The sequence below is a fragment of the Rhinatrema bivittatum genome, chromosome 17 (assembly GCF_901001135.1).
Source record: "Rhinatrema bivittatum chromosome 17, aRhiBiv1.1, whole genome shotgun sequence".
In the NCBI taxonomy this organism is placed as follows: domain Eukaryota; kingdom Metazoa; phylum Chordata; class Amphibia; order Gymnophiona; family Rhinatrematidae; genus Rhinatrema; species Rhinatrema bivittatum.
This window is the reverse complement of record NC_042631.1, coordinates 7,649,742-7,719,629: the sequence shown is the minus strand read 5'-3', so window position 1 is coordinate 7,719,629 and position 69,888 is coordinate 7,649,742. Positions and strand designations below refer to the sequence as shown.

General features: G+C 46.9%; 1 protein-coding gene across 1 annotated transcript; it reads left to right on the top strand.

Moving 5' to 3' along the window:
• The first annotated feature begins 17,299 nt into the window (after positions 1-17,299).
• Positions 17,300-50,444, top strand: LOC115079431 (catalase-like). Its single transcript, XM_029583023.1, has 13 exons — positions 17,300-17,455; positions 21,151-21,319; positions 28,770-28,880; positions 29,796-29,926; positions 33,693-33,797; positions 34,096-34,221; positions 35,719-35,910; positions 36,230-36,382; positions 37,953-38,091; positions 45,391-45,521; positions 47,113-47,220; positions 47,401-47,487; positions 50,131-50,444. The coding sequence occupies exons 1-13, from the start codon at positions 17,333-17,335 to the stop codon at positions 50,176-50,178; spliced, it is 1,623 nt and encodes a 540-aa protein (XP_029438883.1). The 5' UTR covers positions 17,300-17,332; the 3' UTR covers positions 50,179-50,444.
• The last annotated feature ends 19,444 nt before the right edge of the window (positions 50,445-69,888 follow it).

Below are 69,888 nucleotides of genomic sequence, written 5' to 3'. Positions count from 1 at the left end.
TCTCCTTACTGCGCAGCCTTTCACCACTGAAACACAGGAGGTCTCCCTGCTGTGCTGTCACAGGTTTTACTCAATCTGTGGTTGCCTGCTCGTTCCCTCCCTGCCTCTAAAGTCCTTTCATGTTTTGAATGCCGGCACCGTTTGGGTTCCTTCCACCTCTTCTGGGGGTCCTGTTCCACCACCCTCTCGGTGAAACGTTTTCATGTTCCCTCTCTCCAGTTTCACCTGATGGCCCCTTCCCTGGATCTGCTGATTCTTCCTTTCGTTACTCTTACAGCCTGCTGCATATCTAAATGTTTGTGTCATAACTTCCTTTTCTTTTCTGCACATCAGCATGACTTGTGCTTTTTACCTGTATCTGTCCTAGAATGTGTTAGTAATTAAATCACTGTGTGAACAGCAATATTCAAAATAATCCACTTAGGGGTTAACTTTCAAAAGGATTTCTGTGCGTAAATGCACTTTTGAAAATTGCTACCACACTATTACATTTTCAATAGATTTTACATGCATTAGTGCACTTTGAGTGGGTAAATGGGCTTTTGAAAATTGCTATGATATATGATACTTTTGTGTACTTTTAAATCCTTTTGAAAATTATCCTCACTAGCTTTAGTGTTACTGCTCAAAAAGTCTTAGCATGAGTAAGAGAGTTTTATACTCGGTTGTACAATAGATAGTGGATAGAGAATTCAAATGTGAATCTCCAGTTTCCTACTATCTGCTCTAACTACTATTGGATTACCCTGCAGGTTTTTGTTCATAGACTGGCCCTAATAATGTTTTGACAGCAAGTAGAAATTCTTTATTACCCAGTTGGAGACCCCATATATTTGGAACTATGGGAGAGCAAATAATATTGTATATCATATATTACCTTACAGAAAAGTATGTGGCTCTATCTTCTCAGCTTTCCCATTTAATTCAACTTTGACATGTATTTCTAAATAAAAGTAAACACCGTACGAAGAAGGAAAGGCTTTAGTCAATTATTGCACAGGGAAGAAAGGGGTAGAGAGAGAAATACTCAGAAGACCTTAAAATCACAATAAATGCAAACATTTGTGGGAAAAATACAGAAGCCAATTGGAACATGCACCAATACTATTCAACAGAATGATTTATTCTAAGCTTATTCAAAACATATATTCACTCCCTAGAGATTTTCTCATAAGCTCTCCAGTTCTCAGTGTCTGCTGTAAGGTAGAACAGGGAAGGCTCGTTGATTTGTCCATTCTGGGTTCATGTATTACGATTCTTAGTGTCCGGTGCTAGCAGAACAATTATTCCTCAACCAGAAAATTGTCCTTTTATTCTGATACCATTAGAAACTGGAAAAAAACAAAAGCCTAGCCCATGAGCCTAGCTTCCTGTTTCTTGTATTATTTAACTACTTAGAAATTGCAGAGAAGTGGGAGAAAACCCCTCCCCTAACGTTTTCACAATATTTAGGCGAGTTACGTTGGATGGCAGTAATGGAAGAGAGGAGCTAAAGAAACTTGGGCTTTTGTATTCCTCAATAAATTTAGCCTTGGCAGGTAAATAATATATCTCCTAAAGTATATTTATTAAAGTGCCTGTGCTTACCCATCCCCTGCTTCAGGTGATGAGCAATAAATCTTATAAAGGTTGTACTAACATAATCCAAATACCGTGATTCATAATTCATTGTCATCCTACAATGCTCACAACATTTCTCTGTTTGAGAGAATAAGTTACAGGCGCTGCGGGTCAGAACTTGGACCCACCTTGCAGCGCTCTTTACCATGTGTATTGCGTGATAAAGTGGCTTGCCTGCTTTTTAGAAACGAGAGCTTTGCTCTCACGGGCTTTATACGCACGACTGCTTAATTTGCAAACGAGGCCCTCTGCATCCAGGCCTGGATTGAGGCAGCTGCCTAGGGTCCCAACGCCTGAAAAGGTCAGAAATCCAGGCCCAGAAGGTCCTGCTTTTGCTTGTGGTAGGGGCCACGGGCCAGGACAGTTTGAAAAGTGTGTGTGGGGGGGGGGGGGGGGGGCACCACTATGGCTCTCTGCCCAGGCCTCCCCAATTTTAAAGCTGGCCCTGCTTGTATCATAATTTTTATTGACTTTATCATGAAAAGTCTCAAACTGCAGAGGCAGAGCCTAGGAATCTGGCAGCCTGTAGAGGAGGTTCTTGCAAGTGGCCGAGCCCCTTAGTTTTGCATTGTGACTCCGTCCATACCTGGTGCAGAGCAGCTGTAGACATGTAAAATGTGCTTGGTTTGATGTGACAGGCTGGGCAGGCCACTTCTGGTTTTTAAATAAGCGGTCAGTATTTCTAAGCACACTTTTTCAATTGTGAGGAGGCAAAAACCACCCATGATTGTCAATCTACTTTCTAACCAGGTATGAACTGGCTTTTTCACTTTATATTTTCTGTTTTATTTTTTGGAAGACTTTGGAATTTTTGGGCAAAGATCCTTTGAGCAAGTCCAGGAGCGTTTTTCTAACATTTTGTTTTAATTGTTTAAGGGTTAATTCCTTGAATTTTTTCTACTTTCTTAAGTACATGCAATCTATATTTTCGTTGGCTATTTGCATATTGCCCTAATATTTGCATGTTTTATAAATGCTCATTGTGATCTGTTTTGAATAGTTTTTTTGGAAAGAGCAGAATATAAAAATGATTAAATAAATAAAAAAAATAACTGCCCTTGATGGGAAAAGACTAACCAGACTTCATAGTAAACCCTTTAAGAGTAAGCTGGCTGCCAAAAACCACCTAAACTTCAGTTATTGCTTTTCCAGTCTTGATTCCTTCCACAAAGTGTTCCAGAGCACCAGCTCCCCCCCAGTCAAAGCCCGGGCCCAGGACCACCTCTCTCCTGGGGAGGGCAAGGCGCACACAACTTCTCACCTTCAATGCTTTGTGCAGTTTTTCAGAAATCTAAACATGAGCCTGTCCAGACAAAGCCATCAGTCCTAAACTTAAAGCAAGAAGGGACTGTGCCCCGATGAACCTTGCTGTCTAGAAGGGGGGGGGGGGGGGTGATGGCTGAGCAATTACCTTTTTAGTGCATAATATACATTAATGGTTTTCCTTTAGGGTCTGCTCTTGTGGGTTATGTAATGGTAGCTCTAGCTGGGATATACCTGCTATGGCCATTCTCCCACCATTGCTTGTATTCTCCTTTTTATAATCACTCCCTTGCTGCTGGCTTCTGTGTGTCCTCTTTCTCTCTCTCTCTGTTCCCCACTCCCCACCCTACATGAGTTCACATTCCCTACATCAGCATGACTGGCCTGTTTTCATGTGCGACACAATTTCTTCTACTTGAACGTGCACACTCAGGAACCAACACTATTGCTGTTCTAATTACAGCCTCCTTCCTCCCGGCTATGACCTATGTACCAAGGATTCACATACAGAGAGATTTCTCTGCATTTGTACAGCTGGCATCTTGGTCACACGCCTTCCCTAACCTAATGCAGAACTTATGAACTATCCATCAGCTGTCTTGATGTTTGAATGAAGACAACATCTCTGTATACTATAGAAATATGAAAGCTCCAGGTGAGCAGGGAGGTGCGTCGGCACACGTGTGAGTGCAGAAGGCTGGCTCTCAGGGAATTGGAGGCTTCAGACAGGGGGCCTTCCCTTTTTGCCGCGAATGGCGCGCCGGGCCTTCATCCTCGTCGCGAACAGAGCGTGTGCCGCGGGATGCGCTCTGTTCACGGCAATCCAGGATCTCCTCTGCTATATTCTGCCTGTCCCGCGACGACCGCTGTCCTTCGTACCTCTGGCGTGTTTGAGCCTCCAAGGCGGCCAGGGAGCCGCCTGCGCCATCTATCGGCGGGCTGAGGAACATGCGCGAGCACTGACGGACACACTACCAAGCCCGATATATTATAGCGCCATCTATCAGCAGGCTGGGGAACATGCGCGAGCACTGACGGACACACTACCAAGCCTGATATATTATAGCGCCATCTATCGGCGGGCTGGGGAACATGCACGAGCACTGACGGACACACTACCAAGCCCGATATATTATAGCGCCATCTATCGGCGGGCTGAGGAACATGCGCGAGCACTGACGGACACACTACCAAGCCTGACATATTATAGCGCCATCTATCGGCGGGCTGGGAAACATGCGCGAGCACTGACGGACACACTACCAAGCCTGACATATTATAGCGCCATCTATCGGCGGGCTGGGGAACATGCGCGAGCACTGACGGACACACTACCAAGCCTGACATATTATAGCGCCATCTATCGGCGGGCTGGGGAACATGCGCGAGCACTGACGGACACACTACCAAGCCTGACATATTATAGCGCCATCTATCGGCTGAGGAACATGCGCGAGCACTGACGGACACACTACCAAGCCTGATATATTATAGCGCCATCTATCGGTGGACTGGGGAACATGCACGAGCACTGACGGACACACTACCAAGCCCAATATATTATAGCGCCATCTATCGGTGGGCTGAGGAACATGCGCGAGCAATGACGGACACACTACCAAGCCTGATATATTATAGCGCCATCTATCGGCAGGCTGGGGAACATGCGCGAGCACTGACGGACACACTACCAAGCCTGACATATTATAGCGCCATCTATCGGCGGGCTGGGGAACATGCGCGAGCACTGACGGACACACTACCAAGCCTGACATATTATAGCGCCATCTATCGGCGGGCTGGGGAACATGCGCGAGCACTGACGGACACACTACCAAGCCTGACATATTATAGCGCCATCTATCGGCTGAGGAACATGCGCGAGCACTGACGGACACACTACCAAGCCTGATATATTATAGCGCCATCTATCGGTGGACTGGGGAACATGCACGAGCACTGACGGACACACTACCAAGCCCAATATATTATAGCGCCATCTATCGGTGGGCTGAGGAACATGCGCGAGCAATGACGGACACACTACCAAGCCTGATATATTATAGCGCCATCTATCGGCAGGCTGGGGAACATGCGCGAGCACTGACGGACACACTACCAAGCCTGACATATTATAGCGCCATCTATCGGCGGGCTGGGGAACATGCGCGAGCACTGACGGACACACTACCAAGCCTGACATATTATAGCGCCATCTATCGGCGGGCTGGGGAACATGCGCGAGCACTGACGGACACACTACCAAGCCTGACATATTATAGCGCCATCTATCGGCTGAGGAACATGCGCGAGCACTGACGGACACACTACCAAGCCTGATATATTATAGCGCCATCTATCGGTGGACTGGGGAACATGCACGAGCACTGACGGACACACTACCAAGCCCAATATATTATAGCGCCATCTATCGGTGGGCTGGGGAACATGCGCGAGCACTGACGGACACACTACCAAGCCTGACATATTATAGCGCCATCTATCGGCTGAGGAACATGCGCGAGCACTGACGGACACACTACCAAGCCTGATATATTATAGCGCCATCTATCGGTGGACTGGGGAACATGCACGAGCACTGACGGACACACTACCAAGCCTGATATATTATAGCGCCATCTATCGGCGGGCTGAGGAACATGCGCGAGCACTGACGGACACACTACCAAGCCTGATATATTATAGCGCCATCTATCGGTGGACTGGGGAACATGCACGAGCACTGACGGACACACTACCAAGCCTGATATATTATAGCGCCATCTATCGGCGGGCTGAGGAACATGCGCGAGCACTGACGGACACACTACCAAGCCTGATATATTATAGCGCCATCTATCGGCGGGCTGAGGAACATGCGCGAGCACTGACGGACACACTACCAAGCCTGATATATTATAGCGCCATCTATCGGCGGGCTGAGGAACATGCGCGAGCACTGACGGACACACTACCAAGCCCGATATATTATAGCACCATCTATCGGCGGGCTGGGGAACATGCGCGAGCACTGACGGACACACTACCAAGCCTGATATATTATAGCGCCATCTATCGGTGGGCTGAGGAACATGCGCGAGCACTGACGGACACACTACCAAGCCTGATATATTATAGCGCCATCTATCGGCGGGCTGAGGAACATGCGCGAGCACTGACGGACACACTACCAAGCCTGATATATTATAGCGCCATCTATCGGCGGGCTGAGGAACATGCGCGAGCACTGACGGACACACTACCAAGCCTGATATATTATAGCGCCATCTATCGGCGGGCTGAGGAACATGCGCGAGCACTGACGGACACACTACCAAGCCTGATATATTATAGCGCCATCTATCGGCGGGCTGAGGAACATGCGCGAGCACTGACGGACACACTACCAAGCCCGATATATTATAGCGCCATCTATCGGCGGGCTGGGGAACATGCGCGAGCACTGACGGACACACTACCAAGCCCGATATATTATAGCGCCATCTATCGGCGGGCTGGGGAACATGCGCGAGCACTGACGGACACACTACCAAGCCCGATATATTATAGCGCCATCTATCGGCGGGCTGAGGAACATGCGCGAGCACTGACGGACACACTACCAAGCCTGACATATTATAGCGCCATCTATCGGCGGGCTGGGGAACATGCGTGAGCACTGACGGACACACTACCAAGCCCGATATATTATAGCGCCATCTATCGGCGGGCTGAGGAACATGCGCGAGCACTGACGGACACACTACCAAGCCTGATATATTATAGCGCCATCTATCGGCGGGCTGGGGAACATGCGCGAGCACTGACGGACACACTACCAAGCCTGATATATTATAGCGCCATCTATCGGCGGGCTGGGGAACATGCGCGAGCACTGACGGACACACTACCAAGCCCGATATATTATAGCGCCATCTATCGGCGGGCTGGGGAACATGCGCGAGCACTGACGGACACACTACCAAGCCCGATATATTATAGCGCCATCTATCGGCGGGCTGGGGAACATGTGCGAGCACTGACGGACACACTACCAAGCCCGATATATTATAGCGCCATCTATCGGTGGGCTGGGGAACATGCGCGAGCACTGACGGACACACTACCAAGCCTGACATATTATAGCGCCATCTATCGGCGGGCTGTGGAACATGCGCGAGCACTGACGGACACACTACCAAGCCCGATATATTATAGCACCATCTATCGGCGGGCTGTGGAACATGCGCGAGCACTGACGGACACACTACCAAGCCCGATATATTATAGCGCCATCTATCGGTGGGCTGGGGAACATGCGCGAGCACTGACGGACACACTACCAAGCCTGACATATTATAGCACCATCTATCGGCGGGCTGTGGAACATGCGCGAGCACTGACGGACACACTACCAAGCCTGACATATTATAGCGCCATCTATCGGCGGGCTGTGGAACATGCGTGAGCACTGACGGACACAGTACCAAGCCTGATATATTATAGCGCCATCTATCGGCGGGCTGTGGAACATGCGTGAGCACTGACGGACACACTACCAAGCCTGATATATTATAGCGCCATCTATCAGCGGACTGCGGAACATGCGCGAGCACTGACGGACACTACCAAGCCTGACATATTATAGCGCCATCTATCGGCGGGCTGTGGAACATGCGCGAGCACTGACGGACACACTACCAAGCCTGACATATTATAGCACCATCTATCGGCGGGCTGTGGAACATGCGCGAGCACTGACGGACACACTACCAAGCCTGACATATTATAGCGCCATCTATCGGCGGGCTGTGGAACATGCGTGAGCACTGACGGACACAGTACCAAGCCTGATATATTATAGCGCCATCTATCGGCGGGCTGTGGAACATGCGTGAGCACTGACGGACACACTACCAAGCCTGATATATTATAGCGCCATCTATCGGCAGGCTGTGGAACATGCGCGAGCACTGACGGACACACTACCAAGCCCGATATATTATAGCGCCATCTATCGGCGGGCTGAGGAACATGTGCGAGCACTGACGGACACACTACCAAGCCCGATATATTATAGCGCCATCTATCGGCGGGCTGAGGAACATGCGCGAGCACTGACGGACACACTACCAAGCCTGATATATTATAGCGCCATCTATCGGCGGGCTGGGGAACATGCGCGAGCACTGACGGACACACTACCAAGCCCGATATATTATAGCGCCATCTATCGGCGGGCTGTGGAACATGCACGAGCACTGACGGACACACTACCAAGCCCGATATATTATAGCGCCATCTATCGGCGGGCTGGGGAACATGCGCGAGCACTGACAGACACACTACCAAGCCCGATATATTATAGCGCCATCTATCGGTGGGCTGAGGAACATGCGCGAGCACTGACGGACACACTACCAAGCCCGATATATTATAGCGCCATCTATCGGTGGGCTGAGGAACATGCGCGAGCACTGACGGACACACTACCAAGCCCGATATATTATAGCACCATCTATCGGTGGGCTGAGGAACATGCGCGAGCACTGACGGACACACTACCAAGCCCGATATATTATAGCACCATCTATCGGTGGGCTGAGGAACATGCGCGAGCACTGATGGACACACTACCAAGCCCGATATATTATAGCTCCATCTATCGGCGGGCTGAGGAACATGTGCGAGCACTGACGGACACACTACCAAGCCCTATATATTATAGCACCATCTATCGGTGGGCTGAGGAACATGCGCTAGCACTGACGGACACTACCAAGCCTGACATATTATAGCGCCATCTATCGGTGGGCTGAGGAACATGCGCGAGCACTGACGGACACACTACCAAGCCCGATATATTATAGCGCCATCTATCGGCGGCTGAGGAACATGCGCGAGCACTGACGGGACACACTACCAAGCCTGATATATTATAGCGCCATCTATCGGTGGGCTGAGGGAACATGCGCGAGCACTGACGGACACACTACCAAGCCCGATATATTATAGCGCCATCTATCGGCGGGCTGAGGAACATGCTGCGAGCACTGACGGACACACTACCAAGCCCGATATATTATAGCGCCATCTATCGGCGGGCTGAGGAACATGCGCGAGCACTGACGGACACACTACCAAGCCCGATATATTATAGCGCCATCTATCGGCGGGCTGGGGAACATGCGCGAGCACTGATGGACACACTACCAAGCCCGATATATTATAGCGCCATCTATCGGCGGGCTGTGGAACATGCGCGAGCACTGACGGACACACTACCAAGCCCGATATATTATAGCGCCATCTATCGGCGGGCTGAGGAACATGCGCGAGCACTGACGGACACACTACCAAGCCCTGATATTATAGCGCCATCTATCGGCGGGCTGGGGAACATGCGCGAGCACTGACGGACACACTACCAAGCCTGATATATTATAGCGCCATCTATCGGCGGGCTGAGGAACATGCGCGAGCACTGACGGACACACTACCAAGCCCGATATATTATAGCACCATCTATCGGCGGGCTGTGGAACATGCGCGAGCACTGACGGACACACTACCAAGCCTGATATATTATAGCGCCATCTATCGGCGGGCTGAGGAACATGCGCGAGCACTGACGGACACACTACCAAGCCTGATATATTATAGCGCCATCTATCGGCGGGCTGTGGAACATGCGCGAGCACTGACGGACACACTACCAAGCCCTGATATATTATAGCGCCATCTATCGGCGGGCTGAGGAACATGCGCGAGCACTGACGGACACACTACCAAGCCTGACATATTATAGCGCCATCTATCGGCGGGCTGTGGAACATGCGCGAGCACTGACGGACACACTACCAAGCCCGATATATTATAGCGCCATCTATCGGCGGGCTGAGGAACATGCGCGAGCACTGACGGACACACTACCAAGCCTGACATATTATAGCGCCATCTATCGGCAGGCTGGGGAACATGCGCGAGCACTGACGGACACACTACCAAGCCCGATATATTATAGCGCCATCTATCGGCGGGCTGAGGAACATGCGCGAGCACTGACGGACACACTACCAAGCCTGACATATTATAGCGCCATCTATCGGCAGGCTGGGGAACATGTGCGAGCACTGACGGACACACTACCAAGCCCGATATATTATAGCGCCATCTATCGGCGGGCTGAGGAACATGCGCGAGCACTGACGGACACACTACCAAGCCTGACATATTATAGCGCCATCTATCGGCGGGCTGTGGAACATGCGCGAGCACTGACGGACACACTACCAAGCCCGATATATTATAGCGCCATCTATCGGCGGGCTGTGGAACATGCGCGAGCACTGACGGACACACTACCAAGCCCGAATATATTATAGCGCCATCTATCGGCGGGCTGGGGAACATGCGCGAGCACTGACGGACACACTACCAAGCCCGATATATTATAGCGCCATCTATCGGCGGGCTGGGGAACATGCGCGAGCACTGACGGACACACTACCAAGCCTGATATATTATAGCGCCATCTATCGGCGGGCTGGGGAACATGCACGAGCACTGACGGACACACTACCAAGCCTGATATATTATAGCGCCATCTATCGGCGGGCTGGGGAACATGCGCGAGCACTGACGGACACACTACCAAGCCCTGAATATATTATAGCGCCATCTATCGGCGGGCTGGGGAACATGCGCGAGCACTGACGGACACACTACCAAGCCTGATATATTATAGCGCCATCTATCGGCGGGCTGGGGAACATGCGCGAGCACTGACGGACACACTACCAAGCCTGACATATTATAGCGCCATCTATCGGCTGAGGAACATGCGCGAGCACTGACGGACACACTACCAAGCCTGATATATTATAGAGCCATCTATCGGTGGGACTGGGGAACATGCACGAGCACTGACGGACACACTACCAAGCCCAATATATTATAGCGCCATCTATCGGTGGGCTGAGGAACATGCGCGAGCAATGACGGACACACTACCAAGCCTGATATATTATAGCGCCATCTATCGGCAGGCTGGGGAACATGCGCGAGCACTGACGGACACACTACCAAGCCTGACATATTATAGCGCCATCTATCGGCGGGCTGGGGAACATGCGCGAGCACTGACGGACACACTACCAAGCCTGACATATTATAGCGCCATCTATCGGCGGGCTGGGGAACATGCGCGAGCACTGACGGACACACTACCAAGCCTGACATATTATAGCGCCATCTATCGGCTGAGGAACATGCGCGAGCACTGACGGACACACTACCAAGCCTGATATATTATAGCGCCATCTATCGGTGGACTGGGGAACATGCACGAGCACTGACGGACACACTACCAAGCCCAATATATTATAGCGCCATCTATCGGTGGGCTGAGGAACATGCGCGAGCAATGACGGACACACTACCCAAGCCTGATATATTATAGCGCCATCTATCGGCAGGCTGGGGAACATGCGCGAGCACTGACGGACACACTACCAAGCCTGACATATTATAGCGCCATCTATCGGCGGGCTGGGGAACATGCGCGAGCACTGACGGACACACTACCAAGCCTGATATATTATAGCGCCATCTATCGGCGGGCTGAGGGAACATGCGCGAGCACTGACGGACACACTACCAAGCCTGAATATTATAGCGCCATCTATCGGCGGGCTGTGGAACATGCGCGAGCACTGACGGACACACTACCAAGCCCGACATATTATAGCGCCATCTATCGGCGGGCTGAGGAACATGCGCGAGCACTGACGGACACACTACCAAGCCCGAATATATTATAGCGCCATCTATCGGTCGGGCTGTGGAACATGCGCGAGCACTGACGGACACACTACCAAGCCCGATATATTATAGCGCCATCTATCGGCGGGCTGAGGAACATGCGCGAGCACTGACGGACACACTACCAAGCCCTGATATATTATAGCGCCATCTATCGGCGGGCTGGGGAACATGCGCGAGCACTGACGGACACACTACCAAGCCCGATATATTATAGCGCCATCTATCAGCGGGCTGAGGAACATGCGCGAGCACTGACGGACACACTACCAAGCCTGACATATTATAGCGCCATCTATCGGCGGGCTGGGGAACATGCGCGAGCACTGACGGACACACTACCAAGCCTGATATTATAGCGCCATCTATCGGCGGGCTGAGGAACATGCGCGAGCACTGGAACGGACACACTACCAAGCCTGAACATATTATAGCGCCATCTATCGGCAGGCTGGGGAACATGTGCGAGCACTGACGGACACACTACCAGCCCGATATATTATAGCGCCATCTATTCGGCGGGCTGAGGAACATGCGCGAGCACTGACGGACACACTACCAAGCCTGACATATTATAGCGACCATCTATCGGCGGGCTGTGGAACATGCGCGAGCAACTGACGGACACACTACCAAGCCCGATATATTATAGCGCCATCTATCGGCGGGCTGTGGAACATGCGCGAGCACTGACGGACACACTACCAAGCCCAATATATTATAGCACCATCTATCGGCGGGCTGTGGACATGCGCGAGCACTGACGGACACACTACCAAGCCCAATATATTATAGCACCATCTATCGGCGGGCTGGGAACATGCGCGAGCACTGACGGACACACTACCAAGCCTGACATATATAGCGCCATCTATCGGCGGGCTGTGGAACATGCGCGAGCACTGACGGACACACTACCAAGCCCTATATATTATAGCGCCATCTATCGGCGGGCTGTGGAACTGCGCGAGCACTGACGGACACACTACCAAGCCCGATATAATTATAGCGCCATCTATCGGCGGGGCTGGGGAAACATGCGCGAGCGCTGACGGACACACTACAACCTGATATATTATAGCGCCATCTATCGGCGGGCTGAGAGGAACATGTGCGAGCACTGACGGACACACTACCAAGCCCGATATATTATAGTGCCATCTACGGCGGGCTGAGGAACATGCGCGAGCACTGACGGACCACTACCAAGCCCGATATTATAGCGCCATCTATCGGCGGGCTGAGGAACATGTGCGAGCACTGACGGACACACTACCAAGCCCGATATATTATAGCGCCATCTATCGGCGGGCTGAGGAACATGCGCGAGCACTGACGGACACACTACCAAGCCCGATATATTATAGCGCCATCTATCGGCGGGCTGGGGAACATGCGCGAGCACTGACGGACACACTACCAAGCCCGATATATTATAGCGCCATCTATCGGCGGGCTGAGGAACATGCACGAGCACTGACGGACACACTACCAAGCCCGATATATTATAGCGCCATCTATCGGCGGGCTGGGGAACATGCGCGAGCACTGACGGACACACTACCAAGCCCGATATATTATAGCGCCATCTATCGGCGGGCTGAGGAACATGCGCGAGCACTGACGGACACACTACCAAGCCCGATATATTATAGCGCCATCTATCGGCGGGCTGGGGAACATGCGCGAGCACTGACGGACACACTACCAAGCCCGATATATTATAGCGCCATCTATCGGCGGGCTGGGGAACATGCGCGAGCACTGACGGACACACTACCAAGCCCGATATATTATAGCGCCATCTATCGGCGGGCTGGGGAACATGCGCGAGCACTGACGGACACACTACCAAGCCCGATATATTATAGCGCCATCTATCGGCGGGCTGTGGAACATGCGCGAGCACTGATGGGCACACTACCAAGCCTGATATATTATAGCACCATCTATCGGCGGGCTGGGGAACATGCGCGAGCACTGACGGACACACTACCAAGCCCGATATATTATAGCGCCATCTATCGGCGGGCTGTGGAACATGCGCGAGCACTGACGGACACACTACCAAGCCCGATATATTATAGCACCATCTATCGGCGGGCTGTGGAACATGCGCAAGCACTGACGGACACACTACCAAGCCCAATATATTATAGCGCCATCTATCGGCGGGCTGAGGAACATGCGCGAGCACTGACGGACACACTACCAAGCCCGATATATTATAGCGCCATCTATCGGCGGGCTGTGGAACATGCGCGAGCACTGACGGACACACTACCAAGCCCGATATATTATAGCGCCATCTATCGGCGGGCTGTGGAACATGCGCGAGCACTGACGGACACACTACCAAGCCCGATATATTATAGCGCCATCTATCGGCGGGCTGTGGAACATGCGCGAGCACTGACGGACACACTACCAAGCCCGATATATTATAGCGCCATCTATCGGCGGGCTGTGGAACATGCGCGAGCACTGACGGACACACTACCAAGCCCGATATATTATAGCGCCATCTATCGGCGGGCTGAGGAACATGCGCGAGCACTGACGGACACACTACCAAGCCTGACATATTATAGCGCCATCTATCAGCGGGCTGTGGAACATGCTCAAGCACTGACGGACACACTACCAAGCCTGATATATTATAGCGCCATCTATCGGCGGGCTGTGGAACATGCGTGAGCACTGACGGACACACTACCAAGCCTGATATATTATAGCGCCATCTATCAGCGGGCTGCGGAACATGCGCGAGCACTGACGGACACTACCAAGCCTGACATATTATAGCGCCATCTAACGGCGGGCTGCGGAACATGCGCGAGCACTGACGGACACTACCAAGCCTGACATATTATAGCGCCATCTATCGGCGGGCTGCGGAACATGCGCGAGCACTGACGGACACACTACCAAGCCCGATTTATATTATGGATTTTGCACAATACAAAAGGAAATGCATTTCTTTTGCCATTTCTCTGGTGTTGCTCTGTATGCAGGGTCTGGCTTCTTAGGCTTTCCATTTCATTTTTTTGGTGCATGTTTCTGTTTCTAATTTGTGGTTGCTTTTTCTGCATTTGCTGAGGCTCTGTCTGTGCTCTGCGTGTATGACACAGGTCAGACATTCTCCTGCCATGTAGTTTCTGTATAAGGCTTTGTAGCAATGCTGCTTGTTTTGTTTTTCCAAGAGGAGGATTGTAGGGACAGTTGCCTTTTCTTAGCTAGGGTTGTTGCTGTTTGAGTCCTGGAAGTTTGTGCTGGATTGGTATGGCAGATCTGCGACCCTCCTTGTGACCTTGGGCAAGTCACTCCACCCTTCATTGTCTCGGGTACAAACAATCAAATACGCTGGGTACAGTACACAGTTTAACCCGCAGTTGTGCACAAACTTTACTGCCAATCCAGCAAGGAGTTTTCTGCACTAAAAATATGTGCATAGAAGCGTGCGCATTTCTTAGCTCACTCACATGGAAATCCCATGCTAAGGAAGGCAGTAGCTCATCTGTTCCCTACCAGTGCAGAGAGGTGTACTCGCTTACCTTGTGTTTTCTTAGTGCTGGAAACTTAACTTTACTTCCAGTCCAAAGTGGAGTAAAGTTTCCAGGACTAACGTTAGTCTACCAGCAGAAGCTGGAGTTCCAGTGCCAGGATCTGAGGTCAAGATTTTATGTGGGGAAAGCATATTTTCTGTGCATAAATCCTGAGTACAGGTCCCAGCATTCAAGCAAAGAGCACAGTCTGAGTTAGCACAAACACACAACACATTTTTTGTGCACGTAAATCACATTTTTCTTTGTGCAAATGTTCTGTTTTGTGTGCATTTTTAAACTCCCATTGCATTAGCTTACCTCACTGGCAGGCCGATACAGTACAGTGCGCTCTGGTGGAGCGCACTGGTAGCCCGGGTTTGGATGCACGTTTTCGACGCGCTAGCTTCATCCCTTATACAGTAAGGGGTAATAGCGCGTCAAAAACATGTGTCCAACCCCCTGAAACTAATAGCGCCCGCAACATACAAATGCACGTTGATGGGCCTATTAGTTATTCCCGTGCAATACAGAAAGTAAAATGTGCAGCCAAGCCGCACATTTTACTTTCAGAAATTAACGCCTGCCCAAAGGCAGGCGTTAACTTCGGCCAGCACCGGGGAAGTGCACAGAAAAGCAGAAAAAACTGCTTTTCTGTGCACCCTCTGACTTAATATCATGGCGATATGAAGTCGGAGGTCCCAAAAGTGTAAAAAAAAAGTAAAAATCGGCCCGCGGCCGGCGGGTTGGAAGACGGACGCTCAATTATGCCGGTGTCCATTTTCCGAACCCGCGGCTGTCGGCGGGTTTGAGAACCAACGCCGGCAAAATTGAGCGTCCAATGTCAAACCTGCTGACAGCCACCTCTCCTGTCAAAAAGGAGGCGCTAGGGACGCGCTAGTGTCCCTAGCGCCTCCTTTTACCACGGGCCCTGATTGGCATAGGCCACCCTCCTGAATCGCGCGCCCAGGAGAATGGTCTGTGCGTGCGCCGGGAGAGTGGGCGCTCGCCGGCTCTCCCTCGTGTTTTTCTGTATCGGCCTGTGGGAGTTTTAAAAAAAAATTAGCTTGCATGTTAAAAAAAAACCAAAAAACCCCAAGAAAGTGCAGACTGAATTTCAGCACACAGTTTTAATGTTCAGCTTATTACCTGCAGCCCTTAGAGCGTAAGCCCGCTGGGAATAGGGAAATACCCTACAGTACCTGAATGGAATCCACTCTGAAACGTCACAAAAGGCAGAATCTAAAAAGAAACTATAACTACATACAATAAATAGAGGGGCTGAGTGGCTTTTTTGCAGGGTTTCATGTTGCATCACCGGGTGTGTGGTAGTGGAGACAGTTTGGGCTGCTGTTACTGCGGTGACACCAGATATTTAGTTTTATAAGCTCTGCGGTCATGGTTGGAGGAGTTTGTTTACTGAACGCGAGGTGCAGGGTTTATAGTAGAGGTCTGACCCCAGACTTTATTAGTGTTGTCTGATCCAATCGGATACAGGGGAGAGGGGCAGTGGGATGGATCCAGCTGTGGCCAGGGTTTGCAGAGGGGGGGGGGAGGTCAGGTAGGGATCAGGGGGATGGGGGAGAGCCCTGAAGCAGCTGCTGGAGGTGGTATGAGTGAAGCCAGTACTTTTCACTGTGGTGGGGACACCAGTTAGGCTGGAGCCAGCCTTGTATCCTCGCCAACCCCCTGCGTTTTCCAGTTGTGCATGGACATGGAGCCCAGAGCTGAGAGCTCAGCAGGGTTGGCAAGCAAAACCAGTGCTCTGTTCCTATCGTTACACTTCAGGCTCTAATGAGTTTCTCTTCCTTTACTTGTGCAATCTGTGGGGCCATTTGAATCCTGATTATGCTGGCGGGTACACATGGTAAAGCTTTCAAGAAGCTGATATCAGATATTTGGATGTTTTTTAGCGGAGAAGTGAAACTGCTGTTTACAACAGTCTGCAGCCCTGGGGTATAATTTTCAGATTTTACTTGTACGTAAGTGTCTAAACCCAAGAAAGGAGGGGTTGTGGTAGAGCAGAGCTGCAGGCTGGGGTGGGGCTTCCTTATTATGTAAGGGGGCGAGGCAGAAGGCCATGTATGAAATACTCCTGCTCTCCCCACCACAGACACTGCACAGCACTGCACTGCATTCCTGCTCCACTCTCTGAGCTTAGCCAGGGCTGCAAGATGGCCCAGAACACAGGCACTGCACAGCTGAAGGTAAGGTTAGGGTAATATTTGGGTTTGGGTTTTTTTACCTGGTCACAAGCAGAGCTAATTCTTGCACATGGCTGGGAGCACCCAGTGCAGGGATCTGGCGGCTGCGGGAGGGAAGGAGACTTTTCCAGGGATCTCCCCGTTTCCTGAAGCCTGCATGCTAGGGGCTCTCGCCCACGGCTTTCAGCAGCATCCTCGTGGCTGGAGGGGGGCAAACCTGTGCTGGCCATGGGCTTTACAGCAGGAGTCCAGCATCTGCGAAGGGGAAAGGGCGTTGCTGCAAAGCAGTATCTGGGGCAGTGGGGTAAGTGCATCAGGGGTCATGGGGGGTAACTGCACCGCCGTGTCAGGAGCTGCATCTCCTGCTGTGAGGTAAGGAATATCCCCACCTGTGCTCTGTGCTCCCAGCCTGATGACAAGAGCTTCCACGCACACCTCGTCAGCCTGCACGCCCTGAAATCCAAAAGGAACCTTTCTTTGACGTAAAGTAAGTATTCGGGTGAGATCATACCCACCGCGCCCTGGCTTACGAGTGGGGTTCTTGCCTTTCTGCTATCTGCAAAACAAACTCATTTGGCAACACCTGCTCGAGAAAGGGGCAGAAGGGGTTATTGTACAGCAGGAACAAATTACATTTACAGAGCAAGGGTGACTGGGTGGACCAAGCGTTCCTTATCTGTTGATAACTTCTATGTTTCTAGGATGCAGATTTGGATTTATAGCAGGGCTGGGGAACAACTAAACTGAGATTTTGCTCGAGCAGCAGGGGGGATTTTTTAATTTATTTACTAGACATGAATAAATGATAGGACAGGGTCATCGGGGCAGGATGTGAAACCATGCTGGGTATGAGCAGAGGGGGAAAGGGTAGGTTTCTATCTGTTCCTGTGAGGCAGGAGAGGGAGGGACAGTGAGGCTGCCTGGCACTCAGCTGGGTGCAGTGGCCAGACTTTGCCAGCTGTTAAGAGAAATACAAGGAGAACATGGATATAGGTAGAGCCTTGACGTAAGTGGGTCCCAGCTGTGCTAAATACTGTTTTACCTCCTCCTGAAATGCACAGATAAATAATGTTTGGGAGGGCTGGAAGAGAACGTGATGGTGAAATACAAAAGATGCGAGGGTGGAGGGTGGGGATTCCATCCCATTGTGGGCACGGGCAGGGTGCCCCGCGAATTATCACTTGCCTGGAGCTTAACTGCCTTCCCCCGCATCTTCGCAGAGAGAAGCTCCCGTGCACATCAAGAAGAGCACTGTAGGCTGGACTAATCTGATTAAAAGGAACCCTCTGCCCAATTTCATCTGCATTAGTGACAGAACTCGGCAAACCTCTCTGTTTTTTTGGAAAGTTCAGGCTGCTCATGGGTCCTGCATCTGAAGTGGGCAAGAGCCCATGAGACTGGAGCACTAACTTTTCTGATACCACTACCTATTGGTGTTGGAATTTTGTGTAGAATAAAGACTTATGAGTCTATATATTCTGCTAGTTTGCAAAGAAATTCCAAACGCATGTCATAGTAACTGTGTCACATGCACTTACAGCGGAGGGGATGCAATATGCAAAAAATCATCTGCAGCCACTGGTTCACTGATCACACAGAAGCAAAACATTTCTGTCGTGGGGTTCTTCCTACAGAGGGACAAAATGAATGTCAGTTAGGCCCTCTGGGGAAGTGGTGCGCACCACTCCCAGGCCTTCGGCTGTGTTTGTCTCCAAACAATGCACAAGGCCCTGGAGTTTGTGGTTTCCAAAGGAAGCAGCCTATTTACTAACACAGTTAACAGCAATGAAAATATTTACAGCAAAACATCCAGGGGGATAGCACAGATACAATTACATTTACTACAAATTATCCACACAGGTTTGCTACCTAACTAGGATTCAGCTGGCTTGGGCCGTTTTTTGTTCTTTTTTTCCGCCCAGGCTGGCAGCAGTTGTAAGGGGAGAGGGTGAGCTGGGGGCTGACATTGTAAGGTTCATTGAAGAAGGGGCTTAGTCTTCGAAGCGTCTGGAGTTTGAAATAAGAGTTCTTTGCCACCTGTTTTATTTTGGACCGCAGCGTTGGCTTATTTTTCCATCGCTAGACCCAAAGTCTGGGCTTGTCCTGAAATGCATAAGCTTCCTGGAGCAGAAACATTTTATTTCCCATCCAGGGATCAGGTAAATGAACAGGGCAAGCTTCGAAAGGAGAAACCAAATTCTGTGAGCAGCTTTATCTGACTCATCCCTTGGTGATGCCTTAAAGGTAAATTTTAAAAGGGGTGCGCGGGCATCCGTGCGCGTGAGGGTCCCGGAGCGCGCACATGGACGCGCCGACTTTATAACATGCGCGTGTCGCCGTGTGCATGTTATAAAATCCGATCCCCACAAGCTCATGTGTACCCGATTTTTGTATCGATGCAGGTGGGTGCCAACTCGCGAGCGCTTCACCGGGACAGCGCCTAACGGGCGGCCCCCACCCAGACTCCATCCCTGGCCTGCCCCCCTTTTAAAAAAAAAAAATCCAGCTTTTCCACATGTACTGGGAGATACACATGTGGCCGGACCGCTTTGAAAATGCACTTGGGCATGTGCGTGGCCTGGCCACGCGCGTATCTCCAGGTCTTGGTGCACGCCAGGGAATTCAAATTAGGCCGTTAATTAGATGCATTCAACCCACACAGAACAAAAAAGCTACCTGGATGAAAATCAAACTTAAAAAAGAAGAACCAAGCTTGAATCTCAAATAGAGCCCATGCCTACCTTAAGAGACCATCATAATAGAGAGCTATGGACATTCACTAAACAGCTGTTCCATGTGGGATGATAGGAACGCTTAGTCTAAACAATGGTCTCCAATATACAACATGTTTTAAATATTTTTCATTTCAGCTTGTGAATTATTTTCCTAATTCAGCCAAAAAACTGTCCAATAACCATTGGAATGCTTCATTCTATACTTCCCATCATGTTCCTTCTGAACCCTGGTTTTCAAACTAGAAAGTTTAAATATTCCAGTGAAGACCCAATGCCCCTGAGGAAGAGTCGAAACGCACAACGTGTTGGGCTTTCTGTGGACTTGTACGTGGAGTGTATTATGGCAATTCACTGGTTGGAAGTTTGGACATTTCCATCTGTGGCATTAAGATCAGTGGAGATCGCATTTGCTTCTGCTCCATATGGACAGTTTTTTGGCTGTAGTAGAAAAATAATTTGCAAACAGAAAAGAAAAATATGAAAAAAAATGTATATTGGAGACCAACGATAATCCAAAGACAGGGGAAGCATTGTTTACTCTAAGTGTTCCTATCATCCCATATGGAAGAGCTGTTTATCGAATGTCTATAGCTCCCTATTTTGATGGTCTCTCAAGCTAGGCATGAGATTCAAGCTTGGTTCTTCTTTTTTAAGTTTAACTAAATGCATGGCACCAATTACCTAACAGACTGTTATTAGTGTATTGTGCATGAGATGTGCAAGCTGAATCATTGTTTAATAACTAGTTTTCAATAAAGAGCTGTATGTACTTTGTAGTCTTTTTTTCTCTGTTTCTTATTAAATATATGAGGGAGCATCCATCATCCATAAATATCCATTATCTGTAACAACCATGGGCCCAACCCTTTTCAGCTATAAGGTGCTCCACTGTATTGAATAATATACTGTAGTGATATCTGATCTGCCTTTCCCTGACATGTATTTATAATTTTTATCTTTAAGTCCCAGGTTTTGACCACTGGAGCTGGGATCCCAGTAGGGGATAAAGTGAATGTTATCACAGTGGGGTCCCGAGGTCCTCTTGTGGTCCAGGATATGGTTTTCATCGATGAAATGGCTCATTTCGACCGGGAGAGGATCCCCGAGAGAGTTGTTCATGCCAAGGGGGCAGGTGAGTATGTTCTGTTTCTCATTCAAGCATAATTAAATACATTCAGGATAATGTGTGAGAGGCATGAGAACTGCATTATTATCTATATATTCATAAAAGACTTGTGCTGGTCAGCCACACTGTCATGTTTATCTGTGAGCATCAGGCGTGCACACTCAAACTCGCGCTCCCACTCATATATACAGATACACAGGCTCCCACTCACACATACACACACACACACACACACACACACACACACGCTCCCCTATTCACACAAATATATACAGGCTCCCACTCACTCACGCACACACACACACACGTGCTCTTCTATTCACACATAAACATAGACAGACTCCCACTCCCACAGACATATACACACACACACAGGCTCCCCTACTCAAGCACACACACACACACACACACACACACACACAGGGTAACTTATTCAAGCACCTGCAGACCCCTTCTTCAGCTGCCACAGGTTGGGGTCCATGGCAGCTTTCTCCTTTTTTGCCACAAGATGGGAACTGCAACAGCGCTGATTGTGTGAGTCTGAGATGTAAGTGGGTGGGCCATAGCCCACCCACGGCTATGCCTTTGTTATGAACTGGTTAAAAGACAGAAGACAATGAGTACAACCGATTGGAGGGCAGTAAGTAGGGCAGTGCCTCAAGGATCTGCACTGGAACCCAAGCTTTTTAATCTTCTTCTATAGCAATCACTATTTTATTTAGCGCTCTCTAGAGCTGGGCAGCGAGAGACGTCTAATATCCCGTCAGTGTAGTTTATAGAGAGGCTTCCTAAGTGTCTATATGCTTTCTATTAATTATTTAACAAAATAAAACAATATTGATCAATTTCACTTTTGTTCAGTTTTAAAATGTATAACTGTTACGGACCAGATAACCCGAACGACGCCAGGCAGTTTTTGTTAGTACATAACATGAGTGCCCATGAAAATGAAGAATAAAACAATAAATACGAGTGAGGATGGATTATTCCTAGACTGGATTTCTCTATTTCACTCTGCCTCTTCTCTCATTACAAAACACCCGCAGCTCCTCGTATTTGTAATTTGCCCCTTTGCTTTCCTTCTTCTCCCTTGCTTCGCCGGTTTCCCTTTCCTTGTAGTTTTACGGGTAACGTTCCTGGATGCATTTGCCATGCTTTCCATGTGTCTGCACCCTCGGATCTTTCCACTGTGTCTCATGGTTTTCCCCATTCTCCTTGTGCACCTGCAGCTTCCGCTCGTTAGCTGCCGGCCCGGTGGTCTGGACTCTGCCGGTGGTCTCTACTGTACCAGAGCCGTCCTCAGTCTGCTGGACGCGGGCAATGTCAGGCGGATTGAGGATGGCGTCGGCGGGCCGCAGATAAGCAAGCTCAGTGTACAGACAGGCAGGGCTGCGGAAAGATGTGGTGGTGAGCCAGTTTGCCCACCCCCTGACCTAAGCACATTTCATAGACTGCTTAGTCATTTCTCACAGAAGGCTCTGCCAGCAACAATTCAAGAAAAGGTTGCAGATGCACCTGTTTTTTCTAGCTTGCTTACCCTTCAGTTGTGCACAAGTACTATCAGCTGATTGAGTTGTGTTAATGTGCTTTGTGGGATGTTAGCTGCTGTTTCTCTCTATGGCATCCTGGAGGTCTTTTTACATTAATTTTAATTCATGAAAGCTTCGATACGCTTTTTTTTTTTTTGGCTTGATTGTATTTCATATTGTAAGGGGTTTTGGAAAAAGACATCAAATAAATAAGTAGACGGAAGTGGAAATACACTTACAAGGCTTTTTTTTTCTTTCTGAAATGAGTGCATGGGGCGAGGAATGTACAAGTGCAAATGTGCTTTATCTGCGAGGAGCTGGTTTAAATGTTTGAGCTGGCTGCTGAATAGTTTTGCTTACGCACACATTTGCTGATCACCCTGATATCACATGCTGAAAAGGATTTATCGTTATAACAATTATTGCACTCTTGCAGAGTCTTAACATTTGCTTGGAGCTTGTTCCTTGTGGGAAGGGAATATTCTGCCCTTGCCCCGTGCTTTCTGGAAATCCGTTAACAGTTTTGGCCCGCCCCACTATCTCCAGTGGGAGGCTGTCCCATGAATGCTTCTTTATGTTACTCCTGAATCCACCCCCTTTAGCTTCATAATCATTTCTTTTTTCTTCTAGAACTTTCTTTCCATCCCAAACATTTTAGGGTGGAGGGGTGGATTTTAGAGGGGGTTTTTTCCCCCCTGGAGACTTGTTGACATAGCTGGCATTTCAGTACATTCAATTGATTCCCGAGGGGCTAGAAATGGCGACAGTTCTAGCCAAACAGAGAACACAAAGGGACATAAGATGCTGGAGTCAGAGTCCGGCAAATGGTTGACGGTTGAGATGGCCCCGAGGTTTGATTAAAACTCACTAAAGTGACAGCCGGATACACCCACAGGCAGCGTCCAGGCTCCCTGACCACTGTGGCCCTGAGCTTTCCATTGATTTACAAAGCAAGCACTGGGGGTGCAGGGGCTCCTCCGGGGCAGTGCAGTAAGAACAGCAAAGCTTCCATCTCCTGCTCAGACCCTCCTTGCTAATATCCTGAAGTTGTTTTGTTTTTCACTGGCCTATACTTAAGATGATTCTAGTTATCAAAACTTTAGACAATTAGCAGAAACATTTGTTTTTAAGCTCCAAGGAGACGTGCACCACAACATTTAAAAATAATAATAGTAATTGCATGTCATTAAGTTAAGCCTTCACACACTGACTTCCTAGAACTTTTTATATCTTTTAAAATCAAAATCCCAGTGTGACTTTAGGCAGGACACCTTAGTAGATGCAGTTGTTTTTCCGGTTGGAAAAAACAGATGAGTCATGAAAAAAAAAAAAAAAAGTACAACTCTTGAGCAAACGACTTATTGTAAATTACCTAACTCGTTCACAATTCTTCCGCAAAAGGACTCCTGCTAGGCTTTCTCTGAGCCGTCCCTTACTGTGCAAGCAACGCTTCTGCTGTTGTCAGTGTGTTTTAAAGTTTGTTTCAGGAAAAGAGCTGTAACCATATTGGGGCAATTCTGTAACATCGTACCTAAGTCATGCGCACGGGTTACCCCCATTTTCAAACTGGACTTACGTGCATTAAATCCACTTTGAAAATGATCCCAGCAAAATTACGTGCACGCAGCTGCACCTGCTGTTTGGTGCTTAGTTTACATGCATGGCTTTTAAAATCAGAAAGTATAAACCTCGGACAGACCCCACCCCCCCTGGAATACCTCTCCCTGTACATGCATGCAGTGTGTATGCAGAGAGAGGGACAGAGTTGGGATTTTCATGCCCGTAAGGGACTGTTACAGGGTAGCAGAGGGCTCTTCTCTGCTGACTGAGATTCAGCAGAGCTGGGAGACAGCAAATCTTAGCCAGCCTGCTGCCCATAAATGTTTGCCATCCTAGGCACAGACATAATATACCTTTTCCAATCTCTGTGAGTCAGTTGATGCAGTGCATCTGGATTTCCAGAAAGCATTTGACAAAGTCCCTCATGAGAGAGGAAATTAGAAAGTCATGGGATAGGTTGTGGATTGCCAACTGGTTAAACGATAGAAAACAGAGTAGGGCTAATGGTAAACTTTCCCAGTAGAAAAAGGTAAATAGTGGAGGGCCCCTGGGATCTGTTCAGGGACAGCAGCTTTATAATATGTTTATAAATGAGCTGGAAATGAGAACAAGTGAGGTGATCAGATTTGCTGATGACACAAAATTATTCAAAGTTGTTAAATCATAAGAGGATTGTGAGAAATTGCAAGAGGACCTTGCAAAACTGGGAGACCGGGCAGGCAAATGAAATTTAATGTGGACAAGTGCAAAGTGATGCACTGAGGGAAGAGAAACCCAATGTATGGTTACACAATGCAAGGTTCCACATTTAGGAGTCACCACTCAGGAAAAGGATCTAGGTGTCATCGCTGAAAATACATTGAAATCTGCTCAGTGTGCAGCAGCAGCCAAGACAGCAAACAGAATGCTGGGGATTATTAGGACAGGAATGGAGAATAAAGCAGAGAATATCCTAATGCCTCTGTATCACTCCATGGTGCATCCTCATCTTGTGTTCATATATCATACACAAACAGAATGCTGGGGATTATTAGGACAGGAATGGAGAATAAAACAGAGAATATCCTAACGCCTCTGTATCACTCCATGATGCAACCTCATCTTGAGTATTGTGTGCAGTTCTGGTTACCACATCTCATGAAAGATATAGAAGAATTAGAAAAGGTACAGAGAAGGGCGACCAAGATGATAAAGGGGATGGAACAGCTCCCCTATGAGGAAAGCCTAAAGAGGTTAGGGCTGTTCAGCTTGGAGTAGAGACACCTGAGGGAGGATATGATAGAGGTCTATAAAATAATGCTTGGAGTGGAACGAGTAAACGTTAATCAGTTGTTTATGCTTTCAAAAAGTACAAAGACCAGGGGACACACAATGAAGTTACTGGGTGATGCATTTAAAACTAATAAGAGAAAATATGTTTTTACTCAATGCTTAATTAAGCTCTGCAATTTGTTGCCAGAGGATGTGGTGAAAGCTGTTAGTGTAGCTGTGTTTAAACAAGGTTTGGACAAGTTCCTGGAGGAAAAGTCCATTAAGAATGATTAAGGTAGAGTTGCAGAAATCCCCTGCTTATTCTTGGGATAAGCAGCTCAGAATCTATCTGCTCCTTGGGAACCTGCCAGGTTCTTGTGACCTGGCTTGGCCACTGTTGGAAAAAGGATACTGGGCTTATTTAGATTTATTTATTTACATTTTTATATTCCGCTTTTTGCACTTTTTTCAGCACTTCAAAGTAGTTTAGTTACTGTAGGCTTGATAGACCCTTGGACAGACTCAGTACTGCAAGTCTTATGTTCTCTAGCTCCAATTACACCCAAAGGGGCGGATTTTAAAAAGTATTTACTCGAGCAAAACTGGTTTTTGCTCGAGTAAATACACTTTACTCAAGTAAGTGGGCTTTTCAAAATTGCTACAATATATGCCATTGAATTGTCCATAGGATTTACTCAAGTAAGTGCACTTTACTTGAGTAAATAGCTTTTGAAAATTGCTACGATAGTATGTCACATTTACATGCGTAACTCCTTTGAAAATGACCCCCAAAGTGTTGAGTAATCTATGGACATAATCCCTGCTGTAGGAAGCAGTGAGAAAAGAGGCAGGTTTGTGAATCCCTCTAGGCCACCTTTCCTCCCCACTGGTCCTTGGGTACTTTCCATGGTCGCCAGATCCTTGGACTACCTGTGGGCAGAGATATCTGATGAATCTTCACCATGGAGGTCATGAAAAGCAGGCCTGTTCCCAGCTCTCTAGGACTGGAGCTGCCTACCACCTGCCCCATGGTAGTAAAAAAAATGATTTGTGGCTGGGGGGAGGGCACTCAGACAGCACCTGGGCCCTCCTGGATGCTTCCGTTTTATTTGAGAAAATGTTTATATAACATATCCTACAGTCTACATAGAGTAATATAATTTACTTATTTTATTTAATCCTATTTGTAACATACTTTATCTTCTACATCACCCTGCCATGTGATAAGGGCCTACAAATGGAAGCAGATGAAATAAGACCAGTTGAAAGAGTTTATTTTCGTTTTCTTAAGCTTCTTAAAGTCAGAGAGCATGTGATCTTCTCCCCTTTAGTGATGGTTAATCCCCAAAGATTGTCCTTTTCTCCAGCCCCCATGCCAGTCTCCTTATTCTCATGTGAGTCCCGTCTCATGACTTTCAGTCACAATGAAACAGGAACTTCAGCTGCAAGCAGCAGCCCGAGTGTCTGAAAGCACACGATTATTATAGGCAGTTACAAACAGCCCGGGGCAAGGTGCCTCAACCTGATCATCTGTGCCGATAGAACTCATCAGTTCAGGTCCTATCTAGGGCTAGGCTGATGGTGACTGCAGCCTGTTGTTAGTCTCTGTGTGTGTATCTGGGAAATGAGTTGGCACCCTCAATACCGCCTAATTAGAACGGGAAGGAAGTGCTCTCTATTGCTTAGAATAATGAGCCGACAACCAGGGAAACCAGGACTCAAATCCTGCTCCTCTCACTGACGCTCCTTGTGGTCTTGGGAATGTCCCTTTAATCTCCTCTGTAGCAGATAAGGAAACATAGACCAGTCGATACAGTTCTGATGAATATTTATTAGGGAGATTAAATAATTACAAAAGAAATTGTGTAATCCAAATATCCCACTCTGGCCAAGTTTCACCTATTACATGGGCTGTATCTTTAAAAAAAATGTGTATGTTCCACAATAGGCGCGGTATGATGGCACAAATATAGCAAATGGGCACAAAAAATTGTTTTTGTTTTGCACTTTCAAAGGTAGTGCTCACATCACCGTCTCTTAAATAAGGAGCAGCTATAATTTTTTTATCTCTATTTAAAATAATAATAATAACCCACATTCGTTGCATTCTAAATAGCGCTAAAAAACGATACCTGGCTTTCATAGACCGTCTTCCGGGCTGTCTTTTGGGATCTTTGTCTCCTCTGGCCTGAGGAATGCACTTAAAAGCTGCCATCCTAAGCTGCAGGAATGGCCTGGTGCCAGGAGAAATTTTTCTTGCAATACTGGTCCATTTACATAATATGTGAATTAATTATGAAGCGATTCTCTTATGGCAAAGTCCAGCCACTTTGTCCCCTTCTATGTTATCACTGGTTTTATATGCGGTGGGGTTCTGTATGATCGACTGTCAGTGCCTACTTTGAATTTGACACCTATAGCATCTCCTCAGCTAGGTAACAGAACACATTTATGTAAATAAAGGTCTTGTATTTTAATTAGGCTATATCGAGGGCACCAACTCATTTCCCAGACACCTACTAATAACAGATTACAATCGTTATAAGCCTAGCCCCAGGTAGGACTTGAACTGACGAGCTCAAGATAAAAAGTTCTATATGGACTTTAGTGCAAAAAATATCAACTACACCTCCCCAAGTTGTAGCAGTAAACCAGCAATTTGTGTGATTTTACAGGTGAAATGTAAGTTTGTGAAAATTGCAAATGAACTGATTGTGCTTGATTCTTCAGCTCACTAGCGATTTTCATGCAAGTTTTGTATTTCTTTTTATAAATGCAAAATTGTATACAGAAAAATGGCAAAGTATGCAAAGATTCACAAATGCGATTATACACATTATTTGCAGTTTTCCTGCATTATTGCACTTGCAATGGCAAACTGCATATTAGTACATAAGCCCCTTAGATATTTAAGCTCTGTAAGGAAGGGACTTCTATAGCACTACATGCATCCAGCAGTGCTATAAAAAGATAAGTGCTGTTATGCTAAAATATTTGCACTTCTGGTCAACTAGTAGGAAATAAACATCACTTAATTTGTTTTAAATTAAATGCACAGAAGAGTAATTAATAATGCAGTGCAGTAATTCTGAGGATTGGGCGGTTTTTTTTTCCAGGAGCATTTGGTTATTTTGAAGTGACCCACGACATCACAAAATACTCAAAGGCCTCGGTGTTCAAGCACGTTGGGAAGAAAACACCCATCGCTGTCAGATTCTCCACTGTAGGTGAGTCCTGGGTGACAGGATGCAGCAGTCTATGTGGAGGGGGTAGCTCGAGATTTCTTCCTATACCCGTCAGCATCTCCTCATAATAGGATGCACTGCAGTGGGAATGGGAGGGCTGCACGAATGAAGTCACTTTGCTGATGGTCCAAGACTGGGTTTAGATGACCGCTTACGTCCATGGTAGTTTCACTGGCAACAAATCCCCTTGTCCATTTTTATTTATTTATTTATTTTTTTAAGAAAGCAGGGCTGCTGTCTCAGTTTGTAGATGCAGCAGGTTTCTTCTCTGTACCTCATAGTAACTGAACTGGTGTGGCCAGATGATTTTGTTTTTTGTTCTTTCTATAGCTTGACACTTTCCTCCTCCTTTTGGGCGACCAGCTCAATCAGTACAGGCTACGGTGACATGACTTGACATTGGCAGTTATCTGAGGTTTTCCCCCTTTTTTTATTACCTCCCTCCAACCTTGCCCAGCCATTGTAGTGACGGTTCTTGGCTGGGGAGCCACTGACTGCAGTTCCCTCCGGAGCCCGGCTACAAGGTGTCATCATTGTAGCATCTCCAGTGTCAAACCAGGTCTCCGCATGGCAGCTTAGCACATTGACACCGAGCTACAGGACTGGCCCCCAGCCAAGTCTTGAGGTTTATTACCCTTCTGACAGGTCTCCAGCTCACAGGCCTCTCTTTCTCCTTGGGAAATGCTAATCACGAATCCCAGCTTTCTTTGGTAGGGGGAAGGAGGAAGGCAGACGGTCGGGATGTGATACGTAGTCAACGGCACCTTGTGACCACATTCCTAAACTAATTCAGACCCCATTAGACTGTCCAGCCTCGATCTGTACCCATTCTAGATCTGGGGGTTTTAGTCTGCATCTTTGTGACCAAAAAGGCGGTTTTGGTCTTCCTCTTTGCAGCTGGAGAATCTGGCTCAGCCGACACTGTCCGTGACCCCCGAGGGTTTGCAGTGAAAATGTACACAGAGGAGGGCAACTGGGACCTTACTGGAAACAACACCCCCATCTTCTTTATTAAAGACCCATTTATGGTGAGTGGAAGACACTTTATTTAATTATGTACCTGCACTTGATCAAGATGTATTTAAAGGTATGAGTTGCATACCTTTTACGATGGATTTGCATAAATATAGGATTTTTTGTCAGCACAGTCTTAATAAATAATAGATGTGCTACAGTTCAGCTAATCCACGCTTTCTGCTTAGGATTGCAGAGTTCATTATTCAGTACATTTCATAGTCTATAGAATGAGGAGCACAGTAGAAACGCAGCTCTGATTCTATAGAATGAGGGGTGCGGCAGAAATGCAGCTCTGAATGTATAGAATGAGGGGTGCGGCAGAAATGCAGCTCTGATTCTATAGAATGAGGGGTGCGGCAGAAATGCAGCTCTGATTCTATAGAATGAGGAGTTTCGTAGAAATGCAGCTCTGAATGTATAGAATGAGGAGCTCAGCAGAAACGCAGCTCTGATTCTATAGAATGAGGAGTTTCGTAGAAATGCAGCTCTGATTCTATAGAATGAGGGGTGCGGCAGAAACGCAGCTCTGATTCTATAGAATGAGGAGTTTCGTAGAAACGCAGCTCTGATTCTATAGAATGAGGAGTTTCGTAGAAATGCAGCTCTGAATGTATAGAATGAGGAGCTCAGCAGAAATGCAGCTCTGATTCTATAGAATGAGGAGTTTCGTAGAAACGCAGCTCTGAATGTATAGAATGAGGAGCTCAGCAGAAACGCAGCTCTGAATGTATAGAATGAGGAGCTCAGCAGAAACGCAGCTCTGATTCTATAGAATGAGGAGCTCAGCAGAAACGCAGCTCTGATTCTATAGAATGAGGAGTTTCGTAGAAACGCAGCTCTGATTCTATAGAATGAGGAGTTTCGTAGAAACGCAGCTCTGATTCTATAGAATGAGGAGTTTCGTAGAAATGCAGCTCTGATTCTAGCCTTTTGGCTAAGATCCAAGTGCAAGGTCCAAGCTATGAGCCTGAGGAATGGTCCCTTTGTGGTCTTCTGGCTGCAATTGAGAGCCTGAAACTATAAGGGGTGTTACTGCACTCATTCTTACCCTTTGGGAACGTGACAGTGTTACAACCATGGCCAAAGTAGGAGGCTTAAACCTCCTGCTTAAAAAATTTCAATAAATTGGTTAGAACACTGCAAATGCCTTTAAATATCATGGAAGGATTTAATCCTGAGCCAATAGCGTCCTGTTAGTGGGGAAGGGAACCTAACTACTGAGGATTAGTCCAGTAAAAAGTATCACTTTATAGTTTTTGTTTATTGACCATGCTACTTGTTTCAGGAAACCTGACAATCTCCGGTTGTTTTCTGTTTAATTTTAACTGTTAATTGTATAGATGATGGACAGACGGACCTGAGCATCTTAAGACAGGGGCTGAGGTCATTGGAGTATCCACATCTTAAAGCGTGCACTTATCGTAGGAAATATCCCAACGCATTTACTCTCTTCGATGCATAGTCAGAAAATAAAATGAAATCTGCATTGTTCTTGCATTTTCCTGAGCAGTGAGGTACAGGTTTAGGCTTACAGGCTGTGTATCTGATAGCTTTAACTTTTAATCCTCTCTTAGCTGATTATCACATTCCATTCCTTCTCTAAAGCTTTAAGTTTTTGGCTAGTGAGCCCCCAATCCCTCCCCCTCACACCCCAGGAATAAATATTTAGTTTGTGATCCACTGAAAGCCTTAGTCTTGATAATATGACATTCCTTAAGGGGCTGTAATTACAGGGGAGCACTGGGAGATTCTCTATCCCATTCGTCCTATCTGGGTGTGGGGCATTTGATGTCATTGACTAATGCTTTGCTTCGTAAAGAGAAAACACCTTGTATTTCATGGTTGTTTAACTTCGCCACTCTCTGTGATGACGAGGATGCAGGGGAACGCTTATTCTCCAAATACAAAGAGCTTTATACAGTCAGGTGAAAGCGCTGCCTGCTCCTCCACCCAACCCCCAATGACTCGGGCAGAAGCTGAGGCCACCATGCCTGTCCCCCCCCACAAGGGAAAAGAGGGGATGTGGTGGCCTTGCTGACCGCACTGGTACTGTCGACACAAAATGGCCCCTTCCAGGAGCAGCAGGAGGGTTCCGGTGATCCACAGAAATTGTACCAGGCCAGCAGTCCCTCTCATCGGGCCGGACAGTCAGGCAGCATGAATTCTGGGCCTGAGACATCAGAAACAACTCGTACCTGCATATACAGGCTAATTTTCATGACTGTGCCTGGTGGATGGGAAAACGAGTCAAAACTGTATTATGTGTCGCCCGCAGCTTGTGTGTTGACCTTTGCTTCTGCGCGTCTAAGCAGACTAACCCAGAGCCCGCACTACCTCATTCTAATTACAGATTGAAAGCCGTGTTATTAGAGCTACTTCCCTAGTTAGAGGTGACGCGATCAAACCGCCTGCGCTCTGGAGGCGGCGAGGAAGATTACCCACCTTAGAGCTGAGCGTCTTGACCTGTCTGCAGTCATTCTTTCTTAAAGATTTTAATACTTTTGATATATGCACCTATGAAGTAATGTTTCATTTTAAATCCTGTCGCTCCCTGCGCCTTTTGCTTTTTATTTGATATTTGGATGCACTAATGATCTCAGCCTAGTTCTTTTACAGAAGACGTAAAGATTTTTGCACCTCATCGAGGGGATTTTGATTGATCTGCCTGTCTCTGTGTGTTTTAGCTAAACTCAGTCTGTGTCAGGCAATATTTTGGAATGCCAAATTTGTTTCTGTTAGGGGAAAAAAATCATTTCTAGTCTGGGACCATTTTCAGTCATTTTCTTTTTTTTTCATTCAAAATTAGTTTCCTTTTAAGTATGAAAATGTTGTAAAAGGAGAGATTCTGTAGCAAGTTTCACATGCGTAGACATTTTTTTTTTTACTATATTGCAGAGATTGGCAAGCTAAGCAGGTCCTTTTTTAAAAAGCATTTTGCTATAGGCAGCACAGAAGGGGGAAGCACATTCTTATGTGCCATGACTGCTGTGCGTTTCCTAAGAGTGGCCAAACTCTAAGAGGAACGTAGCTAATTCTGTACAGAGGAAATTCTAAGCCTCATCCGCTAGTATAATCTCACAGATTATATTTTGATTGGATGTACAGTATAATTTAATATTGTAACTCCTAAAAAAGTTGACGACTATCAGGCTGATGCAATATCTACGCAGGGGAAAAACGGGTGCTGGTGATTGAGCCCATCCTCCTCCCCCGGCACGCGATGCAGGATGCTAATGAACCACTGCGTTAAAAAGGAGACGCTTTTCAGTTCAACTTTTGGGCTCCTCAAAATGTAATGCCAGTTCCTGGGCTGGCATTAATTTGTGAGGGTTATTTTTTACATCAGGGAGGTTCTAGCTTTCAGCCTCATCAATATGCCATTTACATACGATGAGCATAATTAGCTACACTCTGGTTTGTATGCACATTCTGGACGCGCCGATCCCCTTCTTGCATCATGGGTCATGGATGCTCGTCCAACTGCGGGTGAACCTGTGCGCTAGCCTGAGCGCACGGTGCTGCATCGGCCTGTAGATCAGCATTGTAACAGAGAAAAGTTTTCATGTTGACAGCTTCCCGGGTGAAGAGCTTCCTGCTTACCTGACAGTGATTTCTCTTTCTATAGCATATTCTGTAGCTGGTGTTCTGCAGGTAGCTGTCTCCAGATGTCCACACCACCTTTTCTCTGCCACATCGGCTCTGCATGTCCTCGGATTCATTCCCAACTCTCCATGGGTAGTCTGGATCTGCCTCTGACTTTTCTCTTTTCCTTCCTAGTTCCCCTCCTTCATTCACTCTCAGAAGAGGAACCCTCAGACTCACCTAAAGGATCCAGACATGGTGTGGGACTTCTGGACCCTTCGCCCTGAATGCCTGCACCAGGTGGGAAGGTTTTTGTGCGTATTCTGAAACCGAAGGGTTGAAGCCTTGGCAATTGGTGCCACTTGCGTTCAAACCCCTTTTTGTGTCCAATGTATGTGCACGCAATTTTCTCAGAAATTTCTAGAAATTCATGGCATGATGTTTCACAGAATTCATTTGGGCGGGAAGTTTCAAATTGTAACAGTTTTCGTTGTAAACTTAGTGATCGATTGACTTAAATGATTTCTCCCGTTTGTCTTCTCTGTAAAGGACTTTCTATGCATTATCGCACAGTAATCCCTCTGACTCTCTGCTGCAGGTTTCCTTCTTATTTAGCGATCGTGGGATTCCCGATGGGCATCGCCACATGAACGGTTATGGATCCCACACTTTCAAGCTGGTGAACGCTAAAGGGGAGGCCGTTTACTGCAAATTCCACTTTAAGGTACTGATTGCAACTTCCCTTCCTCAGAACCCAGCAAAGAGAAACCGGAAATTTAATTACAGCGCAAAGAGAGGCGGAAAATTAATAGCAAGGCTGTCGTCGTGGCTTTACTGCATGAAATCATGGCCTCCATCAGACCTGCAGAGTTCTGCCTCTACAATGGGCTTAGGGAGCTTTAAGTAACGGTTTGTCCTCATCACACGACCTGTCTGGTGCTCTGCGGTGCACATTTGTACCACAGCAATTCACATTAAGACTGGCCTGGTCCATAGCTCTCAAACTCTGGTTTTTGCAAGCCTGCAAATTCAGCAATTGTACTCTAAGAAAATAACTAGAAGTGATAATGAATAAAGAGTTTTGAAAATACAGGCAAATTTGAGCCTAATGGCTTTTATGTACATTTTAATTTACAGAGCAAATATGGAGCTGCAGTCTCATAGAGCCACAATTTTTGGAAACCTGGACCAGTGTCACAGATAATTTGGGTTTGGAGTTAAATAAAATTACTGAGGTCCTCTTTATTTTGATTTTAATTTAATTCCACTGCAGATATATCAGATTTTACCTTCTGCCCTGCCCCCTGTTATGAATCTCAGTAAATCAAGAAACAGTTAAGCTGCTGCTCATCAGAATCCTGTTAGTGTACGTTCGTTCTGAATTTAATTCTACAAAAGCAAGCTTGGTGCCACTTTTTAAACCATGAAGGTACATAAAAGTTGACCCCCTCAGGAAGGCGGTAGCCCTGCCCAGTCATGGGCCTGGGTCCTGAGACAGTTAACACAGCACTGGTGCAGCTCAGCAGCACGGCTGAGTGGTTTATATTAAGGGTTTTCTTTCTACACATTCACTGGCCCTTGCAAGAGAAGATACGTTTCATCATTTATTATGTCTGTACATTACTTTCTGATTGTGATTGCTTAATGGTAAGGTTCTGAGCCAGCAAATGAATGAATTAAAAGTGATTTAATCTGACATCGCATGGCAGGAGGCGGTTTATTGCAATATAGAGCACTATTCTAGTATCTGATGCTGCGTTCAGTAATCTGATGTTTGTTTTTTTTACATGTATAGAGTAGAGTTTGAAAATATTTTTGTAAGACTGTTGTCCGTAATGGTTTGCTTTGACATTTGAATTTAATTACATTATGCTTTTGAATGCAGCAGGAACACCTGAAGAGTGGACTCTGAGAAGGAGGTTTTTAACAAGGGAGTGTGGCTCTAATAAAGGTTTAGACCTTTCATCCCAGCAAAGCATAAAACTACAGTGCAAAATACAATGAGAGATGTATTAAGACAAGAAAAAAAGAATGTCGGAGAAATAAGGCCTAGAAGAAGCCATAGAGCCATGAAACAGATAAACTTATCTCTTGAAGGATCTTTAGGTAGATTCCTACTGATGCTTTGAAAGGCCTTCAAAGTTAGGAGTCATTTTTTTACCTGGACTTTTGTTGACTTAGCAGTCAGTTTGTTAAATGAGTTCCTTCGTTATCATTTTAGACTGATCAAGGGATAAAAAACCTGTCAGTTGAGAAAGCAGACAGGTTGGCGTCCAGCGACCCTGACTATGCAATCAGTGACCTCTACCAAGCCATCGCTACTGAAAACTTCCCATCTTGGACATTCTACATCCAGGTCATGACCTTTGCACAAGCAGAGAAATTTCCCTTTAACCCATTTGATTTAACCAAGGTAAGAGAATGTGTGAATGTGCAGTACCTCATTATTATGCAAATCATCAAACACGGCTCTCTCTTTCTAAATAGCATTTCATCCTAGTTGGCCAAAAACAAGGCTGAAATGCTTTTTCATGGATGCACAGTGCTTATGGATTTTCATATAAATATGCCATTATCCAAATAATTCACTGTACTTTTATTTCTGCCTCTCATCATTTTGACAAAGCCCTTCTCAAGCAATAAAGGCATTTCCACTATTGCAGAACTAAAGAGATTTAGTTATCTCATTGATATGCCACACTCCCCGGACTTTATTCTTTATTGTATTCCAGATTTGGCCTCATAAGGATTATCCTCTCATCCCTGTGGGTAAACTGGTTTTAAACAAAAACCCAGTCAATTATTTTGCGGAGGTGGAGCAATTGGCTTTTGATCCAAGTAACATGCCGCCAGGCATCGAACCGAGTCCCGACAAGATGCTGCAGGTAAGTCAGGAGGCAATTCCTGAAGTCGGATCCCCTGAATTTCCCAGAGTTAGCAAAAAACCTTGAATCTCGGCATGTTCCAATGTCAACAGTTGACTCTCTCCATGGAAAAATGCAGTTACCAAATGCATCCATGTCATCGGTTCCAGGTTAAGTTAGTCCTGATTTTGTCTCATTGCTTGTAGCAATTTACAATTCCAGTATCCCTTAGAAAAGCAACACAAGTCTGTACATAGAGTGAGACAAAGCAAAGACTGGTGCAGTCAGTAGAGATGTGCATTCGTTTTTGCTGAATGGAAAATTTCAACGAAATTGTCCAATTCAGCAGGTTTCAGGAGCCCGAAAAAGATCGGGATTTTCCCGTTTTTTTTGCAAAAATTCATTTTTCCGGTTAGTGCGCACTAACGGGTGTCAGTGCGCGCTAACTCCCGTTAGAAAGCATGGGATAATTAAAGAGGATCCTTGATTGCGAAAAAGCAAAAGTCAAGAGAATGCCTCTGGTCTATGACATTGCAACAGGAAGCAAATGACATTATAATCTGCATTACTAACATTGCATCCTAGTAGATGACAGCAGCCAAGGACCAAATGGCCAGTCTATACATTTGTTTCTTTCTACACTGCTCTAGCTGAAGCCATGCAAGCAGGGCCGGTGCAAGGGTATGAGGTGCTCTAGGCTAAGCTTACAACCTTGTGCCCCCCTCCATCCCCAGTCATGCCCTCTCTCTAGGGATTCTTTCCTCTTTTCTTCAGCCGCCATCGGCAGTCAGGCTCACACTGGTGTGTTTGCTGCCCCCCGAGAGCTGGTGCTTTAGGTGACCGCCTAGTTCACCTAATGGAAGCACTGGCCCTGCATGCAAGCAGGATATCGTCCTATTATTATTATTATTATTATTATTATCATAATCTGTATAGTGAATGCCAGGTGTGCGCAGCAGTGTACAGATCCATATAATGGACAGTGTCTGCTTCTTGGAGCTAACAATCTAGTCAAGACAGACAGGACAATTAAGAGGTTAGTGCAGTTCACTGGAGGATTTTGATGATCATCAAATGTGATGTTGGGGCTGTAATTGTTTAAGGAGAGCTCTATGGATGTTGTTACTGATCGGCCTTTTCTTATTTAGTGCAATAAGGTATAGAATATCAACTCTGCTCAGCTTATGAAACAGGTAAATTCTAAAGGCTCACCCCCGTTACCACGAGAAACTGACATTTAGGCCAGATATGGGCTGCATAGGGCTATAAAAGGGTCAGTTCTAAAACAGTAGGAAGACACTAGACCAGGTGGGATAAAGGTAGGATTAATCGAGAGAAAGGCATACATTAGTTAACACTCGGTGCCTTGCCTCACCTGTGTCTTTTTCCCATTCCCTCACCCTTATTTGGAAGGGATTCTGGAATACACTGGTACAAAAATTTTACGTGCAATGAAATTTATGCCCTATGTGTCCATGGATGGGCTCCATTCTTCACAGGATTGCTGCTCTCTGTAAAACATTATCTTGACATTTGGCAGCACTGCTAAAGTTATAATGGCACCATATAAACCAAATCAAATTTGTTCCAGGGCCGTCTTTTCTCCTATCCGGATACTCATAGACACCGCCTTGGGGCTAATTATCTGCAGATCCCTGTAAACTGCCCCTACAGAACACGTGTCACCAACTATCAGAGGGATGGACCCATGTGCTTATCTGACAACCAAGGTGAGCAGGAGTGTGCAATACGGTGAAATTGATGACCTTATGGTAACCCCCATTTAGCCGCAGTGATGTTATTAAAATTGGAAGATCAAAATAGCTGTAAAAGAACCATTCACAAGTGCTTCTATGCTTGCGTCTATTGACCAACTATGTAAAGGCATCCCTAGCACATTAGAAAGGTAAGACTTTCACTGCTTGACAAGCTATTGGAATAATTAAAAAATGCATTTTAGGAAGTTTGAAACAACATTTCCAGTATTTACACTTGCAACTTTATCAGATTAATTCAGTGTCAAGCAAAGAGCAGCCAATGGCTGCCATAAGCGAGGGATATCAGAGATAAAACAGAAGTTAATATCTCTGTCTGGGTCCAGGGGAATAAAATCATTCATAGACTTCAAGCAACCCGACACATGCCAGCTAAGTCCATGGATGCTGCACTTTTTTGTATGAAAACAAACTCATTCCCCAAATTCCTCCCCCTCCCTTTTTTGCCTCTGCTAGAGAAGATAATATATTAGCACACATGGAAATTTTAAGAGCAATGTTTGTTCCCATTGGCAGTGAAAGCGTCCCGGGTGCTTGGAAGCTTTTCAGCTGGGAGGAGATGCTGACCTGCCTTTTAGAGTCACAATCCGGCAGGTTAAGTACATTGGACTGATTGGCAGTGGAGTGCAGCCGGCACGTCAGAGAGCCTTAAGGTGCCGACGCACTCACCCTGCAAACTGGATGCAGCAGATACTGCAACGTGCTGGGCAACGTCAGGAAGGGCAATGCTCCCTAATTCTCCATGCACTCTCATGGGCTTCTGTGTTCTGATTCTTGTCAGCTTTCTCTGACAGAAAGCATCCCCACCCCTTAAAAAAAAAAAAAAAATCAAACTAGTGAGCTTCACGATTGGTTTTTCTTCAACATAGAAAGGAAGCTGTTGCCAGGGTACAGGGTTCAAACTTCATTTGGCAAGTGGTAGTACCCAGCCTGTATTAATGAAATCATTTATTGAAATTCTCAAAGTTTCTCCTCTGTAGTTCCCCAGCTTGAGTTAATGTTTACTGTCTCGGGGGGCATTTAAGACATTTTAACCAAATCAGAAAGAGCAAAGCATGTTAGCAACCAAGAAAGCCCTGCACACAGAACTGGAAGGGTCTTTTTACATTGTAAAAGTCATTTCACTTTCCCCTGTCACCCGTAAGGTTTATCAGTGATGCGTAAACGGGGCCGGCGGGGGCCTAGAGTGCCGGGGAGGGGCGGTGGCAGAGTAGCCGGTAAGGGCAGCAGTTTTGAAAGGACAGACGAGATGAGAAGTGGTGTGCGAGAGGCATGGAAGGTAGAGGGCGTTTTCCGGTTTGGGGTATGTATTTTCTGAGGAGGCGGGGACATTTGTCACGTGTGATTATTGGAGAGAGACATCACGTGATGACATCACGTGGTGACATCACGCCCAGGGCGGCGGTGCACCCTTCCACCCGCACTGTGTGTAAAGCACTGTAAAGAATGGTTTGTGTCAGAGGTTGTCTGAATATGACGCGCCTTGATAGTTTGGGGTCACAACGCTCAGGGAAGCATGAATTAGTTATCCACTGTATGGATTTGTTCCTTTGTTAAATGTTTAATAGAAAAATCTCATAGAATGTGGAACTTGTTCTACTTTATTCCCTTTAGCCAGCATCTAAATATCTTTGCTTTTTATCCAAGCATTTTCTTAATTTTGTTGCTCGGTTTTGCTTGTCTCGTGAATCGCACTCTCCTCCCCTTCAGGTACAGCGGCTCCTGAACCCCAGGACACTTAGGCCAGATTTGGGCTCCATATGGTTATAAAAGGGGTTTGTAGTTACCCTTGTGGTAAAGCGCAAAGGTTATTGTTGGAAGGCACATACAGGCATCCATTCCTAGCACCACAGAAGTATAAATAGCACAAGACTTCTCTTTTGCAGAATATTTATATTTTTAGGAAGGGTTCAACGTTTCATTTCTCAGTTACTGTGGCGGAGCACTTGGTGTCTCTAAAGCTCTCTCCTTCTGACTGTTACTCTTCTCCGCCTCCACTTTCTCTCTGTCCTGTGACGGCAGCTTCTGGCTGCGTGATCATCAGCCTACCCACCATGATGTTACTCTTCAATTATCGCGCAGCGTGGTAGGAGACATTGTGATCTCACTGGACCCTGTAAACGTCAGTCCACACACGGTTTTGAGGTTCCCAGGGTGTTTTTTTATTTTTAAAAAAATTAAATCAGAGGGATCGCAAATTCCAAACAAAACCACAGTCTCTGTATCCCCCATCCAAAAACAACAAACAGGAAATCTTCAGTACAAGTCGCTGCTTACAGATGCTTGAGCAATATTTGAATTGTTCCCAGTTTCAGCCCTGGAGGGCTGTGCAGGTGCAGTGTAAATGCACAGGAATTTTCTGCTTGCGTTGCGCACTTGCCACCTTTCTCCAGCACAGGATGTCACATCAGTAATAGGGTTATCTGGACACCTATGCAACACTCGGGGATCCGGTCCTTGTTCTCAACTGAGTACCACTGCTAGATGAAGAAGTAAAGCCTTCCAAAGATCCCATACCCTGATATCTTTCACAGATGGAATTGCTTTGCCAGCTTGCAGATGGTGTGAGTGAAGCAACCAGAGAACATGGGCTTCATTTATCAAGCCTCATGAAATAACTATTTAAAGCCCTTCAGTGTCTCCATCCACAGGTAACTCCCTGGAGGTGAAGTTTTGCAGCTTGCCCCTCTCAGAAGCCCTGCAGACCCTCCTCTCTCCTCTAGAGGCAGCTTGCCCCTCTCAGAAGCCCTGCAGACCCTCCTCTCTCCTCTAGAGGCAGCTTGCCCCTCTCAGAAGCCCTGCAGACCCTCCTCTCTCCTCTAGAGGCAGCTTGTCCTTCTCAGAAGCCCTGCAGACCCTCCTCTCTCCTCTAGAGGCAGCTTGTCCTTCTCAGAAGCCCTGCAGACCCTCCTCTCTCCTCTCCACTCTAGGCAGACCCTCCTCTCTCCTCTCCACTCTAAAGGCAGCTTGTCCTTCTTCTCAGAAGCCCTGCAGACCCTCCTCTCTCCTCTCCACTCTAGAGGCAGCTCAGTATTCCTCTAGAGGGCCTCAGACTCTGACTGGCACAATCCAAAATGCAGGGGCGCATGGATTTAGGGCAGTACCATTTCTGATCTACAGCGCGGGCCCTTACACTCAGACTGCCTGAGAGGGTCAGGGTACTTGTTGCCTTACTCTGTCCTTCACGGAGAAGGTGCTTGGAATTAGATGGTCCTCGCTCATGGGCTCTGTTCATTAGGGATGTGCAGGGGCAACATTTTCAGTTTAGTTCTTTTATTAAATTTTTTTTTTGTTTCTCGGGGGGGGGGAGTGTTAAAGGAAGGGGGGGGGGTCGGGATTTGGGTTTGTTTAATCTTTGCCAAACTGAAATAAACATTAAATTTGAAAACAAAACAAAAAACAAAGAGAAACGGCCCCTTCCCTCTGCTCTCATCCCAGGGTGAAAAGGGAAGGAGTGATCCCCAGCCGCTCCTGCCCCACCGGGTTTCATTTAAATATGGCTCTGGTCTCAGGGCCGGGATGTATATCTAGTACATGAAAATGTATTTTGCCCATCCTTAAACCAGATTGGTTAAGGGCTGGGAACATAAGAACATAAAAAGTTGCCCTACTGGGTCAAAGCGAGGGTCCATCAAGCCCAGCATCCTGACTCCAACAGTGCAATAAATTACTATAACAGAGTTACCACACGCAGTAACATAAATCTTGAAGTCTTCCTGTATGCATTTATGAATTGCGTAAAGTCATTTGGAGCTTGCTTCACCCCAAATCATTTTGGCCCTCTGAAGCAGTGTTTTCTGATCCTGTGATGGCCTTCTTTTTACGGCAGCCAGAATAAACGTGCAAGAGAAAGATCTGCACACGATGGAGATCCAGACTCATGCACATGCCTTACAGATATCCTGCTGAGCTGTGTTTCTGGGACTGGCTTGGGAATCACAGCTTCTGGAGGATGAAAATTAGGGATGTGTGTTCATTTTCTCATGAAATGGAAAATGGAACGAAAAAAAACTTCTTTTGTTTCGTTAGAAAACAAAATGAAAAAAATCCCACCAACATTTTGTGGGGTTGGTTTTTTTTTTTTCCATTTCCTTTTGTTTTGGAAGTAAAACATCTCCCCCCCCTTCTACAGCTCCCCACTCCCCCATCCAAGGGCTTCCAGTCATCAAGATGAGGTTGGGGTGATCCCCAGTCTTCCTGTTCTGCTGTGTTTGTTTTCAAAATGGCGCTGATTGAGCCTTAGTGCTTGACGTTTGGCTTTTTTTCACCGATGTAGCCTCCGTCTTCACGTTTTCTGCATTGGATCATGGATAAAGCATTCATGCAGAAGCGCGAATGTGAACCTTTCTTGTGAACGTCTTTCCCGAATGGGAAGCTGGAGAGGCAGGGAAGCCCGTGTAGGCTTGCAGAGGGATCCCCTTTTGTTTTACTCCTTTCCACTTTGAGGATTTTCCTTTTGGATTATTCTCATCTCCTTTTCAGCAGATCATTGAGTCCAAAAGAAGAAAAAGCGCACTCTTCCAAAAAAAGTCTGAATATTGTATTGTGTGACAGAGCAAGGAATGATCCATCCCCACTTCCCAAAGTCTAAATATTGTATTGTGTGACAGTGCACGGAATGATCCATCCCCACTTCCCAAAGTCTAAATATTGTATTGTGTGACAGTGCACGGAATGATCCATCCCCACTTCCCAAAGTCTGAATATTGTATTGTGTGACAGTGCACGGAATGATCCATCCCCACTTCCCAAAGTCTGAATATTGTATTGTGTGACAGTGCAAGGAATGATCCATCCCCACTTCCCAAAGTCTAAATATTGTATTGTGTGACAGTGCACGGAATGATCCATCCCCACTTCCCAAAGTCTAAATATTGTATTGTGTGACAGTGCACGGAATGATCCATCCCCACTTCCCAAAGTCTGAATATTGTATTGTGTGACAGTGCACGGAATGATCCATCCCCACTTCCCAAAGTCTAAATATTGTATTGTGTGACAGTGCACGGAATGATCCATCCCCACTTCCCAAAGTCTAAATATTGTATTGTGTGACAGTGCACGGAATGATCCATCCCCACTTCCCAAAGTCTAAATATTGTATTGTGTGACAGTGCACGGAATGATCCATCCCCACTTCCCAAAGTCTGAATATTGTATTGTGTGACAGTGCACGGAATGATCCATCCCCACTTCCCAAAGTCTGAATATTGTATTGTGTGACAGTGCACGGAATGATCCATCCCCACTTCCCAAAGTCTAAATATTGTATTGTGTGACAGTGCACGGAATGATCCATCCCCACTTCCCAAAGTCTAAATATTGTATTGTGTGACAGTGCACGGAATGATCCATCCCCACTTCCCAAAGTCTGAATATTGTATTGTGTGACAGTGCACGGAATGATCCATCCCCACTTCCCAAAGTCTGAATATTGTATTGTGTGACAGTGCACGGAATGATCCATCCCCACTTCCCAAAGTCTGAATATTGTATTGTGTGACAGTACACGGAATGATCCATCCCCACTTCCCAAAGTCTGAATATTGTATTGTGTGACAGTACACGGAATGATCCATCCCCACTTCCCAAAGTCTGAATATTGTATTGTGTGACAGTGCACGGAATGATCCATCCCCACTTCCCAAAGTCTAAATATTGTATTGTGTGACAGTACACGGAATGATCCATCCCCACTTCCCAAAGTCTGAATATTGTATTGTGTGACAGTGCACGGAATGATCCATCCCCACTTCCCAAAGTCTGAATATTGTATTGTGTGACAGTGCACGGAATGATCCATCCCCACTTCCCAAAGTCTGAATATTGTATTGTGTGACAGTGCACGGAATGATCCATCCCCACTTCCCAAAGTCTGAATATTGTATTGTGTGACAGTACACGGAATGATCCATCCCCACTTCCCAAAGTCTGAATATTGTATTGTGTGACAGTACACGGAATGATCCATCCCCACTTCCCAAAGTCTGAATATTGTATTGTGTGACAGTACACGGAATGATCCATCCCCACTTCCCAAAGTCTAAATATTGTATTGTGTGACAGTACACGGAATGATCCATCCCCACTTCCCAAAGTCTGAATATTGTATTGTGTGACAGTACACGGAATGAGCCATCCCCACTTCCCAAAGTCTGAATATTGTATTGTGTGACAGTGCACGGAATGATCCATCCCCACTTCCCAAAGTCTGAATATTGTATTGTGTGACAGTGCACGGAATGATCCATCCCCACTTCCCAAAGTCTAAATATTGTATTGTGTGACAGTGCACGGAATGATCCATCCCCACTTCCCAAAGTCTAAATATTGTATTGTGTGACAGTGCACGGAATGATCCATCCCCACTTCCCAAAGTCTAAATATTGTATTGTGTGACAGTGCACGGAATGATCCATCCCCACTTCCCAAAGTCTAAATATTGTATTGTGTGACAGTGCACGGAATGATCCATCCCCACTTCCCAAAGTCTAAATATTGTATTGTGTGACAGTACACGGAATGAGCCATCCCCACTTCCCAAAGTCTGAATATTGTATTGTGTGACAGTGCACGGAATGATCCATCCCCACTTCCCAAAGTCTGAATATTGTATTGTGTGACAGTACACGGAATGATCCATCCCCACTTCCCAAAGTCTGAATATTGTATTGTGTGACAGTACACGGAATGATCCATCCCCACTTCCCAAAGTCTGAATATTGTATTGTGTGACAGTGCACGGAATGATCCATCCCCACTTCCCAAAGTCTGAATATTGTATTGTGTGACAGTGCACGGAATGATCCATCCCCACTTCCCAAAGTCTAAATATTGTATTGTGTGACAGTACACGGAATGATCCATCCCCACTTCCCAAAGTCTAAATATTGTATTGTGTGACAGTGCACGGAATGATCCATCCCCACTTCCCAAAGTCTGAATATTCTATTGTGTGACAGTACATGGAATGATCCATCCCCACTTCCCAAAGTCTGAATATTGTATTGTGTGACAGTACACGGAATGATCCATCCCCACTTCCCAAAGTCTGAATATTGTATTGTGTGACAGTGCACGGAATGATCCATCCCCACTTCCCAAAGTCTGAATATTGTATTGTGTGACAGTACACGGAATGATCCATCCCCACGTCCCAAAGTCTGAATATTGTATTGTGTGACAGTGCAAGGAATGATCCATCCCCACGTCCCAAAGGTTTTAAACTACTGTCTTTTGTTCTTCTCATTTAAGGTGGTGCCCCAAATTATTACCCGAACAGCTTTGAATCCCCTGAGGCTGTGCCTCAGTGTAAAGAACTGCGCTTTAGAGCGCATGGAGACGTGGATCGCTATTCCATAGACAATGAGGACAATGTCAGCCAGGTAAAAGGGAGGGGCGGAGCCAAATGCCCTTTGAACTTATCTCATGGAGCCCGCCACATGCGACTTTAGTGCCTGAAGGTCCAGGACTCAGGGTCCGGGGGTGCTTTGAAGGGGAAACATTCATTCCTGGGACCTCCATCCCTCCCTCCCCCCCCCCCCCCCCTTCCTCTCTCCACCCTCTTTCAGAGGACCACAGATGCATGTCTCTGATGTATTCTTTGGCCTCTCTGTGGACAGGGCAGCACCAAGTGATAGGTCAAGGAATGCTCTTTCCATTTCCTCATGCACTGAAAATGGAGTAGAGTTTGTCCTTAATGTGTCACTCAGAGTCTCCCAGACTGGCAGGAAACCAGCTGCCTGGTGTAATGAGCAGACAGGCTCCTTACAGCCTTGGCTGGAATTAGTTCTCACACCCCCCTGGTTACATCAAATCATTTATTAACAGCGGTAGCTGCAAAGAGGCAGCCCGTCTGCTCCAGGGTTTGTGCTCTCCAGGCTTCTCCATCTCCCACCGGACTGAGTTCAGTTGCTGTATTAATTCCTTTCCCTAGGCCCAAGCTCTAGTAACAAAATCTGACCCATTTGGGAAAGGAGTTAATACAGCAACTGGACTCAGTCCGGTGGGTGATGGAGAAGCCTGGAGAGCACAAACCCTGGAGCAGACGGGCTGCCTCTTTGCAGCTACCGCTGTTAATAAATGATTTGATGTAACCAGGGGGGTGTGAGAACTAATTCCAGCCAAAGCTGTAAGGAGCCTGTCTGCTCATTACACCAGGCAGCTGGTTTCCTGCCAGTCTGGGAGACTCTGAAACTATGCTAACATAAAACAGGTTTCAGCCCTGCAGCCTACGCAACCCTGTGCAGGGCAAGGGGCCTGAAAAACAGCAGGAGAGACGCAGAGCTACAGGGAGCCCCTGGGTTTCTCCCACAGTCTTTATTGTGTGGAAAAGAATGGATTGATATCCCCGTTCCATGGTCTGGATGAAGCAGTCCCCAAATCGGAGAAACCTTAGTGTGTCAGCCCCCAAATCCTCTCTCCATAGAAGCACAACCTCTGATGATATTAAAGGGGGCAATTTGGAACTGACTGTGTAGATGCACCCCAGGTGGGCACATTTAACGTGCACTTTACGCAGATTTTCTGCAAGAACCCAGGCACGTGGTTTCTATCTGAAAATGAGCGTGTGCAAAGGGCTCACGATAAAAGCATCCACGTGCCTTGCACATTCTGCTTGTGTGCCTGCTGGAGAAGGAGCAAAAGAGCAGATGCGCCTTTGGAAACCAAATCAAATCTTGCATGCTGTTCTCCTCCCCCCGATCTAAAGGGCACCTACTTTTAACCGCATTAGAGGAGGTCCCGTCTGTCTTCAGTCAGGCGATTTCACCTGGGTGATACCTGTTTAGCGTCACAATGAAAACTTGCACACAAGAGGTGATCAGACTCCACTCCTAGGTTAGCATGTGTGGTGATTTTGAGTAAAAGGTAATGTTTAAAATGCTCCTTAAAGCACATGAGCTAAGACTGCCTTATCTTAGCAGTTTCTGGCAACCCTTAACTAGTGTTGGATTTCTCTGTATTTTGAATGTTTAGGTTCGGGACTTCTATAAAAAGGTACTGAAGGAGGATGAACGCAAGAGGCTGTGTGAGAACACTGCCGGCCACCTGAAAGATGCTCAGCTCTTCATCCAGAAGAGAGCCGTGAGTGGCATTTTGCTGCCCTCTGTTGTTTATTTGTGGTATTGTAGCTGCAGGAGGCAGGCTGGGCAAGGGCAGTTTCTTATGGATGGACTTTGGGAATATTTTTCAGCCTGGAAAAGTGGGATGCAATGAAGTTGTAAAGAAATAGTAATAAATTCTAGGTCTGTCATTTCTGTTTAGGTGAAAATGTTCACAGAAGTTGACCCTGATTACGGAGCTCGTATCCAGAACCTGCTAGATAAGTTAAATGCTAAAACTCAGAAAAAGGTAAATGCATGACAGTGTTCCTTACTGGTGGTCCCATGTACGTCTTCCCTTTGGATGTCTGGTGTGTTTCTTTGATACTCTGATGCATCAATGGCTCCTCTTCTCAAACTTCATGTCCGATAAGATAAGATTGAACAATAACATTAATATCTTCCAGTAAAAACTGATTTGCTTTTGTTGTACTTCTAATTTTAATGTCATTTTGTTGTCCAGTTGATTGCTGTTTGTAGTTTGTGTGATGTGTCATCTGCATTCTGTTGGGGGAAATCCTGCATATGACAGATAGGAGAGTTGTTTTTGAGTTGGTGATAAAGGTTCGGCTTTACTGCCATAGGATATTTGATATTCTGCCTTTTCCAAGCTAGTCTCAAGGAAGATTACAATCAAATTACATTTGTGTCACAGTCTGCAGTATTATTGGGACAAAAAGGAAGGTGGGGCATTTATAGTAAGGGGTTTTTAATTGGTCATCTTAGATAAGCAGAAGATTTAATAACAACCATAAGTTTACCAGGAAGATTACAGAGGCAGAATAGCGAAAGTTAAGAACATAAGAAATTGCCATGCTGGGTCAGACTAAGGGTCCATCAAGCCCAGCATCCTGTTTCCAACAGTGGCCAATCCAGGCCATAGGAACCTGGCAATTACCCAAACACTAAGAAGATCCCATGCTACTGATGCAAATTAATAGCAGTGGCTATTCCCCAAGTAAACTTGATTCAAAGCAGTTAATATTGAAAGTTAGCCAGGCGGGGGATTATGATCGAGTCCAGGTAGCCTCTGATAGAAGGGAGGCTCTGTCGCTATCTGGTGAAAAGCTGGGCTGGATAACCAAGCCTTGACTTTTTTCCTGAACATAAGCTAGGATGTCTCTAGACATAGGGGTAGTGGTACCATGTTCCAAACTTTTGGGGCACAGTAGCTGAATGCACGAAGTAATGTGTAAATTAACCAGGCAGACACCAGTGGAGGAGATGATTGGAAGGCTATTTGGTAATATCGAAGTTCCCTTGTAGGGGTGTAGGAAAACAGCAGCTGCGAGAGATACTCAGGGGGCCATGTTGTTCATACACGTGAAGACTGAGCAAAGAGTTCTGAACTGGATCTTGACTTAAGATTGGCCTTGTGTGGTCAGTTGTACTTTGTAGGAGTTGGAGGCAGTTAAGATTACACCATAGGATACCATGGAATAGAGTATTACAGTAGTCCATGCAGTTGGTGATTAATGCATATATCACAGTTTTCAAAGGCTAAGATCCTATTTACCTGGATAGAATGCTAGTTTTAAAAATTGCCTCCACCTAAAAGCCGATAAAAGTGCACACACTGTTTCACGATGCATATTTTTAGCTGTATTCAGGAGAGGCATTCTCAAGGATGTATTTTGGGTGAGATTAGAAAATAGTGCATGCAGATTGCATTTTCAAATCAATGCACATTATTTCCCAAAGAAATTTTACGACACACAAAAAAAAAAAAAAGATGCAAAGGTCTACAAGTATTATTTGAAAATCAGGTACTTTGCTCCAAAGCAGGAAGTCCCTTTGAAAATTGCCCTTCCTTATCCAGAGGAAAAAGATGGCGCAGTGGTCAGAGTTTTATTTAAATATATTTCTAGTCCACCTTTTACAAATATTGAAGTCTGTAAAGCGATCAACCAATATTTTAAAATAAATACATTTTAAATAAATAAGCTGCCCAAGGGTTAGGGTGGGCTGGCTCAAGGACATGGGGGGATTTCATTTTGAAAGCGGCAGCTGCTGTGGGATTTTCAGAGGAAAACTCTATGGGAAGTCTCCCTTTCAATATCCACTTGCCGGCTTCCAGTGCAAAGGACCCATAGGCCTGCAAGCTCCCTCGGTGTCCGAAAATTGGCCTCATAATATGGAATTGTGAACATTTCAAGGCCAATAAGGAAAATCCTTTCTGCAGGTAAAACAGAATTGTCTCCACTGGAATCAGGATTTTGGTTTTGACCCAAACAGTCTGTGTGTAGATGTAATCATGTCTTTTATCAGCAGACTGGAGAGGTGGTCCCAGGGGCAGAGAGGAGCTGGAGATCAGAACAGCTCACGGAGCTTTGATTATACAAAACTACATGCATTGTTTTTGACCCAAACACAAATCTCTGTGTGTAATGTTTTTCCTTAGGTAATAAAAAATGCAAAACTACTCGTGTTGTTTTGCTATCATTATTGCTCAAATGGTTGCAGTTTAAAATGACCCCAAAGTTTGCCAAACGGCACAGAAACTGATTGTTTAATTCTTAATATCCAGTTACTATGTGGTTCTTATGGAGATTTGTGACCCAAGAATATGCATAGACACAGCAGGAATTTATTAAATTAATGCTGGCATTCTAATTTTTCAAATATTAGATTTTTCTCCAATCATCTGTTGCTTCCCTCCTGTGATTTTTTTCAGGCTGATGCACATAAGGGGATGGGAAGAAACTTACATGATGTCTCATGATCCAAAGGCATTTTGTTAATTCATAAAAATTGCATTTTGAAATGTGTATACACACTTTTTTTTTGGAGGGGGGGGGGAATGTAACCATGTGTTGTTATGTTGAGTTTCATTGGAGCTATGCAAACAGCATGGTTTGTTTTAACCCCTTTAATCTTTTTCTTTTCTTTAAAGGATGTGTTTAGAACATTTACACCACGCGTCTGCCAAAAGACCCAGTAGAAGAAAGAGCACCACTGGGAACCTTGGCTTCAAGATGACTGTGCCAGCTGTTACCATCAAATAAGCCATCAGATGTGGCCAATAGTTACCACTGTAAACAGAAGTCAACTATTACATTCCACAGTCTGTAATGCAGACTGTTAAATGGGGCAGATTTTCAGGGGTTACATGCGTAAGATACGCGTGTAACCCCTGAAAATCTGCCCCTTCCACCCCCTGCGCGCGCTGAGCCTATCTTGCATAGGCTCGGCGGCGCGCGTAAGTCCCGGGGCTTCGTAAAAGGGGCGGGGAGGGGCATGTCCGGGGGGGGGGGTCAGGGCGGTCCCGAGTCCTCCGGCACGGCGGCCTGTGCCGGGGGATGGCGAGCTGGCATGTGCAAGTTACGCCTGCCTCGGGCAGGCGTAACTTGCACAACAAAGGTAGGGGGGGGGGGGGGGGGGGATTTAGGTAGGGCTGGGTTGTGGGTTAGATAGAGGAAGGGAGGCGGAAGGAAAGTTCCCTCCGAGGCCGCTCCGAGAAGGTGGATGCCCTGAGAGGAGGGGATTTTGGAATGGGGACACACCACTGGAATCCATCCCTGGATGAATGGCATGTGTCTGGGGAGGTGTAGGTGTCACCTGAGCAGGGAGTTTGGAAGACAAGTATTTGAAGCCAAAATGTATATGTGTGTGTGTATGTATTCCCTGTCCCTGTTTTGCCTGGTTTGTTCTGCACCAAGTTGCTCGGAATTGGGGCAGGGTAAAGGGGGCTTTTGGAATGGAGTGATCACCAACTTTCATAGCCTCTAATACCCTCAAGTAGAAAGCAATGAGGATTTGTTGTAAAGGTTCATTCTCTGAAAAGATTTTGAACTTGTCTGAGATACTCTCATTTTCTTCTGATAAGCCAGATCTGGCGACTTTCGGTTCCTCCTTTGGAGCGTTATATTTTGCCCTCAGACAGACCGATAGGGACATCTTTTACACAGTTCCTGCCAACATTCCATAGAGTGGAAAGCATAAAAAGAGAGAAAACCTGATATTGTTTTCAGTTTGCTCTGGTCTAACAGCATCAGAAGGGAATGAGATACAGAAAGAACAGTAGAGTTAGAAATTATTGTGGGCATCAAAAATTAATTCTGATTACAATATGCTAATTAAAAACTATTGCATATTCTGTTTTCTGTGATTTTCATAAAACTACTACTATGCTATATTTCAAAATAAAAACAAAATCATACACTTGTTAAAAATGACATTTATAAGAAAAGAATGCTTACTGCTTTTTCTTTTGTCCTATAAAGTGAAGTTGATTGTATTTTAAACTATGTGCTTGTAAGTTTGTTATGGGGGGAGGGAAGAGACACAAAAATTTGTTGCGATTTAACCAAGATAAAAAAGTGAAAAATACCAGTTTAGTTTTCTCGGAAATAATGGAAATGGTAAGAGTAAAGAGGTCAGCATTAAACTATACAAAAAACACAGGTGGAGAAGGACCAGCAGAGTTATCAGGAGAAACAAAGGGAGGCCAGGAAAGTGGTTAAGATAGCAAGGGCCTAAAGGAAGAAAAAAACTGCCCAGTTAATAAACGAAAAAGTTAAAATCTTTAGATGTGTGAAGGAAAGATGAAAAGCCAAAGAAGGAATAAGGACAATAAAGGGAGAAGGGCTTTTTGAAGATAAGGAAAGGAAAAAGCCACATATCATAGGAGGACTAGCCTAGTGGTTAGTGCAGTGGGGGCTATGAATCAGGAGACCAGGGTTCGAGTCCCGCTGTCGCTCCTTGTGACCTTGGGCAAGTCACTTTACCCTCCATTGCCTCAGGTACAACCTGAGGCAATGGAGAGTATTGTGAGCCCTCTGGGGATAGGGAAATACCTACAGTACCTGAATGTAATCCGCTTTGAAGCGCTGAAAAAAAACGGAAAATAAATAAAATAAAAAATAATCTTAAATAAGTTCTTACATAAGAAGCACCATTCTGGGTCAGACCAAGGCCAGACCATCAAGGGGAAGGCCATGGATCTAAGATGGGTAATGGCATTGATAAATGCAAAAAGAAGAATGCAAATTAAAGAAGAGGAGGCAAATGAGTGAATAAGACCATGGGATTCAATAATGTACACCCCAGATACTAAATAAGTACAAGAATGCCCCTTGAAGCTCTCTTCAACTTGTCCTTGAAGATGGTTCTAAGGAATTGTCAGATTGCAGATGTAGTCCTACTACACAAAAGGAGTAAAGTGGCCACGTACGTGGTTAGAGCAATCGGCTGAGAAACAGAGAAGCCAAGGCTCAAATCCCACTGACACTTTGTATGACCTTGGGCAAATCAATGTACCTCCCACTGCCTGCCAGATACAGACTTAGATTGGGGCAGGGACTTATTGTATCTGAATACTTAACACCATTAGCACTGCACTGCATACATCCACTAGCCTTACAAAAATGATAAGTAGTATTATTAAAAGTAGGAACAAAGAGGAGAGGGCAACTACAGACCTGTTAGTGGGAAAAACTGTGAAAACATTACTAAAGAAAAACAAGTAGATTACAGGACAGCAAACATGGTTTCAAAAAGGGAAGATCCAGTCAGATGAACTTGATAAAAGTGATGAATTTGGTGCAAGACAGAAGACTGGTAAGCAAGCTGAACAGTAAAAAGTTGTAAATTAGGGAAGGAACTGGCCGAGTGGCAGGACACAGAGTGGTGGTAAATGGAGTCTATTTAGGTGCCCCAGAGCTTGGTACCTGGCCCGGTTCTTTTCAAGATCTTTATTAGCAACATTGCTGAAGAGCTTGATTGGAAAATATGCATGTTTGCAGATGATACTTAAATTTGAAACAAAGCCGACATGCTGGATGGGATAGAAAAAAATGAAAGTAGAGTAGAAAAACCTGAAAAATGGTGTTGAGTTTGGAAAATGAGTTTCAGTGGGAAAAAGTATAAAATCATGCATTTGAGATGCAAAAAGTCCATTAGTCACATATCAGGAAAAAAGAAAACACAACCTATGTATTTCTTCAGTCCACAATTAAAGGGGATAGCCAACCCTACGACAGAAGAAAAATGCATTGATACATCAACAAAATAATGACAAGGTAGCTGAAATCATCCAATAAGGGAGATTCAGACAGATCCATTCAAGTTTATCTCTGGGTTATAATGTTGGCAAGCTGGGAGGCATCAGAACAAATATGCTTTGTTCCCCTACGTTTTACCACACATCTGCACAGAAAATTCAGCCAAAATAAGCACCCAACTGCAAAACCCCTGGTCTCATTGATAAAAATCTATTCATTTTCATTTCCTGCCTTTGTCACATCAGGAAAAAATATTAAATTTCAAATTTGAGAGATTTCTCTATTCTGAAAAAAGCTTTAAAATAAAATCTATATCTGAGTCTAATACAAAGGTGGAGAAAATCTTTATTTTAAAACATTTCTATTCCACCCTTCTTGTATCCAGGGCAGATTACAAAAAAAAATCCCCCATTCACAATCATGTTGAAAATGACATATATAACAATAAATAAGTTAATCATTAAAAGCAATTTTAAAAAGGTGTGCTTTAAAGAGCCTTTCTAAATATTTTGGAATCATTAGAGATTAATTCTGTAGGAAGTGTATTCCAAAACATTGGAATACTACTGAGGAAGTGCTGGTGTTATTTTCTTCTCAAAAGCGCTGTTAAAATGTGAAGGAGAACTGACTGAAGTCACATCCATAGGCGAAATGAACAAAAGTTTCAGGACTCTATACCCCCAGGCACCAAATTAGGATGTGTGACACTATCACTAATAATCACAGGGATCCTGAGATTAGCAGCAAGATTTTTTACTAGCTCAAGACTGACATCTAGAGTTCTTTAGCAGCATTACAGTCATTTCTGAAAACAGAAAGTATAAATAAAGTTCAACAATTATATTTCTGATCACTGAATACTTGATTTTTTTTTTATATGAAATTAGCATACATTCAAATAAGCAATGTGTAGAGCAAGTCAGGATGCTAAAAAACTTTGTAAAGGCAGCAAAGTCTCCAGAGCCAGCTGAAAGCGAATTGTGAAGTTCACGGAGTAAAACCATAACTATATTTATGATTTGGTTAAAATGGTTTACAATTATCTCTAACCTTCAACTTAAAAGGTTAATCTGCCCAAGTACTTGTCATCGTTTATTATAATTAGCAAGCTGCAGAAATATTAACAAATGCAGGAAACATCAACACTGGTAAACAAACTTTCAGGTTAGAACAGCAGCAGAGTAAAAAGGTGTTCTCCAATTACAATGCATACCTTCATAGCAAAAATAATTTGTCTGCAGTCTTTATTACAGAGCAACCTTTACCACAAAGTTCAGTAACTCCCATTCACAGTCAGTTGTAAAAAAAAAAAAAAAGACCACCACTGAACACTGATCCAGTAATACCACATCTACAGTTAAGTATATTTTGTGTAAGAACAAATTAAATTGAATTTAATAATTAAAAAATAAGCTTATGAAATATTGAGCACAAGAACACAATCATGTTAGTTCTTTCCATGAGGTGAATCTCGCTATAATCCTGCACTAATAGGGAAATCCTGTTGAACAGCATTTAAAGGAAATCTGTACTCTCTACTGCTCAAAATGTATTTATTTATGTATTTAAAAGCTCTTATATACCGGTATTCGTGGGTACATCATATCTGTTTACATGGAAACATATCGCAGTACATAGAACATGGAGGGGTAAACGTGCAGAGAAATAATAGGAACAAAATAAAAGGAGAGGAATTCAGATTGGGATTATTAAAGCAAACTAATACAAACTAAAACAAATAGTAACTAATACAAAATGTAATGGGAAATACAAAGACAATATAATTTAGGGTGGCTTTTAGGGAGCCAGGGGTGGCATAAGATAATGAAATGGGTGGAGAGTGTCTATGGGTTTTATCAAGTGGGGGTCTTGCAAGGTTTCATAACAGAGAGAGATTTACAGTAGGGAAGTGTGATAAGAGCATTATAGATGGAGGTAGATAATTACCTGGGGGGGTTGCAGGGATGGGAGGGAGTGAAAGATTTCAAAAGAACACATAAGTGAAGGGCTTGCAGCTAGGAACAGCTTAAAGTAAATGTATAAGTATACGGTATGTCTTTACAAAAAGAGTTTGTCCACTGACTGTGCTGAGTCAGAGAACTTCAGATGGAGCATAAAAATTGCCAAACTAGATCAGAGCAAAGGTCCGCCTAGGTCAGTATCCTGTCTCTGTCAGTGGCAACCAGAAAGCAAAGTCCAGAAGTCAATATAACACAGGGGATCTCTGAAAGGAAGGAATTAAAAAGCTGAGTGGGAGATATAGATGGGCCATATGGTTTTAATCTATTCTATAGTAGGAACAGGATTGAGACCTTGGATAAAATAATGAGAAGATGCTGCTGAGAATTTATATTCTTATTTACCCAAAGTGGTAAAGAACCAGAGAAGAAGTCAACTGGGCAGATTGCGCAGGTCAATTGGTCCCTATTTGTACTCAACCATTATGTTACTATATATCCTGAGTTTGCTAAAGCATTATTACCATACATGGGCCCTCAGCTGTTGAATCCTCCAGCAACATGCAAAATAAAGCTGGTGGAAATGCTGTAGGCCATCTTAGTTACATGATATATGGGTTATCATATATCAGTGACTCCCAACCTATTTTATCTCATGGCAAACTATCACCTTCCCACTCTCCACTCCTCACTCAGTTGCCATCACCACCTTCCTTTCCCTGACATCTTCCTTCCATCACCACCTTCCATTCTTTCTCTCCTGCAATCACCACATTCCATTTCCTCCATCCCCTTGGAACCACCCCTTTCCACCCCCCTGACACTCCCAAGAACCCTTACTTCCCTTCCCACCTCACTGCCATCATCGGGAACACCTTTAGCTAGCAAGAGGAATTGAATAGGCAGCATTTCTTACCCAATGCTACCTCTTCCTCAGCTGGCTTTCTTCCAAAGTCAGAACTCATTGGGGCTTCGTAGGTTTGCAAGACCCACTGGCCCCAGAGAGTTCCAACTTGAGAGGGAGAGGAGGAAGCAGCTGGAATGAAGTGCTGCTTGCTGACTCCTGGTGGCTGGAGGGGATGTGCAGTGCCGGTGGAAGGTCTGCAGCTGCCCTAGGCCGTGATGATGTTTCAGCATCACATGATCTCTCTCTCCGTTCAAAAATGGCGCCCTGACCTCCGACTCCACCATCCCTCCCACTTCCGGTGCCCAAGGCAACCGCCTAATCCGCCTAATGCTCCCGTGACCCTGGGGATATGCAAGACATAGTGGAAGGGAAAGATCAAAACTGTGCCAGCGGTAGCGGTGACTATGACTGTCTTCCCTGGCAAATATTTTTGGGGAACCTCTGCCATATATAATAGGTGCATTTTGTAACAGATGCAGCAGTTGTTCTGATTTGTGCCTTTGTCCTAAGGTCTGCTACCAGATCTGCCTCCATCACTTATTGACAGACCAGGGTCAATGATTTTTGCTCAGTTTTTAAAGCATAACCAGCTAAGCTTGATTGGCAGACCCACCAATCAATGAACTGTAAAAACCCAAGAAGATGGTAGCATTTCTTGATCAATAGAGGAGCAGCTCTAATGGGCAGGTATCTAACACCATGAGTAGTGAGCTCCACATCACTTGAAAAGGAGGTATGTAGGCGAGCCATATGTAAGCAGGCAATTAATTAATTCAACCATTCTCTGAATGCTAGCAACACACATACCCTTGTGTGTAAAGCATTAAAGCAGAGAGTGTACCAAACTTTTATTATGCAGGCAGAGGAGAAGAGAACATGCCAGAGAAGAGAGACAAAGTCACAGACCAGATGAAGATAAGTAATAAGGGTCAGAGATCTCTGCTAAGAACTCAGGATGCAGGCGAGGAAGTGTAGCCCTCAAAAGATCATCACACAAGCCAGTACCTCTGAGACATGTTATCCAAGATATGAGGTGGGGGGGGAGGGGCGAGGAGAGGGAAAAAGAGGGAAAGGGGTCCTTGCACCAGGATGGTTAGAAGGCAGAATGTGGAACATGTGCTGGATATTCAGTTCTACAGCAGGCATGCATTACCCACTTACTGAGGCAGCTTCAGGGACTGGAGGACTGGGGGGTAACTACCAGGGCTAGTGGAAGCACTAGGCAGACTAAGCGATCGCCTAGGGCACCAGATGTTCAGGGGTGTTGTCATTGCGATGTTAGTGGTAGTGACTGGCTGGCACCTTGATGACGTTTTGATGCCACATGGTTGGGGGAGAGAGAGAGAGAGAGAGACCTCCACTTAGGGCACCACAGACCCTTGCACCAGCCCTGGTATCTGCACAGCAGCATCTGCAGTCGGGGCAACAGGGGTACCAGTATCAGAAATCAAGCACAATGGAGATAACTGCACAGCAGCATCAGAGGCAATGGGAATTCGGTGGCAAGATTGTTAACTGGAACTCCTATATGTGATCCCATTACTCCTGTGTTACAGTCACTACACTGGCTTCCAATCTCTTACCGGATGCAGTATAAACTTGCCGTAATTATTCATTCTCTTCTACATAACATTCCCTCACCATGGATTGCTGCAATTTTAAAAGTGCATACCCCAGCGAGAGCACTTAGATCCTTGAGCCAAAGCTTATAAGATGTCCCCTCAAAGAGAGTACATCTGGAAGAAACCAGAGAGTGCGCTTTTTCCACTGCTGGCCCTCTCCTCTGGATCTCCTTTCCAAAGGAGATTAGATCGACCAGAGAATCTAGATTCTTCACGAACGCTCTGAAAAACATATCTATGTCAACAAGCTTATTCTGTCTAACTGCTTGAATATTACCATCACTTCGACTGATGTTTTTATAGTATTTCACAACTTTATTAGTTTTTCTTGAGATGGTACTTTGTTTTTATGTTTGCTTATTATGTATGTTTTATTGTACCTCACTTCAAACGTAGGAGGAGTAACAAACACTTTTAGTAAATAACTGCGTGGCAACAGCTGGCATAGAGGACAATGGGATATCTGCACAGTTGCATTGGGGTTTACTGGAGGAGTAGTATCCCAGTGGTTAGAGCAGCAGGCTGGTTCAAATCCTGCTTCTTTCATGGATACTTCTTGTGACCTTACACAAACCACTTCACTCTCCATTGCCTCAGGTACAACTTAGATTGTAAATTCTCTGCGGCAGGGGAAATAACTACAGTACCTGAATTATAAAACTCACCTTGAGCTCAGATTTTGGAAAAAGTAAGAAATTACATCTAAAAATCCAAATTCTCCATGCTCAACCAATTTGCCACACCAGTGTTATTTTATGACCTGCACCATGGTTACACCTATTTTTCGGGGTTGATAAAACAAGGAGGTAGGCGATCTAAAAAAGCCGTGGGGGCAACACATACAATAGATGCCTGAAAATGTCCGTTGAAATGCTTTATTTAGGAGACTTGTAGACCAAATACAAACATTGCCCGACTCAGGCCGAGTTTCGCCCCCTCATGGGGGCTGCCTCAGGGGCTATAATAAACAAATACCGATTACTGATTTAACAATGCAAGACATACATGACTCACACAAATTATAAAAACAAATAAATACTTAAAAGGTAACGAATGGATATGAAACATATATATATATATATAACATTTAAAATGGAACATACTTCTTGAACAGATGTGTACTAGCAATGTAGTTTGAAATAATCAAAATAGGATGTCATAAAAGTATAGATAATTTTACCTGTACAAGATAAATCTTATATGCGTATATGGATGATCTTATTGCCAATGAATTTTCTTGAAAGATTTAGAACTGTGTGAAAAAAATGGATAAGGAGACTGAACTGTGTGAAAAAAAAATCAACTAACTTGAATTAGAAAAAAATCAGACAAAAAATGAAAGATTAAAGAAGTAAACAATAATAAAGGAAAAAATGACTATAAAAGAGCGTGCCTATTTGTAAAATTGTGGAAAGAACTTTGAACAGAAACCAATTGATTGATCATTGCCTATATCAGAAACGTGCATAATTTCATGTTACAAAACTGAAAACAAAGTGTGGGAAAATGAATGAATACATGAACAATGAAGATGAATAAAACTCAAATAGCTCAAATATCTGCTGCTACCATAATGAAGTCAAAATACTGCTTACTTGAAATTTAGATATCAGTCATGTGAATCTGGTCTTCTGCACGGAGTTTAATAATAATAATAATAATAATAATAAAGGAAAAAAAAAAAGCTTTTGTGCACGCCGAGGCTAATTAGCACTCAAGGCTGAGAAAATCAAACTAAAAACAAAATTAAAAACAGAGTTAAGAGTGTTGAGGCAGAGGGTTATTTAGAAGCTATAAGAGAGTCATAGACTTAATATTACGGTAACTGCAACTTTCATCATAAAAAACAAATGCTTACTTGACATGACAGACTAGTGCTAGTGATGGTCTCATGCACGATATGCTGAAAGACAATTTAGAAGAAAAACTAATTAAATTAGACTACTCCAACTGCTGCTCTGCAACTATAACATAGATGCAAACAACCAGTAACCTAGCTGAGATAAACCCAACAAAATATATTAACGTCAAAGAACCTAAGCAAACAAACTCCTGGCACAATGAAAAGATAAAAGAAGTCAAAAGGAACCTAAGAGAAAAAGAAAGAGAATGGAGAAAAAATAAAACATCCGAAAACCTAACTAGGTACAGAAAACACCTAGCCTAATATAAACAAATAATTCTCAATGCAAAAAAACAGTTTTACGACACTAAAATAGAGAAATATGCTAACAACCCAAGAACCTTTATTTTCCATAGTGAGAGATCTCACTAATGACAAATCCATCTTTCCGCAAAACCTACCAGTAAATAGATGCAATGAAATAGCTACCTTTTTCAGTGACAAAATTAAAACCTTAAATCAAAAATTCCAGACACAACGAAACAAGAAATCAGAATGAAAAAAAGGGACGTTGAACAATGGGCGACATTCGAGATGGTGTCTGAAATGAAAGTTAAAAAAACTAAACCCGGCCCCCCATGCATTCGACACAATACCAACCACTGAAATAAAAAAAGTAGCCGACACAGTGTCACCAACATTAGCAAAGATAGTGAATTTATCGTTAGAGGAAGGAATCATGCCAGACAATCTAAAAGGAGCAATTGTAAAACCAATTTTAAAGAAGAAAAACAACGACCCGCTTAATCTGAGCAATTACTGACCAGTATCAAACCTACCCCTAATTGCAAAATTAATTGGAAAAACTGTACAAAAGCAATTAGCGGAACACTTAGATAATAATATCTTGTATCCATCATAACATGGCTTTAGAAAACACTATAGCACAGAAACACTTCTGCTAGCACTAACAGACAACATCATGAGAGGTGAGAAGTTGTACATGTGCATGCGATGCAAAGAGCTCCTGGCTCTCAGAGAACGAGTCCGATCTCTGGAGGCTAGAGTGGCAGACCTGGAGGAGCTGAGGCAGACAGAGAGGTATATAGATGAGGCCTTCAGGGATATAGTAGCCAAGTCCCAACTTCAGACTGGCAGCCCTGGTGCTGCCTTGGAGGAAGGTGGTCTCATGACTGGAGATCATCAAGCTGGTGTAGCAGGAGAGGATCCTGCAGCAAGGACCTGCTCTCCAGGTGATACATTGTCCTTTCGTACCGAGGACATCTCCCCAAGGCCTACTGCCCAGGAGGGAAGGGTTAGGTCGGCCGTCATAGTTGGTGATTCGATTATTAGGAATGTAGATAGCTGGGTGGCGGGTGGGCGTGAGGATCGCCTGGTAACATGCCTACCTGGTGCGAAGGTGGAGGACCTCACGCGTCACCTAGATAGGATTTTAGGCAGTGCTGGGGAGGAGCTGGCTGTCGTGGTACATGTAGGCACCAACGACGTAGGAAAATGTGGGAGGGAGGTTCTGGAAGCCAAATTTAGGCTCTTAGGTGGAAAGCTTAAATCCAGAATCTCCAGGGTGGCATTCTCTGAAATGCTCCCTGTTCCACGCGCAGGTCACCAGAGGCAGGCAGAGCTCCGGAGTCTCAATGCATGGATGAGACGATGGTGCAAGGAAGAGGGATTCTGTTTTGTTAGGAACTGGGGAACCTTTTGGAGAAAGGGGAGTCTCTTCCGAAGGGATGGGCTGCACCTTAACCAGGGTGGAACCAGACTGCTGGCGCTAACCTTTAAAAAGGAGATAGAGCAGCTTTTAAACTAGAACAAAGGGGAAAGCAGACAGTCGCTCAGCAGCGCATGGTTCGGAGAGAGGTATCTTCAAAGGATACTAATGCATCCCGACAGTGAGATTCAATAATAAGAAAAGTAGTCCAAGTGCCTGTAACTAAAAACTCACCTGAGCTAAAAAATTCAAACTTATCCCTATCAATTAAAAAGCAGAATGAAATGTTTGTATGCTAATGTAAAAAAAAAAAAGCAAATAGAATATTAGGAATGATTTGGAAAAGAATAGAAAATATCATAATGCCCCCGCAGCATAAAAATTGTGGCATTTCTGGTCCCCTCATTTCAAAGCGAAACTAGAAAAGGTAGAGAGAAGGGCAACCAAAATGTTAAAGGGGATGGAACGGCTCCCCTGTGATGAGAGGCTGCTCAGCCTGGAGAGCAGGCGATAGAGGTTTATTAAATCCTGAGTGGGGTGCAGCACATAAATGAGGGATGGTCATTTGCCATCTTATTCCCTGCTTCCTTTTAAAGCTAAAAAGGAGGCGGCGGGGTTAGACGTTTGCAATTTCGGGTAATAATGGAAATCCCACTTGATCAGTGATTTACCAGTGAGAGAACAGAAGCGCGCAGGGGGTCTCGGACTATAAACTTGATATACAAGGATGTGGGGGGGTTAGCAGCCTCCAGGGATGATAAAATAAAAGATTGGCACTGTGAAGGCTCAGCGCCACTGCTGCCCTGGGTGCCGCGCTTCTGCCTCTGGTTCAGGCCTTCCGCCAGTCCCAGATATCCCTGGAGTCTGCCAGCCGCACGCAACTCCCTGCATTCAGGTCCCAGCAGGCCCTGGCTTTGCTGGGCTTCTAGGTTCTCCTCATACGGAGTTGGGGGAGAAACAGCCCCCCCCCCCCAATCCCCTAAGATAACACAGAGAAGGATAGTTCCTTCAAAGCAGTTTATAAAGCAATAGATGGGTGCATTACATTCACTCTGCCACCTCCCCCATCCAGCTCTGCCAGTCCTCGATAGCTCAAGGCCCAAACAAATGACCCTGCCCCCGCCCTCAGGCTCCCTTACAACCTGTGCTATAACAGAGGTACCTCCCAAATCATCTCTATTCAAACAGCAAACACACCCTGCTGCTTAGAGCCCTTCCCCTCAACTTCCCCTAAGGTATAAGTTATACCTTTCCCCTTTCAGGCTACTCTGTTTCCATGTGCGAGCTGGAGGATTCCTCTCCCCCGGAACCTACCTCCATCTCCTCCGGCTCCTGGCCCTGGCTTTTTCTGGCCATTGCCACCATGTAGGCACGCCCTCTTCCTCTAGCTCCCCAGGTTCACCTGTGTCTGACTCCTTAGTGTCTGCCACCTGCTCGCCTCCAGGCTCTCCCTGCAGGTCAGGTGGTGGTTCTAGGAACCTGGGATTTGTAGTTTTTCTCCACTTCACCTGGGTCTGGAGGCTGCAGGCTCGAGCTCTCTCTGAGCCGAGAGGAGCTGCAATTTCTGCTTTTCTTTGCCGGGGAAACTTTCCCTTCCCCGGGCTCTTTTCCCCCTTTAGAAGGGGAGAATCTTTTTCCTTCTTTCTCCTAGGGAGTTGGACCTGTCGCTGCGACCACTGCCTCACCCACGGTAAAGCCAGTTTTCAAACTTTCTGCTGAGGAGCTTGCCCAGCAAGGCACCTGGGGTGGGGCAGGGGTGGCTGCAGCTTGTCCCTCTCCCCTTCCCCCATCTTTCTTTTGGTTTCCCTTCGTCGTATTTCCTTAGAGTTTCTTTGTGGTAGGTTTGGTTAGTGGTTGGTTCCACTTGTTCCTTTTGCATAGTTTATAGTATTGTTGCTTGTGATTTCGTTTCTCTGTGTTTGTTTCCTTGTTTGGGGGGTTGTTTGAGGTGTTGTCTGTCCCTTTGTGGTTCTGTGTGTTTGAGGTGTTGTCTGTCCCTTTGTGGTTCTGTGTGTTTGACGTGTTGTATGTCCCTTTGTAGGTCTGTGTCTGGTCAGGTTGTTCCTTGTAGTTGTGTGTTGGCTTGTGTTTGTCCCCTTTTTGGTTCTTCAGTTCCCAGTTCCCCCCTCCCCCCCCCATTTTGTTTCTCCCTTCCCCTATAGAGGCTATTCCATAGTGCACAGCGCTTGTTGGCCTCTGCACAGCCTATATTCTTAACTACTGCAAGGGTCCTCTGCGGTTCCTGGGTTTTGAGCAGTTCCTTCCCCATTCCTCGTCCATTCCCTCCCCTGCTTAGGTGTACTCCACCCTTGCTTTTCCTTTTTCCCCTCCCCCTCCCCTTCCTTTGTTGGTTAACACCTAGTAGCACGCTGAAATCCAGGAAGGTTGAGGGTCCTAGGAAGGCCCTCCGGACTGTGACCCACAGAACCTCTGCACTGCGCAGTGATCCCTTCCCTGCACGCGTTCTGCAACAGCGGCGGCAGCTCCTCGGTAAAACTCTCAAAGTCGTCCTGCCCAGAAAGGGACCTGCAAGATGGCAGAAGAGCCCCTCCCAAGCTCCACAAGATCAAAGAGCCAGAGGGACTGCCCATGGAGCCCTGTTCAGATGTAGGTCCTGAGAGTCCAGGAGAGGGGAACTTCTCTCACTTTTCACCGCCCTGCAGACGTCACTGTCCCTCAAATGGTGCAGCGGGTACAGTGGGCCCACGTCCATGGCCAAACTGGAGCGAAGGGAGCACTGACCGAGGCATCCACCGTGGAGGATCCCCCTCCCTCGCTGACAGTCCCTGGAGCTGCGAAGCGCTCCAACAGGAAGCAGAAGACAACTCCGACTCCGACTACAGGCACTCCCCAGGGTGCCCACATTGAGCCCATCCATCGTGAGAGCGCCAAGGGCGGCCCCATAGATGTTCCTCCCCAGACCAGCACTGACGAGAACTCTGTGGGAAGCTCCCAGGTCACTGAGAGGCCTTCTGCCCTTCCTGCCCCACCGGAAGCTCGCACCGTGAAGACTTCCACCGTATCTAAGGGTGGGCTCTTCCCACCCACCTCCGTTCCCCCGGGCCCCAGCGACCCGATTGTTCAGGGTTCCGTCGCTGGTGCTCCAGTGGGGAAGAAGAAGAAAGACAAGTCTGTGCGGGAGGCCCCCACCGGCTGGCCTCTCGTATGTAGCCGTTGTGGCCAGCACCCCCGCCACCCCTCCCACTGGGCACATTAGGAACAGGCGAGTCCCTGCCCCGTCGCCGGTCATCATGGGGGGGAGGTGCGGCCTGAGCCGCAAACACGCCGCCCGCTGCGACATGCTAGCAACGAGGGACATCCGCGATTACGGGCTGGCTGCGGCTACGGTAGTGGGGGCGGAGAACGTACATTCTGCGAGCCGGGAGAGCGGGAGGGCGGTGATTTACTTCCGCTCCTCGGCCACGGTTCATTCAGCATTAGTCACTGGGATCATAGTGGATGGTCTTTTTCACATCCTAGAACCACTGGACACCCAAGGGGTCCGTATCGTGCTTTCCAACGTACCACCCTTTTTAACCGAGGCAGGGCTGAGGCACAGGCTTGCTTCCCTAGGGGAGGTGAAGTCTGCCATCTCCGTCCTTCCCCTGGGCTTCAAATCGCAGACTATGAAGCACGTGGAGTCGCATCGACGCCAGGCATGGATCGTACTCCCAAGGGGCACGGAGAGCATCGAGGGGTGGTTCCCTATGTGGGATGGGGGCTGTTCCTACAAGATATACTATACTACGATGGAGGACCGGTGCTACCTCTGTAGGGAGGTAGGCCACGAGAGGAGGGAGTGTCCTCTGCGGAAAGGACAACTACCGAAAGGGCACGAGGTCGCCCCAGAAGCCGGTCCTCCAAGAGCTGCTGAGCTCGCGAACGGCACCCCGGACACCAGGACCCCCCCACTCCTGGGAGAGGCGTCCACTCTACCAACTCCACCAGCTCCACGTGCTGAGCCTCGGAAGCAGAAGAAGTCTGCAAAGGCTGTCGTGCCTTAGCCAGCCTCGGAGGGTCATGACCCCCCGTTGGAGGGAACGGGTGTCCAGCCTATACCATCGGCCCTAGAGGTGGTAGCCAATAGGACTGCCACCAGGAAAGGAAGGAAACCTGAGCCACTCCCGGCCCGCAGAGTGGACCCCTCTTCCCCCTCTCGTAGCAGCGGCTGGAGGTGACCAAGCCTCCACCTAAACGGGGTAGTGGGGTTTCTACTCAGAAGCAGAGAGCTCAGGCTGGGGACAGCACGGCCCAGGCTCCGTCCTGCCCCCCTAACCCCTCCGGAAATTCTTCAGCAGAGAGGGAAATGGAGGCAACATCGGACCACGTAGTGGGCGAAGGGCACGTTCATGGCCAACCGGCGCCGGCTACCACCGATAGTGTCGCACCCGCGCCGGGTACCCCCTCCCCCACCAGTACTTCTAGGAAGAGGAGACTCCAGGACTGTGAATCAGACCAGGGGGCTTCTGTGACTGGGTCGGTGTGGTCCCTGACTTCTGAGGCGAACCCGTCCAGCCCGAAGAAGAGGGCCGCATCGCCCATTCCCGGCCTTCCTGTCCTGGATGCCTCCGGACTGCCGGCCCAGAGCTGGGACGCAGATAGCTTTCTAGAACTGGTCTGTGGAGGGCCACTGGTATCTCCCTTCCCTTTCACTGCTACCCTGGACCTCCCCCTGTATAGCCCACTCCCTGGCGAGGACACAGAAGACTTAGGAGCAGAATCCTCTGACCCTCCTAACCCACTACAAGAGGTTTCTCCCTCTTCTAGAGCTGTGGGGGAGGGAAGGGGAAGACCTCCTGAGTCTGCGCCAGGGGCTAGCAAGGGCACCGGGAGCCCTATCGCTCCGTCTGCGTCTCGGCGGGTTGGGGAGTGCACGGAAGGTGGTGCGGAGTCCCCTCCTAACTATTCTTCTAACTGTTCTGCAGCTCCTGATGGAAATGCGGGAGGCTTTCATAGTGCGGAGGACTCGAGTACTTCCTCGAAGTGCGCTCCTCCCTCCGCCGAGCCGATACTTCTCCCCCCGGATTCCAGGGGGAGGTCCGATTCCCTTACCAGGGAGGCAGGGAATGAGGGTCAATCCCCTGGGGAAGGGCCTCCGGCTTCCACCGAATCCCTTGGCCTCCCGGGACCCCTCATTCCCTCAGCTGAGCCGACCCTCCTCCTGTCATCTGAGGAGGTGCTTGGCCAGCATGATGGGCTGGAGAATAAGGACCAACATGGGGCAGGCGACCCGTTGTAAGTTTCCACCCCATGTGACCGGTTGCATTGTTGACAGAGAATGGCTCTGACATTCAGCACTTTGAACGTCCACGGCTGCAGGAGGGGGTCTCCGAAGGCACTGGGTGCTCGCCTTCCTTAAGGCGGGGGGGTACTCAGTGTCCTTCCTTCAGGAGACCCTTTCCACCCCGGAGACCGAGGCAGCTTGGCTTCTGGGGTGGCGCGGCAGGGTGGAGCTCAACCACTCCGTCGGGCGATCCAGCGGAGTGGCCATCCTGCTGGCGGATTCCCTGCAGGCCGAGGTGCTGGATGTCAGACCTGTCGTGCCCGGTCGCATGCTTCACCTCCGGGCCCGGATCGAGGGCTGCACGATTAACCTAGTTAACGTGTTTGCCCCGACTACCGGACCCGAACGTGAAGCATTCTTTCGCCAGATGTCAGCCCACCTGGACACCCTGGAGGCCGACGAGGAGGTCGTGCTCGGGGGTGATTTTAATTGCACCCTCGAGCGCGGCGACCGTACTGGGAGCGAACAGCACCTCGCCTCTTCGGCTGTCCTCAGCGAGGTGGTCTATCACCTGTCCCCGGCTGACATCTGGCGAACGCAACACCCCGGGGCATCTGACTGCCACACCTTTATCCGGGTGCAGTTCGGACAGGTGTCTCACTCTCGGATCGACTGTTTTTATTTCTCCTTCGGGTTGATGTCACGAGCCCTTTCTAGTGCCAATGAGGTGGCAGCCTTCACGGATCACCATGCGGTGACCGTGAGGGTGAGGTTCGACTCAGTCGAGCCTCGCGCTGCCTATTGGCACTTCAATAACTCGCTTTTAGAGGAGAAATGGCTTGTGACGGCGGTCTGAGAGTTTTGGGGAGACTGGCGCGAGCTCAAGTCGGACTTCTCCTCGCTCGCCGATTGGTGGGATGTGGGGAAGATCTGCCTCGGGCTTCTCTGTTGACAATATGCTAGAGACGTTAACGGGGAGCGGCGTCGCGAGATGGAGCGGCTCAAGGGGGAGCTGCACACTCTCGAGGCGGGGCTCTCCGACGCCCAGCACCAGCTGCAGGCGGAGTATGAGGAGAAGAAGCACACCCTCCGGGCCCTCGAGGAGCAGTGGGGGCGGGGGGCCTTTGTACACTCGCGGGTCCAGTTCCTTCGCGAAATGGACTGCAGCTCGCGCTTCTTCTACGCACTCGAGAAGAGGAGGGGGAAGAAGGGGCGGATGACGTGTTTACTCTCCGCCGACGGAACACCCTTCACAGAACTGGACAGGATCAGGGCGAGGGCACGGGACTTTTACTCTGCCCTCTCCGGACCATGTCGATCCAAATGCCTGTAGGGACATGGGATGGGCTTCCCGCGCTCAGCCAGTGTGACAGAGAGAGGCTGGAGAAGCCCTTCACTCTGGCCGACCTCGCTGCCGCGCTGGGTCAGATGCCCAACAATAAGACACTGGGCATCGACGGACTGAGCGTTGAGTTCTTTGCCCACTTTTTTGATCTCCTAGGACCTGACCTCCTGCGGGTCCTAGAAGAAGCCTGGGAGGCTGGCGCCCTTCCCCTTTCCAGCCGTCGCGCGGTGCTCACCCTCTTACCCAAGAGTGGGGACCCGCGTGACATTTGGAATTGGCGCCCGGTCTCCCTGCTCTGCACAGACTACAAGATCATAGCCAAAGCGATGTCACAGCGGCTGGCGTCTGTGTTGGCGCATGTGATTCACCCTGATCAGTCCTACACCGTCCCGGGCCGGACCATCTTTGACAATATCTTTTTGGTCCGGGACCTTCTTCATTTTTGCCTTAGGGCCGATCTGTCGGTAGGCTTTTTGTCCCTTGATCAGGAGAAGGCCTTCGACAGGGTGGATCACACCTACCTCATGGGCACCCTCCAGGCATTCAGGTTTGGCCCCCATTTCGTGGGTCTTCTCCGTGTCCTGTATTCCTCTGCAGAGTGTCTTGTTAAGGTCAACTGGTCCTTCCTTGACGGTGTCTCTGGCATTCGGTCGGAGTATGTCAAGGGTGCCCGCTCTCCGGGCAGCTCTACGCCCTGGCCATCAAGCCGTTCCTGTGTCTGCTTCACAGGCGGCTCGTTGGCCTGGTGCTGCGGGCACCGGAGATGCGGATCACCCTGTCTGCCTATGCCGACGACGTGCTCCTCATGGTCCAAGACCCACTTGATTTGGAGAGGGTGCGAGCCTACCAGTGGGTTTTTTCATCTGCATCCTCAGCCCGAATCAACTGGGCCAAAAGTTCCGGACTTTGGGTAGGGCCGCAACAGGTGGATCCTCCCCCTAGCCGAATTGATAATTTTTCTTGGAGCAGGGGGACCCTGAAATATCTGGGTGTCCACCTCTCCGCTGCGAAGTCCGCAGCCCCGGCGAACTGGAAGGAGTTGGAGGAGAAGATCACAGTTCGTCTGGGGATGTGGAAGGGTCTCGTAAAGCTCATGTCCTTCCGAGGGAGGGCCTTGGTGGTGAACCAGCTGGTGTCAAGCATGCTGTGGCACCGGCTGGCCGCCCTGAGGCCGCCCTCGGAGTTCATCTCCTGGACCTAGAGGAAGGTGTTGGACTTCTTCTGGGCCGGGAGGAGGCACTGGGTCTCCGCAGGTGTCCTGGGGCTCCCCCTCGGGGAGGGAGGGCAGGGGGTGGTGGACATAAAATGCAAAGTCCACACCCTGCGGCTCCAGGCCTTGCGGAGATTCCTGTACGCAGACCCGCCTCCGCAGTGGCACCCGCTGGGGGCCTTTTTCCTCCAGCAAGTGGGCGGGTTGCGGTACGACTGGCAGCTCTTAGTGATAGACAGGGAAGTGTATGCTCGCAACTTCCCTGAGCTGCCGGTCTTCTACCAGGACATTTTCAAAGCCTGGAGTGTGGTTTCCGGAACACGAGACCCCTCGACGCCCCTGAGCCTGGAGATCCCAGAAGAGCCCCTTATTCACAACCCCGCTCTGGTTGTGAATGCCCTGGACTCCCCTCAGGTGCGCCGATGGCTCATAGAGTCCGGAACCACAAGGGTCGGTGATCTCCTGAGCACAGACCGGCGATGTTGAGTGACCCCAGAAGTGCTGGCCCAGGGCATGGGGCACCCGTATGTAGCCGGTCATCTGCTCAGAGAGATACGGGTCCTTTTTACCCCCCGGCCCCTCCAGCCCGTAAGAGGGGGTCCCTCAGGCTGGGAGTCCCCACCCCTGCCCACCCCTCCCCCTGTCCTCCCAGACCTGATAATTGGCCCACCTCAACATCAACAGGGACCCCCTCAGCCTCCCTGTCCCCCTCCCCACAGCCTATGTCGGCTGGATGCGCTCCGGCAGATGTCCTTCCAGGAAGCCCCAAAGGTGGCGATCCATTTACTGGTCCACCACCGGGTGCACCAGT

Coding starts and splice junctions, on each gene's coding strand:
- LOC115079431 (XM_029583023.1), top strand. CDS start 17,333: ATGAAATACTCCTGCTCTCCCCACCACAGACACTGCACAGCACTGCAC. Junction 33,798..34,095: donor GCCCTGAATGCCTGCACCAG/GTGGGAAGGTTT, acceptor TCTCTGCTGCAG/GTTTCCTTCTTATTTAGCGA. Junction 34,222..35,718: donor ACTGCAAATTCCACTTTAAG/GTACTGATTGCA, acceptor TTATCATTTTAG/ACTGATCAAGGGATAAAAAA.